The 52,624-nt window shown below is 46.6% G+C and overlaps 1 protein-coding gene across 1 annotated transcript; it reads left to right on the top strand.

Annotated features, from left to right (window-relative positions):
• The first annotated feature begins 627 nt into the window (after positions 1-627).
• On the top strand, positions 628-51,121 carry NPHS1 (NPHS1 adhesion molecule, nephrin). Its single transcript, XM_053398371.1, has 30 exons — positions 628-791; positions 3,204-3,318; positions 4,638-4,841; positions 6,260-6,382; positions 7,421-7,552; positions 10,236-10,317; positions 11,311-11,414; positions 12,502-12,623; positions 14,375-14,546; positions 16,466-16,623; positions 18,071-18,212; positions 18,336-18,460; positions 19,054-19,225; positions 23,738-23,870; positions 24,795-24,967; positions 25,811-25,951; positions 27,709-27,849; positions 29,204-29,325; positions 33,917-34,088; positions 34,981-35,152; positions 39,717-39,868; positions 39,994-40,105; positions 41,385-41,566; positions 42,950-43,006; positions 45,672-45,794; positions 46,604-46,628; positions 47,321-47,411; positions 48,711-48,813; positions 49,249-49,370; positions 50,755-51,121. The coding sequence occupies exons 2-30, from the start codon at positions 3,258-3,260 to the stop codon at positions 50,881-50,883; spliced, it is 3,747 nt and encodes a 1,248-aa protein (XP_053254346.1). The 5' UTR covers positions 628-791; positions 3,204-3,257; the 3' UTR covers positions 50,884-51,121.
• The last annotated feature ends 1,503 nt before the right edge of the window (positions 51,122-52,624 follow it).

The raw sequence follows: 52,624 nt of genomic DNA, 5'->3' as shown, positions 1-52,624 counted from the left end.
GATGACAGAGGACGAGATGGTTGGACAGTGTTCTCAAAACTACAAACGTGAGTCTGACCAAACTGCGGGAGACACTGGAAGACAGGAGTGCCTGGCGTGCTCTGGTCCATGGGGTCACGAAGAGTCGGACACGACTAAACAACTAAATAACAACAACAAGAAGAAAGTAGCTGAAGATGCTGTTTGGGTAATGCAAGATCTTCATGTGATCAGAAATTACTGCCCCTTTAGTACAGCTCCAACCTACTAGGAAAAATGGCTAATTTAGACTGCAGAGAGGTAAGGTATTATCTCCTCCCAAGAGTTAAAAGTTCAAAAGATGGGTCACTGTTTGTGGTGTGTATATTCAGCCACTGTTGACTCTGGAAAACAGGTTAGAAAGAGATTCCCACCCCCAATATCAGGGCCCACTGGTATGTAGTGCCATCGTTTCCATTTTGTGTTATCGTCTTCCATTTTGCACAAAGTATTCAAGAAGATCAGGAAGTTCATTTCACATGCCCTGTTTATTCCAGCTTAAGGCCACCCCAGTCAGGATTCTATGGAACCCACCCAAATCGTGGAGTCAGCACTTCCACCTCCCAGGCCTCCTCCATGGAGAATGGGGTGGATTCCTTGCCTCTGCTTGTTTTCCTTAGGTGCTTGTAAGCGATGAAGTGGGCAGGTTCCTTAGCAGGCAGCTGTGGAGGAGGGACCAGCGCTGGCATCTCAGCCATCTCACTGACTCGGCAGTCCTACTTCAGGAGAGGCTCAGAAGAGTCAATCTCTGGACACCGGGCACTTGGAGCAAGGTAAGATCATGGTGTGTGTGTGTGTGTGTGTGTGTGTGTGTGTGTGTGAGAGAGAGAGAGAGAGAGAGAGAGAGAGATATCAATGCTTTCATTAATGTCCAGTCTGCAAAAAGTAATAGTTCTGCTCTCTTCTTTGCTGGCCAGGCTGAACCTAGAGTACTGCACCCAGTTCTGGTCATCACATTTTTAAAGCATTGAAGCACTTTAGAGTTTCCAGGGAGGGGAATCAGGATAGTTGCTGGGTATGGAAACCAAATCCTATGACTTGAGGAAGGAGCTGGGCATGTTGACTTGCTTAACAGCCGGGGACCAGTTTACTTGCCTTACCCCATATAAACCCACCTGGCTGCTTCAATATAGCAAACTGGACAAGGTTACAGGCATCACTTGACACTCGCTCTGCAGTTGTAAGAAATTTTAGTGTGGCAGTATCTATACTTTGGAACTCCCTGCCTGTTGACACCAGGCAGGTGCATTCACTCTACTATTTCATGCTGAAAAACATTTTTGTTTAGGCAAGCCTGTCTAGACATGCAGATGTTGATACGTCTTAATCTTTTATGCTGTTGAGTTTAATTGTTTTTCAATGTTTTTATTGATAATTTTAATATTTATTGTAACCTCTTGGAGGGTTTCCTACAAGGAAGCAGTATATAAATCTTTTTCAGTAAGATAAATAATTGTTTAGCTTGGGGAAGAGAAGATTAAAGGGAGACATGATGGCTGTCTTCTGACTGTTGGATGGGCAGAAGTTGGAACAGATGTTCGCTGTTGCTCTGGAGAGGGCAGAAGAAGATGTGACGGCTGGGCATTGCAAAGAAGAAGGAAAAAGCTTTAATGGCTGTTCAACATTTATATACGACTTCTTTGTAAAAAGGAACCACAGCACCTCTAAAGCTATGAACTAAAATGTCAAAATTCTCAATAAAACCAGTTATTGATACTTTCCCAACAGTGAAAGCTAAATGTTTGAGACTTTTAAGTTTGGAAAAAAAAGACAACTGATGGGAGTAATTTAACAAAAAACCAGGTCACCAATGGCTGTGGTGGCCCCATTGAGTCCCGCTGCTGAGCAAGCTGGGGCTAGAAGTCTCTAAGGAAGACTTGCCTCAGAGCAGAATCCACATACAAAGTCAAAGAAGAGAAGAGTTTGAATTTGATAACCCGCTTTATCACTACCCCCAGGAGTCTCAAAGCGGCTAACAATCTCCTTTCCCTTCCTCCCCCACAACAAACACTCTGTGAGGTGAGTGAGGCTGAGAGACTTCAGAGAGAAGTGTGACTAGCCCAAGGTCACCCAGCAGCTGAATGTGGAGGAGCGGAGACACGAACCCGGTTCACCAGATTACAAGTCTACCGCTCTTAACCACTACACCACACTGGCTCAAACAGCCCTGAGGTCAGGGAATCTAGGTGATCACAGAGTCAAGGGTCCAGATGTAGAGCAAGAAGCAGCAAGGTAGGGTCTGGAACCACAGACATTGTTTCCAGCATCTGAGTGCTGCTGAGAGCTCTGTTTAAGAAGGCTGAAGCCAGCTGTTTCTCATCAGTACCCTTCTTTTCCATGTCCTTGAGGGCTGATCAGTTGCAGGTGGGGCCATTCCAGCTTCTCCCCTTCAGGCTGCTGTTCAGCAAGTGAAGCTGACTCCTGGCCCACGACAATGACACTGATTGTGTGATGTGGAGAAACGGGCGGAGAGAAGTTTCCTCCCCTCTGTCATAATACCAGGATCCAGGCCATGCACTGAAGCTGAATGCTGGAAGCACTTCTTTGCACAATGCACATTTGAGCCATGGAGTCCGCTAACCTGTGATGTAGCTCATTGACTTCAATTAGATAAATTCATGGAGGATGAGGCTGCTAGTTTCGAGGGCTGTATATTACCTCCATTGTCATAAGCATTATGCCTCTGGGTACCAGTTGATGGATGGGCTTCAGAGGCACCTGGGCAGCCACTATGGGAAACAGGGTGCCAAACTAGGTGATCTTTGTTTTCATCCAGCAGGGATGTTCTTATATTTTTAGGACTAGATGCAGTGGTGCAGTTAGGGAAGGACTTTGGGAGCAGAAGCCTTGCTCTGCGGAATGAGCAGGAGGGCACCCAAATGCAGCAAAACCACATTTTGAAGCAAGTAAAGCAATAGTATACATCATTCTCTAAAGAGCCCACCTCTGCTACTAGACCATTAAGTACAGAGCCTTAAATTACCTACGTGCATCACTGACTGGATGATCCAGCACCATGATGATCTCCCAAATGATCTCCTTATGTTCTTAAAAAAGTCTTTTTCTCCTTCATATTTAAGTCTAACGTCATCCACATCCTCTCGCATGAGGGTAAGGGTGCCAATGGCCCCATCACCATCCCTTACCTTCATCTCTCACAACCATCTCTGTGATGTCACTTGCAGGCTTACAAGACCCCAAGACCCTGATTCTTACTTCCAGAGTGACAGCAGGTAGGAATGGTATCCTGGGGCCTGGGCATCCTGCTCATCCGTCTCCTCCTCAACCTGATCAACCAAGGTGAGACATACAGAACTTAAGAGGAGCACTGCTGGCCCAGACCAATGATCTATCTGGTCTGCTGTTCTGTTTTGCCCAGAGGCCAGTCACATGACTCCAGGAAGGGTCTAAGTAGGCGAGGTGGCATGGGCTGTAACCTGCCTCGTGAGAGGAAATGGAAGAACACCAACCCCTCCTTCCTTTTCACTTCACCATTGCTACCAAGTGGATATATTGATTATTCTCTGGCTATCTCCACTAAATAACCTGCTGGACTTAACTGGTTCAGTCTCAATATTCAGCCTCCTGTACTTTTAACCTTCCTGTGAACTTTTGACCCTCCTGTGCAAGTAATCCTTTAAAGCAAAAAGCAAGCATTTTACAACTTGAGTTTTACAACCTAAAATGCAATATAAAATACCCCAAAGCCCTAATCCTTCACAGTAGGACATGACAGCTTAGAGCTCCTGACAAGCTGGGTCATATAAGGAAGGATGGGGTGCAGTTCCAAAGGGGCATCAATGCATCTGTTACCCAGATCTTGTGTCCAGATCTTGGGAAGTAATAATTGCACCTGATTCTGAGCTGGACAGGCTGCATCTAGAGTACTGCATCCAGTTCTGGTCACCACATTTTAATAAGGGCATTGAGGAACTTGAGAGAGTCCAGGGGAGGGTGGCTGGGATGGTGATGGGTTTGGAAACCAAGTTCTGTGAAGAATGGTTGAAGGAGCTGGACATGTTTCACCTGGAGAAAAGAAGATTAGGGGAGGAACAAAGGATGCTGCTTTATACTTAGTTAGACAACTGGTCCAGCAAGTCCAGCATTGTCTACACTGACTGGCAGGGGATTTTCACACAGGGGGTGTTTTCAGCCCTTCTTGGAGATGCCAGGGATTGAATGTGGGACCTTCTGTATGTATAGCAGATACTCTACCACGACCTGCCACCCTTCCCCATGACAAGTGTCTTTAAATATCTGAAGGACTGTCATGCAGAAGTTCAAGCAACCTTGGCTAGAACCAATGGATAGAAATTTCAAGGAAGTAGATTTCAGCTAAAGATGAGGGGAAATTTCCCAACAGCAAGAGCTGTTTGAGAGTGGAACAGAGACTGCTGTAGGAGGCGGTGGGCTCTCTTTTGCTTGGAGGTGTTGAGGCACCGACTGGACAGCCACCTGTTTGGAAAGGTGTTGTTGCATTTGAGCTGTTCTCTGATAGCCTCCCTTTTCTTTGCTGAGTTTCAGGGAAGTGGACACTTGCATGTAGTTGGCTTGGAGGAAATAGGCAGACTTTGAATGAGCAAAACTGTTGGCCATCATTCATATTGTGGATCTCCTAGGTTGCTATGCTGAGAACCTTCAACAGGCCTTCCGTGTGGAGCCGGATAACGTCACTGTCCATGAAGGGAAAACAGCTCTGCTAAGGTGTGAGGTGGACAACTTATCTGGCATTGTGCAGTGGGTGAAGGATGGGCTTTTGTTGGGACCCAACCAGGACATCCCTAGGTTCCCACGCTACAGCATGGTGAGAGATCCTAGCCAAGGTGAGAAGTCTCCAGGTTTTTTTGTGGGGGTCATTGGATCTAGCTTCCACCAAGCTGCCATTTCCAACTAGCTGCCACTATCAAGTAGGGCAGGGCTGGGAAATCTGTGGCCTTCCAGAAGTTGCTTGACTACAACACCCATCATTCCTGGCCATGCTGGCTGGGGCTGATGGGAGATGTAGTCCAACAACATCTAGAGCAGGGGTGCACAACCTGTGGCCTTCCAGATGTTGTTGGACTACACCTCCCATCATCCCTGATCGCTGGCTATGTTGGCTGGGGCTGATAGGAGCTGTAGTCCAGAAACTACTGGAGGGTTGCAGGTTGTGCACCCCTGATTTAGAGAGCCACAGATTCCCTGTCCTCCGACGTCTGGTTCTGCTTTGCAACACTGCTTCAGCTCTATTTTTGTGAATAAGGTTTTCAAATAATTTCAAGAAAATTGCCAAGGAAGGAAGGGAAGGCAAAAAGCATGGAGACCTCTCCAGTCTCATGATTTGCCAGCAATCATGAGAGCTAGGAACATATTTGTGATTTATATTAGGGAACACAGACCCACGATAGGAGTGATGGGGACATTTGTCAGGTTCTGGGGGAAAGACTGGAACTGACTAAGATGTATGTTGGGAGGAATTGTTGTGAAACTGAACAGAAAAAAAACTCCTCACATTAGGTTTGTATGAACGTGCTGATGCTGTATATTCCATTGGTGCTAAGATATATTGCTTCGTCCACTGCCATCCTACTGTTTTAATTTTTGGGTTGTTTTTTTTTGCAGAGGATTTAAATGGTTATGATATTGACTTAAGTGTTCTTCCTGTGGAATCATGTAGGATTTTTTTTAGAGGGGAAGCGGTGGCAATTTCTTTATTTAAATAAAACAAAACTGAAATGAAGTCAAAACTTGGTGCTTCTGAAATAACTGATAAATGGCATTTTTAGGACACCAAATCCTGCATTAGGAAGAACAGCACCAGCGTATTAATAGTTATGGAGAAGGTGACACAGTATAGTCATACCTTGGGTTACAGATGCTTCAGGTTGCGTTTTTTTCAGGTAACGGACCGCTGAAACTTGGAAGTACCAGAACGGGTTACTTCCGGGTTTCAGCAGTTGTGCATGCGCAGAAGTGCTGAATCGCAACCTGTGCGTGTGCAGATCCGCAGCTGTGGGTTGTGAACACTGCAGGTTGTGAACGTGCATCCTGCATGGATCACGTTCGCAACCCGAGTGTCCACTGTATAGGGAAAGAGCTGGGAGAGGATTGGAGAACCCGCTTGGATGGGTGACGGTACCAGGAGCCTGATAACTAGCAAGCCCAAAGCAGGATTGGAGAATGTGTCCTAGAATGAGAATAATTTGAACCAAACATGGGGGGAAATATCATTTCGACTTGCCCTTGCCTTTTGATACTTCAGGCAAGTTTAACCTGCAAATAACAAGGAGCCAACTGGAAGACGATGCCATGTACGAGTGCCAGGTGGGACCCTCGGAGAAAAGCAGAGGCATCATCTCTCGCAGTGTGCTGCTCTCTGTGCTGAGTAAGTGCCAGAAGGAATCTGGGAGCTCACGGTCGGCCCCTCTCCTAATCAATTCATTTGTGTTCCCTCTTCCAGAATTGGTTGAGAAACAGCCATGTGACTCTCTGCGGACCACACCCTTTCCCAGAGGCCACACCCTCTCTGGGTTCTTTTGCCTGCCTTGCACTGTGACAATGCCTCTTTCTTGCTTGGGAGAAGGAGGGAAAGATGTGTGGTGCGTGGGCCTGTGTGTGCGTGCGCGCCCATAGAAACCTTTGTGTTTCACATTGCTAGAATGAAGCCTATTGGACAAGAGAAGCGTCACATCCAATGCTCTGCCCACTTCTGCATCTGAACTGGTATGCAGACCCTGGAAGGTTGATCCCAAGAGAATTTGGCCCCTGAGCTGAAAAGGGCAACCTGATCTGACTGAATCGGCATTAACCCTTTGCACACAATGGTTTTAGCTATGAAAGTGCCGTGTGGTGTCAGGGATCGTGCTGAGGAGGGCTGCACTGAGGAGAAATGGTGGGAGCCCCCCTTTCCCCTGCTCCTGAATCTTCCTAGGAGCAGGAGGACAATCTAGACTTGGAACAGCGGTTTGCAGAAGGGCATAGTTCAGAAGGCAGAAGTTGGGAAATACTAGCTGGAGAACAGCTAGCAGAAGAAACACTGGAAGAGAGAGGGTTAACAGATTCACAGCCTCTGGACATCATTCCTCCACCCAGCCCAAGGTCGAGAAGAGCTCAGAAAGACTCAGAACAGAAAGCTCGGAGGGTACAAGCTTAGAGTACAAGACGTAGGAGAGACATTGATTAATAGGGACGGAGGGAGTGTAAGCCTTAATTGGGAGCACCACCATTCTGGGTTGATGCTTTCTTTTGCCCTTCGCTGTGTTTATTAAAGAAACTAACTGTTAAGAATTCCTTTCATTTGATCTGCTAATTTAGGGCCACAGGGGCCAATTCCCCGAAGCCTGACATGTGGGGAGGATGCTTCTGGTGGTGAGAAAAAGCACCCGCATCTCACCCTTCTTCACTTTACTTCTTTTCCCTATAGTTCCCCCCAAGAGGCCACTCATTAGGGAGTACCCAGCCAACAGCACAGTGACCTGGGTGGCTGGCATGGAATATACGGTGCACTGCCAGGTTGAAGATGCCCGGCCTGCAGCCGAGATCACCTTCCGCAGTGGTGAGGAGGTTGCACTTATCCTAGTTCCTTCCACAAGTTGCGGGATTGTTCTTTGGGAGGGGAGGGGCAGGGGCTGATTTTGTGGCATACTTCCTGCCAGCAGTTGCTGGTGCTCTTTGTGACTTGTAGGGCGGGGAGGCTAACCAGTAGGTGGCGCTGTAACCCATGGCAGGCAGAGGCAACTAATTCTAGTGTTTGCTCCATCCTTCTCCCCACTGAGTTCTACAAGGGCAACACAAAGACGGAGACAGCGGCAGTGCCACCCCCTGGACTGAGCAGAAAGAGGAAGGCAGGCAGGTGGGGCCTGGGTGAAGGCAGAGAGAGGTTGGTGGGGCAGTGCCCATTTGCCCTAATGGATCATCCTCCAGTTTCTCTCATTTTCATTGAGCAAAGAGATGTTTCTGGGACAATGGTTCCACTGGCTGGTTCACAGGCACTCTCCTCTCTGAGGTCCAGAGAGAGCTGTGCCACTTCCACATTTTGTGTGTCCCCCGGCCATAATAATAATAATAAAAATAACACATGAAAACAAAATACAGCACCCACCCAGAAAACATTGAGATATAATCTGAATGTTTTATTTATTTAGGAAATGCTTTTCCAGCCTCTCTCTGTGCAAATGCATTCATCATTGATTGAGGAGGAAATCTAGCTTTTGCACAGTTATAATGAGGAATTCTCATGCATGAATAATTCCTTAGTCAACTAGAGATAAAACTATAGAGAAACTTAAATGTAACATTTCTCCGCCTTTCAACATACATTTGATCCAGCACCAGACACCAGCAGCGGTTTGTTTATACAATCAGCTGATCTGAGAAGATACATTCACCATGGTCTAATCTTGTGCTATCGGAACCATAAATATTAATATTGGCGAACATTTTAAAGTCTCTAGAATAACACAATCAGATTTGTCGGGGTGCCATTAAAAGTAGCAGAGCAAATGGCAAGACAAGTTTTGGCCCAGGAAAGTTTGGGTGCAACTCAGTTCGTAAAAAGAGAGCTTTGCATTGGATTAAGACAACTAGACTGAGGGACAGTCACATTCCCATACTATCTGGGTACCTTTAGCCTATCAGCTTAGTTCTCTATCTCCTTGTTGTTTAGACTGACATGTCTTCATATTTACAGCTTCCTCCTCCTCTTCCCACTGCTTCTTGGACCTCAAGAGGAGAAGTCATCTTTTACTATACTCTGAGAGAGTATATGAGCAAGCATGGATGCCTTGTTATTTTCTAGACTAGTTAGGTTGTTGTTGTTGTTGCTTGTTTGTTTGTTTAAGGGGAACATACTAGACATCATAAAATACAAAGAAAATTCTCTGGATGCTTAGATCCAGGGTTTGGGGCAAGTACTCTTTGGCGAGAGAGTCCCAGCAGAGATTTGAAATCACAAACATGCAGCAAGGTAAAGCGTGGAAATATTGGCTGTTAGACCTTTAAAATACCCCCTTCTAAGTTTCTTCCAAAGCTCCACTTTTCCCTTAGCATAGAAAGCGACCACACGATTGGTAAGTTAAAAATAGTTTACTTACTCTTCAAAGGTCAGATTCATGTGTTTTTCCATACAGCAGCAAGAAAAGACAAGCAGTACAACTTAGTTTCAAAAAGTGGGAAATGCTTCTAAGTTATTTGTATAGAAGCACAAAGATGGCTTGGAACATTCAGCTTAGATATCCTTATTAGAAGGGTTCACATGGTGGGAAAAAAAGAACAAAGTGTTTGGTAACCCTGCCTCCCAAAGTGAGGGTGTGTAACCTAGCTAAGCCTGGCAGGTCTGTGGTCTTAACCCCTTCATGCATCCATTAGAGTTAAGTATGTTGGCTAAATGAGGCTGGATATATGCTACATTCTAGAACTAGAAATTTTACTATCTGAGTTATGTATTTCCTACAATAAACAACTCCCCCTTTCCCTACACACATCTCTCTCTGTGTAATTGCAGCAGGTAAAGTCTACTCTCTAATCAAGATTCACTAGTTAAACGCTACTCACACTGCATACGAAAGGATTTCATTAGGTAATTGGACCCTCTTATCCCAATAGAAATTCTGTCGCACAAGCTGTCGTTGAAATGTCCTGGAACTGTGCCAGAGCATGGAAGATGGTGATCTGTGTTTAGAACTTAGGAACCTGCCTTATTCTGATTCAGACCATTGGTATATGTGGCTCAGTACTGGCCACACTGCCTGGCTGTGGCATTCCAGGGTTCCTGGCAAGGAGACATTCCGTGTGCAAACTAGAAATAACATTGGTTGAGGCTGGGACCATCTGCCTGCACAGCAGACACTCTCCCACTGAGCTCTGGCCCCTGCCTCATAATCAGAGCCCTGCTAGATCAGATCTAAGTCCTGCATTGTGTTCTCACAGTTGCCTCTGGGAAGCCCTCAAGCAGTTCCTGAGCATAATAGCGGCCTTCTCCTGCCAACTGGTTTTCAGAGGCGTGTTTATTAGTGGGGAAGGGAGGTACCATTCTAGGGTCTCACCTTGGGCACCCAGCTAATTTAGGCCAGTTTTTTCCCTTCCTAGCATGGGGTCCCTTGGAATTCGCTTGCTTCATACTGTGCTAGTCTTGGTGGGGTGGGGTGGGAGTATTTTTGAGGGCTATCATGGGGGTATGTGGAAGGTTGACTAGGCCACAGAATTAGCATCCCCCTTACCAATCTTCCCTTTCTCCCCAGGTGACAAGGAAGTGACAGATGTGTCATCCAGCATCCAACCTGGCTCCAACGACAAGCTCTTCAGCACAGAGGCCATGCTGAGGTGCGAAGAGCACAGAAGGAGCTCTATAGCACTAGCCCCCAGTCGCCTGTATGCTGGGCTGCTCTGGGATGCGGGTGGCGCTCTGGTTTAAACCACTGAGCATCTTGGGCTTGCCAATCAGAAGGTCGGCAGTTCGAATCCCCGCAATGGGGTGAGCTCTCGTTGCTCTGTCCCAGCTCCTGCCAACCTAGCAGTTCAAAAGCACGCCACTGCAAGTAGATAAATAGGTACCACTGTGGCGGAAAGGTAAATAGCGCATCCGTGTGCTCTGGTTTCCGTCACGGTGTTCCGTTGTGCCAGAAGCAGTTTAGTCATGCTGGCCACATGACCAGGAAAGCTGTCTGTGGACAAATGCCGGCTCCCTCGGCCTGAAAGTGAGATGAGCGCTGCAACGCCATAGTCAACTTTGACTGGACTTAACCGTCCAGGGGTCCTTTATCTTTTTTTTAAAGGCTGCTCTACAGTGGAAGTCAAAGCTGAAGGAATGTGGAGAGGGGGTACATGCAGATTAGGGGCCAAAGGAGAGGATAGCTAGGGAAGAATAAATCCTTCCCCTGTGGTTTCTCTCAGATTCTCATTTTTCCAATATTAAATTCGGTTTGCCATCTTTCCTCATCAGTTTGTATTTAAAAAATAAATTCTCCTCAGATACACATTTTGGCATGCAAATGTTCCCTAATCAACATATTTTTTGCAAAGCAATTTCCCCTCCAAAGGGATGCATTTTTTCACGCTGTTTTCACTATCTTATGCATTTTGATGCACACATTTGCCCCTGGTATACCCATTTTTGCACCCATTCTTTAGCTGGACAACTGTATTTCCAAATTAGGAGAAGTGAGAATTTTGAAGGCAGCTGCATTTGGATTTGTGTATTCCTTTGGAAAGTGCAAATGATGTAGGTTTGTGTGAACCAAACCAGACCCCACCCCCCAAAAAAACAATTACTAGCTTTGAATCGCTTCTGTGGTCTCCTCCTCTGCTTTCTTCCAGGATCACTCCCCAGAGCTCAGACAACAGGCAACGGCTGACGTGCGCAGCTTCTAACCCAGTTGCCTTAATCCCAGTCGTTGTCAGCTTCACCATGAATATCCTGTGTAAGTCACTCGGAATGCTTCGTCAGACCTTTCCCTTTTCCAGGGCTAAAGGTAACCGTCAGCATAATCGCCACTAAGTGCCCAAGGAAACTGTTATTTCTTTCCTAATAAAAAAACAAACACAAAAGGATAAGGAATGAGGAGGTGGAGGAGGAAGCGAGAGATCACCCAGGGCAGTTGCAATAAAAGGCAGAAGAAACAAGAGACGATAACAGAGCAAATGGACAAGTATGAGATAATTAAAGGGTGGGTTTGGTGGTGTTTTTTTTTTAAGGTTCTTTTAAAAACAAGACAAGGTCAGCATGTGATGGAAATAGCCCATATCGGCTGGGGTCCAATCTACACCACACTTTTAAAGCACGCATCTTCCCCCCAAAAATCCTGGCAACTGTAGTTTACCATTCACAGAGCTACAATTCACAGCACCCTCGACAAACTACAATTCCCAGGATTTATTTGTAGGAATACATGTGCTTTAAATGCACTTTAAGATAATGGTGTGGATGTCACCTAAATCTTTAAGGTCTGGTCAACCCAGCCAGGCAAACACCATCCTCCTAAGTCCTTGTAAACAGCTTGTTTGATTTGGGTGTGTTTAGTTTCCTCTGTGGATCAGAGCCTGTCATTGAAAACAGACCTGCGTCACAGCTTTTGCCCTATCATTTTGACAATGATAACTCAGTATCCTTTGACTGATTTAGAGCAAAGGTGCAGAATCTGTGGCCTCTAGATGTTACTGGACTCCAGCTCCCATCTGCCCCGGCCAGTCTGGCCAGCGGTCAAGCATAATGGTCAATGGGGATGACTTCTTTGACCATTCCTGAACAGGGAGAGCTTGGCTACCGTAGTTGATGAACTGGTGACTTCAAGACTGGATTACAGTACTGCAATGCATTCTATGCGAGACTTCCCTTGCGCTTGCCCTGGAAACTGCAGTTAGGCCCTAGGCTGACACTCTAACCACTGCACCACACTGCCTCTCCACCCCTATGGAAAGGGAAGGTTGCTGTAGGCAAACAGGAACTGGTGGCCTTAGGGACCTCCTCTCCTTTGAGTTTCAGCCATATCATTCTGCTCTCTTTGACAGTCCCACCACAGCCACCTGTCATCAGGGGATACGATGGCCCCACAGTAAAAGCCAAGGACAAGTTAGAGCTGACCTGTATTTCTTTGAGTGGGAACCCACTGGCTACCCTGCAATGGCTAAAGGTGAGTGGGGGAACTTTGAGGCGCTAGTCTTTTTGTACTGACTTGTTTGATGAGTTGAGTTCCCCCTCCCCCCCTTGTGTTCTGGGGAGAGGAGAGCCGTTTTCGTGTGTGCACAATTCTTTTCTTTTTTTGTGGGCGGGATGACAAATCATTTGCTACTGGAGAAAGCCCAAATCCTCCCCCAGGTGTCTGGAGTTTGGGATACTGTACAGCAGACCATTGCTCCTGCTCTCCTTAACATTTGGGTGGACATTTCTGTGACTTCCAGGCTGTAAATGCAAAAGCGTCCCAGTGAGTGCCACCTGGTGGTAATTATTCTGTGGTGAGGGACCTGCAGCCAGATTTTCTGACAGGCTATATGTTATGACCCCACAATTCCCCTTCTGCTACATCAGCAACAGCACAGCCCTTCCTGTCCCATTATCTGGTGTGGAGTTTTAGCTCAGCTTTCTGTTCTCTTTGATCTCTTCCTACATTCCTCAATCCACTCTGTCTGTCTTTTAGCCCTTGGCCTCTTCCACCTTCTCCTTGACTTGTTGCAGCCTCCATCTTTTTTCCCCAGTCACCTGGCCTTCTTCCTGGTCTTCTTCTCTTTCAGCACCTCAGCCTCCCCTCCGTGTTTCTCTTCCCTTTCCCCCTTCTTTATAGCAGTAGCTCAATGTTCTGTGATTTGCCCTTCCCTCTCATCAGTTGGAATGTTCATGTACATTCATTGGTGACAAAGCAGCTAAGGATTGCTCGATGTATTGCGACTCTCACATGCTTTGAAACAGCCTGCCTATGGCAGTTGCTCCACATGGTGGCTGTTCTACAGAGGAAGAGTAACAGAGCACACACCGTCCACATAGAAGACCCAAGATTCAATGCTAGACTTCTACAGGAAGGCCCCCTGCCTGAAACTCTGGACTGGCTGCTCCAAGGGGTGTAGCTAGATAGACCAGGAGTCTTACAAGCAGTAGAAAGCAGCTTCCAACATCCCTGAGGTTTTCTAGTGATGGTGCATAGAGGTTTTATGAATGGCAGCAGCAATCCACATGCTGTCCAATTTGTATATGGTGTTACAAGGTTTGCTGGGCCCTAGGCTCTATCCTCCTTCTCCTGGCCTCTAAGAGAAGGAAGGAAAGAAGTCTGGGAGCCCAAAACAGGTTATTTCCCTGCTTGGTTTGAGAACGTTTGCTATTTGCTCAGCCCCTGTGCTCATTGAGCTCCAAAGTCATGGTTCCTTAGGGCAAGCCGGATGTTTCTGACTGCCTAACTGCTTCTGTCCTCTGCTCCTATCCTGGCATACTCCTACTCCTACTAATTTATTTATACCCCACTCATCTGTCTGGGTTTCCCCAGCCACTCTGGGCAGCTCCCAGCAGAATATTCAAAACACGATAAAACATCAAACATAAAAACTTCCCTAAACAGGGTTGCCTTCAAATGTCTTCTAAAAGTCAGATAGTTGTTTATTTCCTCAACATCTGATGGGAGAGCATTCCACAGGGTGGGTGCCACTACCAAGAAGGCCCTCTGCCTGGTTCCCTGTAACCTCACTTCTCGCAGTGAGGGAACCGCCAGAAGGCCCTCAGAGCTGGACCTCAATGTTTGGACTGAACGATGGGGGTGGAGATACTCCTTCAGGTATACTGGGCACTGGCAAGCTCCTCCCCTATCTTGTCAACACCGCCCCCTGGTTGGTCAGGTCCCCATCCTTCAGCTTCCAGGCTCTTCCCCCTGGATCTCAGATATGGGCTTGTGCCTTACAGAACGATGAAGTGATTTCCACGAACTGGGAGACGGACGCCGCCGGCCAATTGTCCCGGAGCTCCCTCAGCCTCAGCATCACAGCAGAAGACAACATGGCTACAATCAGCTGCCAGGCCTTGAACCAAGTCTTGCCCCTTCCCCTGCAAGCCAGCATCACTCTGCACGTGGTCTGTGAGTGTTGGAACTGTTAACTTCAGTACATAACAGGAACTGTCCCTTCCCAAAACATGCCTGAGTAGTTTGTCATGAAGTTGACTTGTTTCAACTAAGACTTGAGTGAATATCCTGACCTTCTTTTCCTGGGACCACTCATCCCCATAGAAGTGTGTGTGTGTGTGGGGAGATATTTGGTGACTTGGGGAGGGGGCAAGCAAATGCTAATTTGTGGGTGCTGTGGCCATGTTTTCAAGTATGAGGTTGCCATTGTGTGTTCTTTTTGCAATACAGTAAGTATTTCCATCACTTCAAGTGACAGTAGATCACTGGTATTCCTGGAATTAAATGCCCCAATGGGAAAAATGCTCCCTCGTGATAGTGTTATTCTCAGAGGAACTTTTTGGAGGGGACGACTGGTCAAGGAGCAATGTTTCTTTAACTTTTATTTAAAAAAGAAGTAGAAGGAAGACAAAATCCACACCCAACATATCTTTCAAGGTAATATCACCCCTTGAACGTTCTTAGGAATTCACCCCCTGAAAATTAATCTTGTCTTCAGAAGCATATTTCCCCCTCCCCACCTTTGCAAAACTTACAAAATTAACTGGGCTCAAATACTTTCACTCAGCACTGGTTCCAAGAAACCATAGTTAAGATTAAGCCCATTTTAGGGTTCAGATGGAAAGGTAAACTGCGGTTATTTTAAGACAGAAGTGAAGCCTCCAATCTCCTCCTTTCCACCAGAAGAGAGGGATGGGAACTATAAAGGTAAAGGTAAAGGTACCCCTGCCCGTACGGGCCAGTCTTGACAGACTCTAGGGTTGTGCGCTCATCTCACTCTAGAGGCCGGGAGCCAGCGCTGTCCGCAGACACTTCCGGGTCACGTGGCCAGCGTGACGAAGCTGCTCTGGCGAGCCAGAGCCGCACACGGAAACACCGTTTACCTTCCCGCTAGTAAGCGGTCCCTATTTATCTACTTGCACCCGAGGGTGCTTTCGAACTGCTAGGTTGGCAGGCGCTGGGACCAAGCAACGGGAGCACACTCCGCTGTGGGGATTCGAACCGCCGACCATGCGATCGGCAAGTCCTAGGCGCTGAGGTTTTACCCACAGCGCCACCCGCGTCCCACAGGATGGGAACTACATGCACCCAAATCGCTCCATGTCTCCTTCCTGTAACTAGAGCTTTTGGCTACGTTTGAATGCAGACACTATCCTGCACAGGGCTGTCTTAAGCATATGCGGTGCCGGGGTGCAAAGATCCACCCGGTGCGCCACCTCAGGTTGCCCAGTCCGAGGCGTGCAGGAGGGTGGAGCTGGCCAGCCGCCTCAGCGTCTCGCTGGCTCGGTTGCCCCCGAACTTGCGGCACAGCAAAAGAGCCCTCTGCGGTGCTCCGACCGATGGGCGGGCTCTTCCCCAGACTCAACTCTCGGGCCCCAGACACTAGGCCGGGAGCCCCTGAGAGTCTAGCGCCCGGGTGCCCTGCACCCCTAGCGCCTATGGGTAAGATGGCCCTGATCTTGCATACCCACTAAACCTTTAAGGCACATTTACCCCCTCAAATAATACCGGGTACCGTGGTTTACCCTTTACAGAGTTACAATTCCCAGCAAGCCTTGACAAACTACAAACACCCAGAATTCTTTGAGACGAAAAATGTGCTTGGGGTGTATATGCAGCCTCAGCCACTAGGTCCATTTTGTAAACAACGACAACAACCTTGCTTCCCTTCGCAAAAGTCAAGCATGTTGTACTTTCCCAGAGGCACTTGGAACGACAAACAAAACCGCAACCAAATTTCTTCTCCTGGTGAAAGGGAAAGAAGGACACACTGATTTGAAAACAAAAATGGGCACATCTAAGTCTTGCACTGGGTGACTAATATCCTTCTCTTCCCTCCCCCCCGCCCCCGGGCTCTACCTTTTGGATGACAGTTCTCCCTGAGCAGGTGAAAATCATAGGCTCAAGCAGCACTGAGGAAAACAAGGAGGTCTCGCTGTCTTGTTCCACCTCTGCCAGCAACCCACCTGTCTTGCTGCGCTGGTGGCTGGGCTGGAAGGAGCTCAGCGCCACAGAGGTCACTGTGTCAGAGGTAGGCAATAACAGGGGCCCATTCTGCTAGGAGGCTGAGTGAGATGGGTCAGTGGGCATTTCATCCTCTCTTGTTCCTGAGCCAAGGATGGGGCAGGAATTTGAAGGCAAACTTGTTTAATCTGCACTTTCTGAAATGATAGATGAACCAAAACACAGCTGCCCTTTGAAATTTGCACTTCTGTGAATGTTGCAGTGCACATAATGTGTACAAAAATGTGTACCCTGGAGTCAAACGTGCATCAGAAGGCATGCGTAAGTAAAAATAGGAGACAAAAATGCATTCTGTGAGGAGGAAGTGCTTTGTAAGAATGTGCGTATTGGGCAAAATTGTATAAAAATACAGTGGTACCTCTGGTTACATACTTAATTCGTTCCGGAGGTCCATTCTTAACCTGAAACTGTTCTTAACGTGAAGCACCACTTTAGCTAATGGGGCCTCCTGCTGCTGCCGTGCCGCCGGAGCACAATTTCTGTTCTCATCCTGAAGCAAAGTTCTTAACCCAAGGTAATATTTCTGGGTTAGCGGAGTCTGTAACCTGAAGCGCATGTAACCTGAAGCGTATGTAACCCGAGGTACCACTGTATACGCATATTTGCATTAAAACGCTGCTGAGTTTTCATGAGGACTTGTCTTTATTTGGGTTAGGGTTTTTTTGGGTGCAAAGTGTTATGTGGAAAGGTGAAGAACTGAACTTGAGATTGGGAAAATGAGAATGGAGAAAAACCAAAACTGACAGATTCTCCCTTCCCTACTTTTAGATGTCGCCTGCCCATTTTTTCGGACAAACAGGAGATTTTTGAATCCAGGGGGTTAGGTGGGGGCACAAAATGGAGGCGAGGTGGTACATTATGGCAGCAGTCCTTTGGGACACTCTCTCTAAGGGTGTCCCAATTTGGAGAGTACTCTCTTTCCAGGGCCTCCTAGCCGATGGGTTCCTGGTGGACAGCCTCCAGCCCATCAGAGCCTGGGTTGGGGTCCACCACTTCCACCGCTGGTCTTCCGAATCCAGTGGATTCCATTGCCTCCATGTCAAGACTTATCTGCTGGTTCGGATCATGACAGGGAGGGCCTGAAGCATGAGTTTAGGGGCCACGAGCGTGGGAAAGTAAGGGCCTCTGAGAAGACTGTACTGTCCCAGATTGTGGGGGAAGTAAGAACATTGTATGAGCACTGAGGAAGGTTGTAGCTCAGTGGTAGAGCATCTACCTTTCCTGCAGGAAGACCTAGGTTCAGTCTCTGGCATTTCCTGGTTGGGTTTGGAGTTTCCTCTTCTCTGAAGCCCTGCTGCCAGTCAGTGTAGACAATACCAAGTTAGAGGGACTTGTGGACTTTCAGAGTGCTGGGAAATCAGGGAAACAGCCATTTTGAAACCAGTTGTTTAGATCTGCCTCTTCTCCCTTCTCAAACTGACAATTGCTGACTGAGGCCTGATATCCTCCTACAGGCAGCTCATGGCGGGATGATCACGGTGTCTAACATCACATACACAGCACGCCGTGAGGACAATGGATTGTCTCTTATCTGTGAGGCCTTCAATGAAGCCATCCTCTACGCCAAGACTGCTACCGTGACCCTCCGAGTACAGTGTGAGCAGGAGGGATGATTGTGTGTGTGTCATGGCAACGGTTGTCATGTGTGACGTGTTTTGAATCCCCCCTTCTAATATCTGTTTCCTCCTTCTCTTCCCCATTCTTGTTTTTGTCCTTCAGATCCACCTCAGAAGATCTGGATTGATGTTCCACCCCCAGAAACATGCTTTCGAGCTGGCACCGTAGTTAAGCTCACCTGCTTTGCCAGTGGTGGACACCCTCTGCCTCGCCTCGAGTGGTACAAGGTGGTCCAGCATTACTGCCTCCAGGGCCAGCGCTACCATTAGGCCGGGGTGGGAAACTTTTTCAGCCTGGGAGCTGCTCCACAAGTCAATGGTGGTGGCTGAGGAGCAGAGGCAAAACTTGGCAGAACAATGAATGCAAATTTTATCTTCGTACAATAGGCTTGTTTCTAGACACCCACCCTCATACTCTGTCCTCCTTCCTGGCAACCAAGGGACATGATCAGAGTTCAAGGGTACATCACAGGCAGGCAAAAATACCCAAGGAAGTTGCGAAGCCAGGACAGTGAGGGGCATGGTGTGGGGTGAGAGGGTGTGGTTGGGGAGGGGCTGTCACCCAGAGAGAGTCTCAAGGACCCAGGTAGGAAGGTCTGAAGGCCAAATTTGGCCCCAGGTCTGAGTTTCCCCTCCATTGCATTAGACAAAGTGAGGTAGATGACAAATGGTAGGTGCTGGGGGCAGTAGTAGAAGAGACCCCATGGCTCTTCCCCTAAGGACCCCTGGCCAGTCCTGAGTGATGGGTGCCCAATTGGCCTGTCCCCCCAGAGTGGCTGCCTCTCCACTTACCCCCACTGCAATCTGGATTCTTCCTACAGGAGAGCAAAGTAGTGAGGGACGGGACAACTCCGGGGTCATCGGGGAACATTGTGTCCAAGGAGCTGCTCCTCACCACGACTGCCAGTGACAACATGGCTGCTTACTATTGCAAGGCATTTGGAAGTTCCAGAACCCCAGCGCTCACTGCAGAGACTCGTCTGCACGTCCAGTGTAAGCTTCAACACACATGTGCACTCTTCCGGCCTTGATCTGAATGGAGGGCATGTTTGTGGGGGGACATGTGACTGAGAAATAAGAGCAAGATGCTCAAGAGAAATGTAACTGTCTACAGAATCACAGAACTGTAAAATTTTAATGGACCTCAAGGGAGAATTAGTCGAATCCCCTGCAATGTCTATCAATGTCAACGTGGTTCCCCATCTATCTTCTCCATCCTGGGGCTGGGGCAAGGCAGGGTAGTGGCAAGTCTGGGGCTGCACCGGCGGAGCCAATCTGACCACTTCACTGGTGCGACTGCACAGCCCCAGCCTCGTGGCCACCTGCCCCAGCCACATCTGGGCAGGCTGCAGTGATGCCAATGTCAGAAAAGTGGCTCCATCCCAGTGGGTGGGACAATACCAGGCCCACCAGGCAGCAGGAGAGACCTGATGGATATGGCCGAGCCCCTTTAAACCCAACCAATTTCCTTGGAGGGGATGGAGCTTGAGTCCGCCACCCAATGATGGTGAGGCTGCTTAAGCTCATTGTTTGCTCCAGACTAAACCATTGATGGGACAATGTTCCAAGCTGGCTGCTGTTAGGTGCCTTGTGTCCATCCTGTCTCTGTATGCAGAACCACAGTGAGCTGTCCGTGGTCCTGCCCTCCTCTGAAGCAGCCTGGGTGCCTGCTGAGCTTCGCCAGTATATTGTGCAGGGTGCAAGGGCAAGTTATAGCATCTAGCTCACTATTGTTGACAGTGATGGGCAGCGGTTTCCCAAGGTTTCAGGCATAATAAGTCTGTTTCCAGCCCTATCTAGAGAAACCAAGGGTTAAACCTGGGACCTGTTGCATGCAAACCCCTCTCTCACTGAGTGGCAGCTTTCACGCACAGTCTAGTAGAGGGTGCCTAGGAAGCCACCCTGGGCTCCTTTGGGAGGAAGGGCGGGATATAAATAAAATAAAATTGATGACTCAAGCAAGCAAGCATCCTGGGAAGAAGACTGGGCTTTAGAACTCCTGACCAAATGCAAATGATTTACGATATGGGTGAAACCTATAAATATGGGATTTCCCTCTTCTATTATTTAAAAGTGATAGCATCCATAAACAAGAAATATTCTTTTTGGCTTGTTTGTTTCTGGTGTATTGATAAGCTCAGCCCCAAGAGCCAGGATCTGATCCCTAGGATATCAAAATTCACCATTACAGCAAGAGCTGAAAGTGACCACCTACCTTTATCCCTCGTGTGTGATTTACCCTTTGATCTGCCCAAACCACAACACAGATATCAACCAGATCTAACACCTGGAACAGGCTTCAAGAAAATCAGATGGAATGGACAAGTGAGCGAGCGGATATCTAACGGGTACAAATCTGAGGAGAGCTACCGTCTCTCAAAAGCAATTATGGAAGGGTGCTTAGAAATAGAGGAGAGCGCCCCGAACATGATGACAACATATGAAATGCTTATACAAAAAATTCAAGAGTTTGTTGTAAAACCGAATTCCAAGTCTCCCCACCATAGGAAAACTTCCAGGGAGTGGTTCGATCATGAGTGTATAACCTCCAAGAAATCATTGATCCACTCCTTCATCTGCCATAAGGATAATCCAACAGAGGATAACAGACAAAAGATGCTTGAAGCCAAAAGAAGTTACAAAAAACTCCTGACACAAAAGAAAAGATACGCAATGAAGTTATTATGGCAGCAACTGATAGAGGCCTCCAAATCAAGTAACCCATCATTATTCTGGAGAATCGTAGCTGTACAGCCGGATAGGGGCCTATCACAACTATCCTGCTGCATATCAATGAAAGCCTGGGAAACACACTTCCATAATCTTTACGAGGAATCTAGCGATGAGTCCTATGCATTAGACATACCGGAAGATCAGATACAGCCATGGCCAGCAGTCTCAATAACAGAGACTCATCTGCTGATTGACCAACTAAAGAACGGGAAAGCCCCCGGAATTGACTGTATACCAGCGGAACTTTTTAAAACCAATGCGAACTGGTGGGCCCCCTTGCTAACCTCTCTGTTCACATATATAGATAGAACTGCACAGATTCCATACGACTGGGGGACTTCCATCATTATTCCCATTTACAAAAAAGGCTCGAGGGACGATCCCTCCAACTATAGACCTATAAGCCTCCTGAATATAATAAGTAAATTATACGCTAAACACCTCAGCGAGAAACTGTGCGAATGGATAGAAAGAGCGAAGATTCTTGATGATGCACAGGCAGGATTTAGACAGGGGAGATCCACAATGGATCACTGCCTGATCTTACAGCACCTAGCTGAGAAATACACGTCGCACCGCAATCACCACCTATTCGCAGCATTTGTAGATTTTAAAGCAGCCTTTGACTCCATCCCAAGAACCCGACTCTGGGACAAACTCAACAAATCATCCATAGACCGACGTCTGCTGCTACTAATATACAAACTGTACAACAACACATGACTTCGTATAAGATGCAGCCAAGAAGGTCAACTCTCTAATTTTATTAGAACAACAAAGGGAGTTAAACAAGGATGCATTTTGGCCCCCTTTTTGTTCAACATCTATATAAACTCCCTAATAGACCACCTACAAGGAGCGGATACAACACGCCCCAAAATTAGCAGACAAAAAACTGCCTATCCTACTCTATGCAGACGATGCAGTTATATTGTCCCAGACTCAGATGGGCCTCAAAAGAGCTCTTAACAGCTTATCCCAATATTGTAGAGAAGAGAAACTAGCAGTGAACTACCAAAAAACAAAAATCATGGTTTTCTCTAACAAAAGGAAAATATACAGATGGAATTTAGACAATCAGGAGATTGAACAAGTGACATGCTTTAAATACCTAGGAGTTATATTCCAAGCATCAAGGAAGAAGACTGCCCACATAAATTACAGCTCCTCTACAGCACAAAAAAGTCCAACAGCAATCCTAAGATTCCATCGTACAACGGGAGGAAATTTCATTCCTGCTACAATTAAACTATTCGTTGCAAAACCAACAGCACAAATACTATACGGCGCACCACTCGTCTCCCTCTCTAATCTAGACCCATATGAAAAGATACAATCAGGTTTCCTTAGATCACTCCTGCAAACACCTAAATGCGTCCCAAACGCCACCCTACGACTGGAAGCGGGCTTATACAGCATTAAAGCCAAAGTATGGATAAGAACCTTATGCACTTGGCTAAGACTTAACAACTCGCCGGTTGGACTACTTTCCCTGATGCTTCTTGACAAATTCCAATCTAGTTGGTTGAAGGGCACTCTCAGAAAACTGGCCACATATGGTCTCTCCCCAGAGTATTTATTAAGTTTAGAAAGGGGAAGGGCCAAGAACATAATCAAAGAAAGACTCAGGGACATTGAAGCCCAAAATGACTTTAATCAACTTCCGATAACTTATAAACTTCTATACAATCCCCAAAGGCCCCATCTAGCAAACTATCTCAAAGTTCTAGACAACGCTAAACACCGATGGGCATTTTCCAGGGCCCGCTTTAACGCTCTCCCTTCAGCTCTTCTAGAGGGAAGATACAATAAAATACTGATCGAACAAAGATTATGTCCCTGTAACAGCAATGAAATCGAAACCATTGGGCATGTCATCTTATACTGCCCATTATATCGAGACTCAAGAAAAGAGCTGATCGAACCGATTCTGAGGAAAATACCTCGTAGTACAGACGACACCTATATCAGACACCTCTTAGCTGACAAAGAGCCCGAAATTAACAGGTCCGTGGCAAAGTACTGTTACATTGCAACAAGAATAAGACGAGCAATGATGACAACAACGGAGTTCAAATTGTAAACATCGAAGGAACGATAATAAACAGTAGCGACACCTGAATTGAACTTTTAAAACCTTAAAAGTCGAAACCTGGTCATAAATATAAGCACCAATTCTGTGAATTGGCCATATTTCTACTGTTATTTGTAGCACAATACTACTTTTAATGTCATATTTTTATAAATTGCTTCCTGGTCACTGACCGTATTAAAGATAAAGATATTTGAAAGAAGAGCTCAGCCCCAAGAGTTGTGGCACCACAAGTGGAAAGATGGGACCTGAACATAGGAAGCTGGCTTTTTACCAAAGCACACCACCGATCCATCCAGCTCAGTATTGTCAACACTGGATTGCAGTGGCTCTTCGGGATTTCCAGAAAAGAGGCTCTCCGAGCCCTATCAGGAGATGCCGGGGATTGGGGCCTTCTGCATGTGAGCCAGAGGCTCTGCCACTGAGCTATATCTCCTATCTGTACCTCAATGCAGAAGGCGTGAATATAGACCTTATACGGCCTTCCCCTGTCAATCCACATCCCCTGTCAATTTCTTCTGAACGACAACTCCCATCATGGTCACTGTGGCCAGGGCTGATGGGAGTTGTAGTTTAAGGCATCTGGAGGGTGGCAGGTTGGGGAAGGTTGGCATGGAAGGTAGAGCTTGGAGGTGGCGCCGAAGCCTGAGTCTTGACAGCCAGCCGCTTTCTTTCCACAGTCCCGCCCCTAAGTGCAAACATTACAGTGACAGCCAAGGAGGTCAGGCCTGGCCAGTCGGTGACACTTCACTGCAAATCGGGCAGTAGCAACCCTCCCGTCAGCTCCCTAACCTGGCTCAAAGATGGGAAAAGGTAAGAGGATGTCTGACTTCCCCTATGCCCATCCTACAACAGCTTCACCTGCAGGTCTTGCTACATCTTCAAAGGCCCTTGTCCATTTCTGCCAGGGCTAGTCCAATACATTTTGGAACCTTGGGCAGGATTGTGTCCTTTGACCTCTCACTCTTTGCTCCTCCAGTTTGCTGGAACATCTTAGGGCTCAGTCATGGAAAAAGGTGATGTGGACACCCAAGTCTCTCCAGCTTGTTTTCCTGTGTATATTATTATTATTATTTCCACTTATAGACCAGTTATTATCCAAAGTTCTCCAAATGGTTTACAGTAGGTCAGCGTTCTTCAGCCTTGGATCTCTAGATGCTGTCGGGTGACAGCTCCCTTCATCCTTAGCCATTGGCTAAGCTGGCTGTGGATGATGGGAGCTGCAGTCCAAGAGCACCAGGGGACCTGGAGTTGAAAAACACTGCAATAGGTTACATATGAATATAAGCATTGTAAGTAAGGCAGAGAGCCTTCTTGGTAGTGGAACGCCCTCCCATCAGATGTCAAGGAAATAAACAACTATCTGACTTTTAGAAGACATCTGAAAGCAGCCCTGTTTAGGGAAGTTTTTAATGTCTGATGTTTTATTGTATTTTAAATATTTGTTGGAAGCCGCCCAGAGTGGCTGGGAAAATCCAGCTAGTTGGGCGGGGTATAAATAATAAATTATTATACTATTATTATTATATAAGCACCATAAAAACCACGCTTGGGAGTCACAAGTGGGCAGAGTTGCTGTTGTCCTCAGGTCCTTCTTGGAGGCTTTCTGTAGGTGTATTTTTGGCTATTGGGAGAACAAAATTCTGGACTAGATGTGCCAATGTCCTGATCCAGCAGAGCTTTTTCTTGTTCTTATAAGTTCTTGATAAGTTATTGTTAGTAGTGTTTCTTCTTCAGGTTGAAGGCAACTAACCCAGAGCAGAAGAAAGCAGAATTTGGAGGGTTTTCCACTTCAGGAAAAGTGACTCTAGTGGTGTCATCTGCAGATCATGGGATGAGAGTAGAATGCCATGCATACAGCTCTGTCCTCTCTGAAGGTGTGAATACCTTCTACAAGCTCACTGTCCTATGTAAGTATGAAGTAGGGAGGGGAGGGAAGTTCAGTTCAGTTTTACATTTGAAGGTGAACCTACCTAAAATTAATGCAAAGCTACCTAAGCCACACTTTCTGAAACAATGTGTGAACCGAAAAGCAGCCGCCTTCAAAATGCATGCTTCTCTGAATTTTGCACTGCAGTTCTCCAACCGTTTTTGTAATGTGCATTGGCTAGAGTAAAATGTGCATAGAAATGCATGAAAATAATAAAGAAAGATCCATTGTATTAGGGAAAATAGCTTGCAAATAACCTAGCATAAAAACTGCATAAAATATGTATATGGAGAAATGTAAAATAAAATGCCGTTGGATTTTCACAAGGATTTCAAAAACCATTTTGCAAACTGACGGATAAATGAGGAAAGCAAACTGGAAGGAACAACCAGGAGGCGGGAGCTGTCACTCATGTGTGTCTTCCATGACCACATTGCAGTTCATTGGGCTGAAATCATGGTTGATTTGTTTACAGTTTTAGCATGTGTTGTCCCCAGGGCGGATGTAAGGCAACGTTTACCCGGAGGGTTTCTGTGGAAGCTCTTTGAAATGTAAGCCTGGCTCTTTGAAATGTACCAGCAACAACCTGCCATATGCTCATAATAGACACCTTTGTTTTTTTTTTTTTTTTTTTTTTTTTTACGATGTCATTAATGTAGAAATTAAATAGAAAAGGGGCCAAGAGGCAGCCCTGTTTGACCCCTTTATTCAGAGGGAAAGAATCAGAAAGAGCATAATAGACACCTTTGGGCTGCAAGAAGCAGGAGGGAAAGTCACTGAGAAAGTCATCTGAGAATCTCTTCTTCCTCTGCTTTTTGCACAGTTCCCCCAGAGTTCTCCTCTGAGCAACCTCTAGTAGTGCAGGCTGTGGAGCACGGAGCTGTCCAGCTGCCCTTGCTGGTGTCGGCCAACCCTCCAGACATCACCTATCGCTGGAGCTTCCTTGGTGAGGTACTCTTGACAGGTGGGTCCAGCATCATTCTTGGAGTGAAGTCCCAAGCTGTTGCTGTTGTTTCGTCACCAGTGTGCCCGTCTTTTTGCAGACCAATGAGACTGGTCCTAGCTGCAAGGAGCTTCCAATCAAATGGCCAAATTAGATGGGGCGCTGAACATCTTTGCATTTAATTTGCACTTAAAAAAGATGCAAATAGCATCCACACAGTGAGTTATGATAATCACCTGGCTTGCAGCAAGTCAGGAGGAATTTCACCATTTCTTCCCTGGCTGCGGTTCTAAGGAAAATTCTCCTTTTGAAGCTATTTGCACTGGAAGGAAAAGACATTTGTTGACTAATACAGGGGTAGGGAACCTGTAGCTCACACATTGTTGCTGCACTACACTTTGCATTATCCCTGGCTATGGGCCATGCTAGCTGGGAGGGAAGGAAGTTGGAGTTGAACAAATATCTGGATGGCCACAGGTTCTCCATTCTGAGTTAATATGCCTCCTGGAATCCTTAGCGGGCTTCATCCTTCTGGTGAAAAAAATGCCTTGCAGTGGAAGGGTAAATTGTGCAATGACAGCTGGGTGGGCCAGTGCCAAGAGCAATAAATCACACGGCATCAGTGAACTTAACTCTTTATTCAAGGAAATAAGGTCTGCCTAGTGAGCACAGCAAGTCATCCCAGTAGGTCTTGCCCCTATGAGGCAGTTGTGGAGATTGAAGGTCCCCATCTTCTCACAGTTGCCTAAGTCTCCTCCTCCCCTGGGTCCCTTCTAAGCAATCTGAGATTCCGTTGCTGTGCCTGTCTTTGCTCCTCCCTCTTCATAACTCTTCTGGTTCTGGGAGACCAGGAGGGGGTGGAGCTGGTCGCAGCAGGAGTAGGAGACATCCTGGCTTCCTCACCAGCCTGACTCATCTCTGTCTCTTGGCCTCCTCTCCTGTTTCTGATTCTGGACTGCTATCTGCCCCAGACTCTCCCTGCTCACTAAACCCTGTTAGCTCTTCAACTTCCAATCATTCCTCCTCCCAGGCTTTTCCCTCTGACCACTCATCATCGTCCCATCACCAACCCCTGGCTCTGAGTCTTCTTCCCTTGGGGGTTCCCCAGTTGCTGACTCCTGCCACTCCTCTGCATCCAGCCAGTCCATGACAGCCAGCCTGCTCTCTTTCTCTCTCTAGTCTGTTGCTCACCTGTTCCTAACCCAGTGAAGACTGGTCCATTAGGCCCGGTTGGGCATTGCCCCACCAAGCTCAGCTGTCCTCGGCTAGCCCCCAATTGCTTACCTCCTTAATTGCAAGGGCTATCAGCTTCCTCTTCCTGAGTCTCAGGGTTGCCTTTGTAGAGCTCAGCTGGGAGGAAGACAGGGACAAAAAAACAGAATTAGTTCACTTTCCCTGTCATTGGCTCTGGCTCCCTGACCTCTGCCCCACCAGGTCCAATAGCCAACAGCCACCACTGTCCTTGGCCCTTGCTGAGAGCCAGTGTGGTGTAGTGGTTAAGAGCGGTAGTCTCGTAATCTGGTGAACCGGGTTCGCGTCTCCGCTCCTCCACATGCAGCCGCTGGGTGACCTTGGGCCAGTCACACTTCTTTGAAGTCTCTCAGCCCCACTCACCTCACAGAGTGTTTGTTGTGGGGGAGGAAGGGAAAGGAGAATGTTAGCCACTTTGAGACTCCTTCAGGTAGTGATAAAGCAATATATCAAATCCAAACTCTTCTTCTTCTTCTTCTTGTTTGCAATGCTTTCCTTAAGATTGGTCGCCTCTCTGTCTTCCTTAGAGGGTTCCCCACGGTATCACCTGCGGGATGGTGGCTCTCTAGAGATCTGGAACCTGACCAGGGCGGATGCTGGCATGTACAAGATCTACTGCGAGAACCCAGAAGGCCACAATGAAACGGCCCTCTTGTTGGATGTGCAGTGTGAGTATCAGGTGGAGAGGGCATACCATGTATTCCGTCACTTGAAGGATGAGGGGCCTCATCTGTGCTTTTCTGTCCTTTGTGATTATAGCTCTGGCATGCTCTCCTCTGCCTTCCTTCTCTTGGTGTCTCAGCACACATCCTCTCGCAGCTGGCCTGGGTTTAGCTTCATGCCTGCTCTTGGGAACCAATGCTACACCACACTCTCTCTTTGTGCGGTGGTGTAACATAGGAATGGGCAAATCCTTCAGTTTCAGTTTCCATCATTTCCCCAATCTGAAGTGCTATTTGCCACATTTCCAGTCACACACACACACACACACACACACACACACACACACACGTGTACATCCCTAAGGCGGTCGGATGGTGCCTTGCTCGCCTCCTTCTGGCAACTCCTGAAGCCCAGCCAGTGCCAGACATATTGCTCTGCTTTCCTTTGGACCACATCAGCAAAGCTGAGAGGGGGTCTTAACGTTTGGGCAGCCCAAGACCTCCATACACCCTGGCCAGGCTTTTGCCCCAGGGAGGTGATTTGGGTTCACTCCCAGAGGTGTGCTCCAATCTCTCTCTGAACAGCTGGATGCCAACAATATATTCTCTCTCTCTCTCTCTCTCTCTCTCTCTCTCTCTCTCTCTCTCTCTCTCTCTCATCTCTCTATGAATTTTTTCAGCATTTTAGTGTTTGTTTCTTTTAATTCACACATTTTTGAATGCCATCTTACCTAATGCACACACCTTTCCCAACAATTTCCCTTAATATACACTAGTGGCCAAATTTGTGGAAACCTTTTGGAAGAAGTGTATTTCTGAGGTTTGGTGGCTCATAACACCACTTTTTTTAAAAAAGTAATACCATAAAATTACATAGCAATGGAAAGATAATTTAATGAATAATGTAATGCAACAAAGTTTGTTCAGTTATCTGTATTCTATAAAAAGTTATAGCCAAATAACCAGAAAAAGGAAGCACAACTTGCTTAGGTTGATATGCAGTAGGTTTCCTTCATTTGAGTGTAGCCAATGAGCATGAGTGTTTAGAGAGCCAATCAGGTGTTATGAGCAATCAAACTTGGGAAATACACTTTCCCCAAAAGGTTTCCATCGTTTTGGCCACTAATGTAATTCACTTTCATATGCAATGTTTCTGAATTCTCTTTATTTATTATTGTGCACACTTTCCCTTGTTAGACGCATCTTTGGTTGGGAAACTGCATTGCTAACTGTGCATTTTGCAGGATAGCTGCTTTGGGGGAGTAGCTATTGTTTTAGGTAGGTTTGCATTAAGATGTGGACCAAATTGAAATTCTTGCCTGTCACTAGCATGCCACATACCTTCCCCCCCCGTGAACAGATTCGCCATCCATCCGCAGCATTGGAGACCCAACCTATGTGGACCTGGGGGGCACAGCTGAGATTGAGTGCCAGGTGGATGCCAACCCCACACCTGCAAACATGTTCCAGTGGAGATGGCTGGTAAGTGGCTAGTCTAGACCAGAAGCTGAGGTTAAGGGTGGAAGAAGACTTTCTGTTTGCTTCAAGCTTTTACCCTGTGGCCCTGCTGATGATGCTGGACTACAAATCCCATTATTGCCAACCGTTGGGCATGCTGGCTGGGGCTCATGGGAGCTGGAGTCCAACTATATCTGGAAGGCCGCAGTTTCCTGACCTTTCCAGTCTGGGTAACCTTATAGGGGCCACACGACAGTCCTGGGTGCAGCCAAAGCCAAAATTGGGTGGAGAAATGGATGTGACTCTAATTGACATTCCAGCCATTCAAACAGCTGCATCTCTCCATCCTTGATGCAGGGGAGCAAGAGTCATGAGTTCAACTGTGTCAACAGTTCGATGACACAGTCCAGACAGGCAAGAGCACTGAAGGCGCTGTGGAGCAGGGCTGGTAAAGGGTGTGACCTAGAGAAAATTCTGAGGACCAGGTGAAGAGGTTCTGGACAGGACTGACCTACCCATGAGGTGGACTGAAGCAGCTGCCACGGGTGGCAGAGTCCCTCAGGGTGGTGCCTCTGTGGATAATCCCCCTGCCACTGCCAGAGTCACATAGTTAAAGCAGCTTTTGGTGAGATCTTGTGGAGTTTGTGTAGGATCTCACCAGAAGTCACTGCCATGCAACCTTGGTAAGTAGAGGGGGAAGTGGTGGGGTTTGGAGACAGCACCTTCCTGTTTCGCTACAGGCGGCAAAACAGGCTGGGCTGTCTCTAAGTCCTCCACCCCTGCTTGTCCTCACTCCCATCCAAAATGCCACAACAGAGGCTGTTCCTTGTGAGTAAGAGAGAGATCTTTATTCAGGCTAGGAATGGCACACTCAGGGTCCATAAGACATGAATCCAAAGTACACCAGCAACAAAACCTTAAGCTGCTTTATTCTGTCAGCCAACAGTCTCACCAGACTATTTATTTCTGCACTTGGCTGCAATACATACTGAACGCCGGTGCAATGTAGAGCATCTTTTACTCTCGATGCCAATAGGTTTGCGGGTTTGTTTGCTCTCCATTTCATTAATGCTTTTAGAAATTGTTTATCGCACTTGCATTTATATTGATTGTATTGCACAGTTTTTATTATTAGGTTATTTGCCGCTCTGGGTACTTTTAGCAGAAGAGAGGGATATAAATAAACAAATAAATATTGACAGCTCCGTTGCTGTGGTAAAAAATATGAAACCCACTGCACCATGGTTAGTTTGCTTTTGCAGAGAACCAGACAGTTCTTACCCTGTTAAGCTGATGTGGCTCTGCTCAGCGACGTGAGTTTTCCCTCCAAGCTGTTGCCTAACTTAATAGCAAGTAAACCTGGTTTTCTTTCTTCTTTTGCAGATTAGTGAGGCGTGTCTGGCACTGCCAAGGAGTGTTTAGGAACCCAAAATACTGTGATTTTAAAATGACTAGTGTAATTTGTAAGCTTAGACCCATCATAGCAAAAAATAATGGGTGAAGTCATGCCAAAGTCACATTTCAGTCCGCCATCTTGAATCAGAATGGTGCCAGGCACCCCAAAGTTGGCAAAGACTGCCACCCTCCACCCCAGGAAGCCTCATGCCAAGTTTTACTACAATAACTTGGAGGTGGGGCAAACCCATGCAAAAAAAAATGGGCAAAGTCACACCAGAGTCATGTTTTGTTCTGCCGTCTTGATTCAAACGGCTCCCAGAACCCAAGTTTCAACATAGACCACTCCCCGCCATCTTGGGAATGCTTGTGCTGAGTTTGATGATGGTATCTTGAAAGGCAGCTGAGCATATAGAGAACCAATGGACAACCCCTTTTCCAAAATATGTAGTAGATCTATTTATTTATAAACTGCTTCACAGCCAAAAGCTGTGTATAATAAGATAAAATGAGATAAAACAAAAGATTGCAGGCTCTATAGACTAAAATAAAATGTAATAGTTTCTACAGTATATTTCTATGATTGTACATGCATCTTTCCTGGGTGCTGACAGCTGGAAGATGCTTATTTTAATGGAATTATTATTTTTTGCCTGAAGCTCCTAGCCAATTGACACAACTCTGTTTCTTAAGTGAGGGGCAGGGATTATTGCCAGTGAAAGTGGCAAGTCAGTTTTTGTAGCTAACAGGCAGGAAAGGCTCTTTGTGTGACCTGATATTCTTTTACAGCAGGGGTAGGTAACCTTTGGCCCTCCAGAAGTTGCTGAACCACAACTCCCATCATACCTGGCCATCGGCCATGTTTGGTGGGCCTGACAGGAATCATACTCCAGCAACATCTGGAGGGCCAGAGGTTACCCACATTTGCTTTGTAGGACCTTCCTCAACCTGGTGCCCCCCAGATGCTTTGGAGTACAAGTAAAATAGTGATAGGGACTGTTGATTTGGTGACCCTGTCGAGGCCAGTGGGTGCCATGCCAAACCCTGTCCATACACTAGCCCTCATTGGGTCCCCTCCAGTCAAGGTTTGAATTTGCTCAGTGGCGACCGAGAGGAGCAAGGAGTAAAGCTTAACCAGCAAAACCCACAGGTTCAAGATTAGGACTGGAACTAATAGCTCGGTTTATTATTGTACAAAGCTGAACAGTTTTATGAAATGCTCTTCTGAAAGTTTATAGGACTTACAGAAAATAAAATAAAAGATATAAAATAGAACTCTCAGAAATAAAGCAATTTACATTTCATGAAATGTAAAGCAATTTGACATCACTTGCATAAATTAATTAATCGTTTAGTAACAGTGTGAGCTAATAAATAGCACCGAGAAAGCAATTGATCTGAGCAAGTCACACAGTCTCCTCCTAACCCCCTCCACCTAGTTATAAAACTATTCTGTAGTATAGTAGATCAATAAATTTCATATCTACCAGTCCAAGACAATAGGTCAGACTTCAGCTGGATGGTACACACAAAGGTGCATAGGTGGAAGACAGAAAGAAAAAGGAAGAAATATAAATCATACAAGCAACCTACCCACAATGCCCTCAAAGAACTAACTAATCCCTCCCCCCACATATAGACATTTTTGTATCAATCAGTAATTGGAAATGGGGCTGGACTTTTCCATCAATTTTGCATAATTTCACTGCTTGTGTAGGAAGATCGTCATAAGATGTGGAACATGAATGGCCATAATCTACTTGGGAAGGGGGAGAAAAAAGAGAGTAATTGAGATACCTGCTGTATCACTTGTGCTCCGTGCAGGGCACATGGGCATATGACAGCTGTCATGGGCTGACTGGATGCTGAGGCACCAGTTGGAGAACCCCCAAGGAAACCCCCAGGGGAAGAAGGCTCAGAGCCAGGGAATTGATGGTGGAATGATGATGAGTGGTCAGAGGGAAAAGAGGCAGCAGTCTGGGAGGAGAAGGAGGTGTCAGAGGTTGAAGAGGCAACAGGGTTCAGTGAGTGGGAAGAGGCTGTGGCAGAGAGCAGTCCAGAATGAGAGGCAGAAGCAGAGGCTAGTGAGGAAGGGGGCAAGAGGCAGAGATGAGTCAGGCTAGTGAAGAAGCCGGGTGTGTGTGTGTGTGTTTCTCCTCCTGCTGCTGTTATCAGCTCCCCTCCCCTTCCCCGTCTCAGGGCGGTTCACAGTATAAAATTGCAATATAAGATGAAGGTGTGCTGGAGAAGGAACTGGGGGAGGAGTCTTAGAGAGTGATGGGAAGATGGAGACCTTTGGTCCTCGCAACTGCTTCTTTGGGCCAAGACCTACAGGGAAGAGCTGCTGTGATCACTAGGCCTGAGCTGTTTTGATTTCTTTGAATAAAGAAATAAGTCAGAAATCAAGTAGATATAATAAAAGAAAAAAACTGCTATGGAAAACAGCTTAGAATTTTTTTTTGCTCTCTAGCACCATCTGGTGTTGCATGTTTATAACACATTCAAATAACTGGTGTTTTTTTACTAATGTAGCTGAGTCCCAAGTGTTTTATTGTTGACCTGCTCCTGACTCTGGCTCCTGATACCAGCCCTGGCTTGCCAAAATAGCTGCCTTTCATTTTTGCCCTGGCTTCGGGGCCATTTGCTGCTACTCTCCACTCAAAGTGCCTAAAGCAGCAAAGTTTTGTGCAAAGGTGCAGACAGCTTACACAAAAATGACGCAGACGGGCGATAGCGTTGTCCACCTTAATCCATTATGGCTGCACCATGGTGTGCATTAAACTTTCTATAACGGCTATGAATGCAAGCCTAGGTAGGCCCAGATTAACAGGGAGCCTCCCCATGAGGCTATTTCAATGAAGGTACGTTCACCTGTCCTATACCTAATGTGTATGACATCAGATGGGCAGGTAAAGATGCAGCTGGGCCACAAAGGGGTTTGCAGGTCAGCTGTGGGCTGGGCTTTGCAAGCTCTGACAAGAAGCTGATCTTTGGGGCTTGCAAAGTGCTGTGTATGGGGCTTTGAAAGCACAATGTTGGGGCTTGCAAAGCACCTTGCCTTAAAAATATTAATTTTTTTTTAATATGAGTGATATTGAAGGATAGCAACTGACTAATATCCAGAGTGCAGTCTGGATTTCTGTAGAGAGAGGCTTCAGTTCTCAAGTGTGCTCCAGTCAGTACCAAGAACAGATCCCTCTTATCTTGATATTGTACCCAGAACGATTTGGAGCAGAGCCTGGAAGAGCTGGGGATTGAACTGCAGTCGGACGGGCTGGTAGGGCGACTTCGAGTCCAGGAGGCAAAGCGAGCCCATGCTGGACTCTACGAGTGTCAGGCGGACAATGGGATCTCCCCAGCAGCAAGGAGTAGCGCCCGCTTGATTGTTCGATGTAAGTTTCCTCCTTAGTATTTCTGCAACCCCAACCTCTATATTTTGCCCTGCCCCACCTTCCCTGTGTCCGTTGTCCACCACTTATTTCATTCCAATTATATAAAAAGTAAGATATAAAGATACTGGGTTGTAGCCAATGCTGATCTTACTCAGAGTAAACCCACTGAAATTCCTGGACATGACTAACTTGGGCCCATTAATTTCAATGGGCCTACCCTGAGCAGCTGACTAGAACACATCAAGATCTATAATACTAGGAGGCTTGCAAACAGTAATAGAGCAACTTATTGAACAAAATGTATAGATTGTTTAATCAAAAAAAAGCAAAAGCCCCTAAGCAGTTGTTATAAAATGGCGTGAAATATTTATCAAAAATTACAGCTAAAATTAACATTCCTTTTTGTTTTAAAATGAACATGTGTTATGAAATGATCAAAGATACAGATAAAAGCAACAAAATTTAAATCTGAACCCATGTAATAAAACTCCACAATACATAGCACTGTGTTCAACTCAGTTCTGCTCAGAGAAAACTCACTGAAATGAATGGTTATTTGTGTCCATTACTTTTACAGGGTCTACTCAGACTAACTTGGGATCCAGCCCCTTGAGCTCTCAGAGCAGGTCCACTGGAAATGCCCATTAGTTTCAGTGGGTCTGTGTAGGACTCTCATCGGACACAATTCATAATACCCACTGATTTACATGAACTTACGCAGTAAAATTGAAACAAGAATTAAATACTGTGGTTTTATTGCTTTTGAAGTTGGAGCTAAAACTCTGGTGGCTGTTGCAAATATGCTCAGTCTCCTCACAGACCATTCTTTTATGAATGCTGCAAATACTCTCATGATTTCTTCCTTGTTCTACTCCCCTCACTGGCACCCTAGACCCACCAGAGATCATCAAGAGCCCTGGACTGAGGAAAGTGGCAGCTTCAGGAGATGGGAGAAGCCAGGCAGCACTCCAGTGCCGAGCTCAAGGTGTTCCCACTGTGCACTTTAGCTGGGCCAAGAATGGTGTGTCCCTTGACCTTCAGAGTGAGAGTTCTCAGGTGAACAGGTAGGTACATGAGCGGGAAACCTGATAACAGGCATGAGAAGGGATAGGAGAATCCGTCAATTCTGGTTCTTTCATTTTCTCTTTTTTCCAGTCTTAAACTTGGTTCTCCACTTTTCTGTAGCAATTTGCTCCTCCCCAAACCCCAGCTTAAAAAAGGAAAAATAGTGCATGAAAATTCTTTAGCCTTTTGGTGCAAATTTCTCCTAATAAGCACATTTTTTATGCAGTTTTGACTGTTGTAGACATTTTTGCAAGCAATTTACGGAGTGGCTGGGGTAACCCAGCCAGGTACAACAACAACAACAACAACAACAACAACAACATTTCCCCATATATAATGCCCATTTGCATATCCACACACTTCCCCCAAATATATGCATTTTTGTAAAAATTGTTTGGAGAACTGCGCTGCAAAATCTGAATAAGTGCAAATTTCAAAGCCTGCTTTCGGTTCTTGTAGTGTTTCGGAAGGAGCAAATCTGATCAAGTTTGACTTTAAATGTGAACTGAATAAAATTTCTCCTCCCATGCTTAGCCAGGAGCGGCTCATCCTCTGGGGCAGAGCCACAACAATAACCTCCTGGCAAAAGCGCTGCTTCTGTATGCCAAGAAGGGGCTGTGGTGAGGGCAGCGGCAAGGACACGGCTGTACAGATGCACTGGTGGGCGCATTAGATTGGCTCTGCTGGTGCATCTGCAAAGCCCCAACCTTTTGGCCACATCCCCCCTCTCCTTCCTGGTACACACCAGCAATGCTGCTGATGGGAGGTTCGTGTGGTGGGTCTGCCCTTACTAGGTGGGCCTCTGCTGATATGTGAGGATGCTGCTGCAGTTCATGTCCAGCTTGCAGGTTGTTCTGTCATCTGATTGGTCACTGCGAGAACAGGATGCTGGAGTAGATGGATCTTTGGCTTGCTGCATCATGTCCTTCCCAATGTCCTTAGTTTGTCTTATAGTGTAAAGGCTATAGCATCATCCCACACTCTCATCCCCTGGTGCCCTCCTAGTTAAGTGCCCCAATAACTCTGGCATCTGCAGGAGCCTAATGTGCAAGTCTTCTGTGATGCACCTGAAATGTGACAAGCATTCTTTCACCAATCCTGTGGAGCCCTGCCTCGCCTGCAGGGCTGGGCTCACCTTCATCCTGCATGCCTCTGTTGCATAGCTGTCAACATTTCTCTTTTTTAAAGGGAAATTCCCTTATTCGGAATAGGATGCCTCGCAAGAAAAGGGAAAAGTTGACAGCTATGCTCTGTTGTCTCCCCCTTCCACTTACTCACTTACTCCAAAGTAAGCGCCTCTGTCCTGACACAGCAGAAGGAGGAATAATAATAATAATAATAATAATAATAATAATAATAATAATAATAATTTTTTATTTATACCCCACCATCCCGAGCCAGGGCCGGGCTCAGGGTGGCTAACAAAAAATATAAATTACAATAAAACGCAATAGAAAAAAAAACAAAAGCAATTAAAATATGGCTTAAAATACAGCTTAAAATGCAGCCTCATTTTAGTGTAGCCCACAAATCAAGACCATAAAGGGAGGAAACATCAGATATTCACCTGAGCCAGCTATCCATGCTGGTCCTATGTGGGCCAGAAGAAAAGCCAAGGGAAAATTTATATGCTGTTGATGGCAGGTGTTCTCGAGGTTTCTTGAGCATGTGTATAGGACCCTCGCATTATTTCAGGGGAAGGTGTGGGATGCTCATGTGACCCGAGTTGTTTTCATCTCAGAAGGGGGGAGGGCAAGGGAAACCTGTGGCCTGCCAGATGTTGTTGGACTCCAACTCCCATCAGCCCCATGCAGTATGGTCAATAGTCAGGGATGATGGGAGCTGCAGTCCAGAGACATCCAAAGGGCTGCATCCCTGATGTAGGGAAACAGAAGGCGAATAATGGGAGCCATGCTACTAAAAATGTTCAGTTCAGTTCTGGCTCAGATTCAGTTCTGGCCTGAAGTTTGTTCTGACATGGATGCTGGCCAATCGAAGCAAATAAAGACCTGGCAAGAGGTCTGGTAGTCACCTGGAACCGGCCCAGTTCTCATTGAATTGGGAAAAGTTTAAAATACCACTAATGTTCCTGTGCTGATTTGCATAGCAGAATGGGGGTGGAGCAGCTTAACGCGTCTAATTTGTTCCAGCTAAATGTCAGCCATAACCCATAAATAGTATGAAGCATGTCTGAAATTAAAAATAACCAGAACACTTATCTGTAAGTTCATGCTTTATATATAAATTAAAAATGGGATTCTATTTTATTTATTTATCTTTTTTTAAAAAAAACATTCAGGCAAATTCCACTCCTAAACCTTAAAGCAATTTTTATCCTGTTTCCTGCTTCAGGCATTTTAAGGGCAAGAGCTATTGTTGGCTACTAACCCAGATGTCTTTGCTCTACCTACACTGCTGGAGGCTGTGTGCTTCCAAATGCCGTTTGCTGGATACCTCAGAATGAGAGAAGGAGGCTGCTATTCTCAGGTCCTGCTTTTGGCTTCTCCTGGGCATCTGGTTGGCGACTGTAAAAACAGGAGGCTGGATAAGATGGGCCATTGCCTGATCCAGAAGGCTATTATTATTATTATTATTATTATTATTATTATTATTATTATTTAAATTTATAATCTGCCCTTTGTCAAAAAAACTACAGGGCAGTTTACAACATAGAACATAACAAAAATATATATGTGCAAACATAACATTGTATCTAAAAAAGGTAAAGGTAAAGGACCCTGACAGTTAAGTCCAGTCGCAGACGACTCTGGGGTTGCGGTGCTCACCTCGCTTTACAGGCCGAGGGAGCCGGCGTTTGTCCACAGACAGTTTTTCCGGGCTTTGTGGCCAGCATGACTAAGCCGCTTCTGGCGCAATGGAACACTGAAATCAGAGCAGCGCACGGAAACGCCATTTACTATCCTGCCGCAGCGGTAGCTATTTATCTACTTGTACTTTTTTGGCGTGCTTTCGAACTGCTAGTTTGGCAGGAGCTGGGACTGAATAATGGGAGCTTACCCCATCGCGGGGATTCAAACCGCCAACCTTCTGATCAGCAAGCCCAAGGCTCAGTGGTTTAGACCACAGCGCCAGCCATATCCCATTAAGGTTATATGTATACGATACCCCAAAAAATCCTCAAACCAGTTATATAAATTGGCTCCACCTCTTTGTGGGGACACATTGCGGGCGAGCCGCCGAGCCTCCCCCCTCAGCGTGGTGGCAGGACAGCGTCCCGCCTTATGCTGGGGAGGCCCAGCCATGCCAGGTAGCCAAGTGGCCAATCAGGTTGCTTGGGGTGTGTGGCCGGGGCCAATTTAAACCATGGCACGATGCTGAATCGCCCCTTTTCAGCCTTGTGCCAATTAACATTAACCTAAAATTCTGTGTCCTTGTGTCGTTATTCTCATGGGGGTGGCTTGGGGGCTTTGACACGCAAATGCAATTATAAGTATAAGGAATGCATGCTAAAATACAGTTTCTCCTAAGCTAAGTTATTACCTACTCACCTCAGGTACAACTAAATCAGTGCTGTTTTTCTAGAAAAAGAGGTGCCAGAACTCACCACGAACCCTTCCCTTGTTATAATGACAATGGCGCCCACATGAGAGGTGTCGGAACTGAGTTCCGGCTTGGAAAAAAAGCCCTGACTTTAATACATCTAACAATGAAATCTTAAGAAATAAGGGGAGGGGGGAATCAGCAGTACAGAAGCAGTGCAGAAGGACACACTCTTCTCTCTTTGTAAAAGTAGCTCTTGATCTCCATCCTTGCAGAAGATGAAGTCCTTGTGTTCTTATTGACAGAGTGCTTCATTACATTGCAACTTGTCTTCAGCTTCTGTTTTCAATGGGCGAGATATCATTTGTGTTTTGATCTTGAAATACAAATCTGAGAAGAGCCCTTGTTGCATCAGCCAATGGCCAACCCCCACCCAGCATCCTGTTCTCACAGTGGCCAAACTAGTGCCTACAGGAAGCCTGCAAGCAGGAACACAGAGCAACAACAGCAGCCCACACTTGTGTCCCCCAGCAATTGGCACTGAGGCAGCAATGACTGTGGAGGGAGAACATAGTCATCGTGGCTGGTAGCCACTGATAGCCCTATCCTCCACGAAAGATCTGGAAAGATTGTCAGTCGGTAGGAGACTGCCTAGCTAGCTCAGTTGCTGGGCATGAGACTCTTAATCTCAGGGTTGTGGGTTTGAGCCCCACGCTAGTCTACCTAAACCACTCCAACTCTATGATTTCTTAAAGGGGTAGCTGAGGAATGGTAGAAGCAGCAGTGACAGAGAGCTGGGTGGGTGGGGAACTTCTCCTGGTCACCTGCAAGACTCACAGAAAACTTGTTGGTGGATGAACAGCAGGTTTGGCAACTCTTGGAAGTCCAGCTGGCAGATTGGATGTCTTGTAAGTAGATATCCCTGGAGAGCCTGGGCACTCACTCGTTGTCAAATTCATGCCTGGAGGACTAGCTGATCCTTGTGGTCCCTTCTAAGTCTACTATTCTAGGATTCTATTATTCTTTTCTACCTGATCTCTTGCCGTCATTACCTTCTTCCAGGTATACTGCGGCTGCAGAACATGAGGGCTCCCTGCACACCGGCACCTTAACCATTGCCAATGTGAGCGCCGTTCTTGACTATGCCACCTTTACCTGCACAGCCAGCAATGAACTGGGCACAGATACCCTTGACATCCAGCTACTTAGTACCAGTAAGGACATATGGGCTGCTAAGATCTAAGCTGTAGACTTGGCTTGTGTATCAACTGAATATGAGGGGCAAAGACTCACTATCCCCTTTTACAAGTTCTTAAACAGTTCATTTCTTTCTCACCAGGCCGCCCTGACCCACCATCAGGGCTAAAGGTTGTAGGTGTTGCCCACAACTGGCTGGCTTTGGAGTGGAGCCCTGGCTTCGACGGAGGGCTTCAGCAAAGCTTTCGTGTCAGGTAGGAGTCATTTGGCAAAAGCCACAAACATTACTCAAATGGGAATCTTTAAAAATGAAACAGGTCCGTTGTTTAAAACAGGGAGCTATGGGAATTGGTTTGGTGAGGAGATCTCCTGGCTCCCTAACAGTTCCAAAGACTCCCTTGTGGATAAGCTTTGGTAAAAAAATATATTAAGCCAAAATGACAGTGTACGCCCTTGCACTATTAGACTAAAAGTAAATATATCTTTGTCTCGCTTCAGAAAGATGACAAAGTCAATCCCAGAGAAGCTTCCTTGGGGAGAGCATTCCACAGTAGCGGGGATACCACAGAAAATGCTCAGTATTGATCCAGAGTAGATTCCAATGTATAGTTAGCAGAGTAACAACTTAAACACGTTGCAGGATTCCCAAAAAATAGACCAGAGGCAATTGTATTTCATCCAGCAGAGCTTTACTGCTACTGAAGGCAAATTAGCATAATGGTCACAAATCCAATACATTCAGGATTGGCACTGTCCATAAGAAATCCAGTTGCAGTAGACTTAAACTTACAATAACTTATATAAGACTAAACCCTAACACTATATACAGAACACCACACCAGAAGGAAGAGAGATAGAAAGAGAAAGTGAAGACCCAGGCTCCTTCTGGCCTATTATTATAGCCAGCATGACCTTGACTGAAAGAGATAACAGAAACAGTGTAAACCAGCTGTACTCAGCTTCCCTGAAGGAATAACCCAAACATCACGAACCTTCTGTTTGCTTCTTTCACACAGAGAAGCTTGAATGAAGTAGAGGAAAGATCTCTACACATCAGATCAATACTTTCTGCACTAAGAAATGCAAACTGACAATTCTCTCATCGCCACCCTCCAAACATCTTTTGGAGGGAGCACATAGAGAAGGGCCTTAAATGTCAACCTCAGGATTAGGTGGTTCATATGGTGAAAAAGTGGTCCTTGAGGTCCCAAGCCATGCAAGGCTTCAGAGGTCAAAAGCAACGCTTTGAGTTGGGTTTGAAACTGATTGGTAGCCAGAACAAGCAAGCCAGAACTGCAACTGTGTGTTCCTCTATCTGTCTGAAAAGCAGAATAACTTACCTGAATATATTTCTTGAACCAAGTACCACCATCAGTTTTACGGTGGGAAGGAGGGAGGAGGCAGTGATGGCCACCAACTCAGATGGCTTTAAAAGAGGCGTCATCCAGCAGGCTAAGCGTATGTTCTTATGGGGATGTTGGACATTAAATGCCATTTCCCACTTGCGCCTCTTTTTCGCCCACTTCCATCCAGGTACCACTGGCCAGCAGCTCCCAGCTTTAGGTATGTGGATGTCTTCCCGCCGCAGTCTCCTGCATTCACCTTGATGGGCCTGCGCCCAAACACCATCTACAATGTCTCTGTCAATGCCCGCAATGCCCTTGGTGAAAGTGACTTTGCTGATGGTGGGGCAGGACTGAGTGTCACCACTACAGGTAAGGAGCACCTAGCTGCTTAGCAAGGATGGAGCCAGCACAAGGGTGTGGCTATTAAAGGTCACATTCAATCACACTTTCAGTGCGTGAGTATACTTGTGTGTAGGCACCTCGTTAGAAGCTTTCATCCATTTAGCAGAGTTTCTGGAAGCAGTGGTCAGCAACTGAAGCTACACCTGGAGAAGAATCACTCAGAGACGCCGTAAAACTCAGTCAAGTGATTTATTGCTTGATTGGTCATAAACGCATCACGGGAGCACTGTTTACAATCATTATAGCAACAGCTGTAATGTTTCAGTCCCTCTTTCTCTTTAGCAACGATGTAGGCAGACACAGTCTATCGGCAGTCATGACGCAGCTGCTTGCAGACAGCACTTGTTGGTCAGTCGTCTGCAAAAAGTGAAAACGGAAGTCCTCCTTTTATCGGCACTTCCAGCTGAAGCTGCGCATGCTCTGAGTGCCACTCCCACTTTCTGGATGAATGACTCCCTAACAGTGGCCTGCACTTCAAGAAGCAATAGGCAGTGCTGTGTAGCAGACTGAGCATTGCATTTGAACCGGAGAGATCCAGGTTCAAATCTCTGTCCAGTGATCAATTTCTGACCTTGTGCCAGTTGTTCTTTCAATCTTGCCTGCCTCTTGTGGTTGCTGTGAGGATAACAGAATGGGAAGGGGTGGAGAGGGAGTCAGGTAAACTACTCTGAGTTCCTAAAGGAAAGTAAGGTAAAGGTAAAGGGACTCCTGGCCATTAGGTCCAGTTGCGGATGACTCGGGTTGCGGTGCTCATCTTGCTTTATGGGCCGAGGGAGCCGGCGTACAGCTTCCGGGCCATGTGGCCAGCATGACTAAGCCGCTTCTGGTGAACCAGAGCAGCGCACGGAAACACCATTTACCTTCCCGCTGGAGTGGTATCTATTTATCTATTTGCACTTTGACGTGCTTTCGAACTGCTAGGTTTGCAGGAGCTGTGACCGAGCAACGGGAGCTCACCCTGTTGCGGGGATTCGAACCACCGACCTTTTGATCATCAAGCCCTAGTCTCTGTGGTTTAACCCATAGCACCACCTGCATCCCTACAGGAAAGTATAAGCAAGTAATAAGTGAGAAACAGAGTGGCAAAATGATCCTGGATTAACTGTTATGCTAAGCATGCTGTAGAGCTGGGTTATAACAGAAGAGCGGGTTAGCAGTGACTCAAGTACTGGAAAGTGGCAGATTTCTGTGATTTCAATTCTTTTTTCCTGGAGGTATGGGATTTTGCTTACCCTTCCTGACCCAGCCTATAGCATCACATTGATATGACCATCCTTGTATTAGTCCCGTTCTAATGCTATCAGAATCTGGATGCTATGTTCCATCGTGGTTTAATGTGTTCTCTTCTAGGGAGTGAGGAAGAAACAATTGACAGAGAACCCAAAACGCCATCTCTACCTGAACCAGGTACAAAAATGTTAACAACTAGTAGAGTTGAAATCCATGTTGTTGAGGGAGCCATTTCCTGCTTTGGCCCTCTCTGCCTTGATGCTCTGTTGCAGTCAGGGCTGAATGTATGGCTAGATCAGCTGGTTAGAGTTTGGTGCTGGTAAATGCCAAGGTTGCAGGTTCAATCCCCGTAAGGGACAGCTGCATCTTCCTGCATTGCAGGGGGTTGGACTGGATGATCCTCAGGGAACCTTCCACCTCTGGTTATCTATTAATAATTGCTGAATTGCTCAAGTCAAAATGTCGGTGTGTGATACAGCAGTCAGTATCCCAACAACCACTGTGTTCCTTAAAACAGCAACAGATGCAAACCTATGTTTCTAGTCTACAGAGATAGGTTTGCTGTACAATGGTAATACAGTGGTACCTCTGGTTACGTACTTAATTCGTTATGGAGGTCCGTACTTAACCTGAAACTGTTCTTAACCTGAAGCACCACTTTAGCTAATGGGGCCTCCCACTGATGCCATGCCCCGGAGCACGATTTCTGTTCTCATCCTGAAGCAAAGTTCTTAACCCGAGGTAATATTTCTGGGTTAGCAGAGTCTGTAACCTGAAGCGTATGTAACATGAAGCGTATGTAACCCGAGGTACCACTGTACACAGGAATATTTTGGAATGCAGAGGGAGCCTGAGTGAGAGAAGATGTTAGCAGCTGAAGCCTGAGCCCTGTGATGTCCCCAGTGTTTAGTATAGAAGCAGAACAATAGAAAATTTGCAAAGACACAATGCTGATATTTTTCCAGGTCTTCTCTCTCCCTCTCTCTGCAATTTGGATTTTGCTTTCGGTTTCATTTTGGCACCGAGTACAAACAGCTTTGATTGTCGATTGCATACGGCTTCTGGCACATTTAGTTTATTGCACAATGAATGTGTAAAAGTTTCCATTTGATGTGCACGCTCCATCAATATGCTCGAGGCAGTGAGCCTGTTGCAGGGATATTGCATTTTTCAGGCACTCTTCAATCTTTTATACTGGTTGCTTTTGCCAGATAATGGATCAATGGTTGATCAGAGTCTACTGTGCGGGATGTGGAAATGCAAGTATGTTGGGTAGGTTTGCCAGCGTTTTCAGCAGCACCTGCTCCTCTCCCCCCAGGCAGTCATGGGAACTGTAGACATTAGCAAGTGACAATGCTCCATACTGTGTAAAATGTCACGTGACGATTTCTGTAAGTCACACACAGATTAAAAGCACAGAAGCAGGCCACACCAGACTGTATGGTCAGTTGGCAAACCTCCTCGCTGGCACCAGCAGGAAACTTTTTTAAAATGATAAACCAGTCATTAGTCAATTACCACTAGGAATGGATGAATCTGTCAATTTTGGTTTCTCTCAGTTTCTCATTTTTCTGACCCTAAATGTACTTCTCCACCTTTCTGTAGCCATTTGAGATTTTTCTAAAAAATACTGAATTCCACATAAAAATGTGTAAGGGTTTCAGTGCAGATTTCTCACAGGGTTGCCATATGTCCTCTTTTTCCAGGACATGTCCTCTTTTTTGTGGTTGTGTAAATTGAGAGTCATCATAGCAATCCATAGTTAAAAGTAGAAGATGGCAAATGTGTCCTCTTTTCAGCTCTTCGAAATACGGCAACCCTAGCAAGCATATTACTGTATGCAGTTTTAACCAGCCTACACATCTTTGCAAGTGATTTCCCCCAGCACAATGCATTTTGTATGTGTTTTCATGAATATATGCATTTATATGCACACTTTTCTATAATATATCGTTTTGGTATGTAGACAGTTTCTCACTGAAATGCAAATGAAATCAAAATTCTCTCTCTTCTTCTCTTGTATCACTTAGCGCATTATCATACCACTTTGCAAACCAGTGTAGTTTTAATTTCCCTTAAGGAAAAAAAAAGCTTTTCTTTCAAACCTGTGCCTCTCCCTCTCCTCAGCTGGAGTATATGAGACACTCGGGTTTTGAGGGAAGAGGGGCAGACATCAGGAAGGCTGCAGTAAAACTATTCCTAGGGCCAGCACATGACAATGGGACATCTCTGCCTTCTCCCATCCTGCTCTGTTTCTCATGCCCGAGTAATGTATACCCCGCCCATCTGGCTGGGTTTCCCCAGCCGCTCTGGGCGGCTTCCAACAAAACACCAAAATACAACAACCTATTAAATATTAAAAGCTTCCCTAAACAGGGCTGCCTTTAGATGTCTTCTAAAAGTTTGGTAGTTATTTTCCTCTTTGACATCTGGTGGGAGGGCGTTCCACAGGGTGGGTGCCACTACCGAGAAGGCCCTCTGCCTGGTTCCCTGTAACTTGGCTTCTTGCAGCGAGGGAACCGCCAGAAGGCCCTTGGCGCTGGACCTCAGTGTCCGGGTAGAACGATGGAGGTGGAGTAAAACGATGGAGGTGGTTGCAGTAAAAGGAGGACTGCATGTTTAGGGAAGCTTTTAATGTTTAATAGGTTATTGTATTTTGGTGTTCTGTTGGAAGCCACCCAGAGTGCCTGGAGAAACCCAGCCAGATGGGCAGGGTATAAATATATTATTATTATTATTATTATTATTATTATTATTATTATTATTATTATCATCATGGTGGTGGCGTGGGAGCTGCTTTCCTCTGTGCCCTCACCTTTTAAACTTTTTCATTCTTCCCCAGTGAGCCCTTTGCTGCCTCTTCCTCTTGTTGGGCTCCTCAGCGCTTTAGGGGTTCTTCTGATAGTTTCCAACTTGTCCTTCCTGGGCTGTTTACTCTGCCGGCGACAGGTCCGAACTCTCAAAGGTAAGCAGACCCATAGCTCACTACTTAGGAATGGAGCATGGGGAGGTTCACACTCTCTGCTCTGCATAAGAGCCCTGGAAACACTGGGCACTGAAGGTAAATTCAGAATCATTGGATGGCTCTCCAGTTCTAATAACATGAAAAAGGTTTTTGCTCCCTATCCACATTTTTCACGCCATTGCATAATTTTATACACCGCTATCATGTCCCACCTAAGTGCAAGGAGTGAATCTGTCCACTTCAGGTTCTCCCCATTTCTCATTTTCCTAGTCTTCTGTTCAGGTCTCCCTGTTTTCATATCAGCTTGTGATGTCATTTTAAACCCCAAATGATAATTCGCCAGCATTTTCGTGTGAATTTGTATTAATAGCCACCTGTGTTTATGCACCTTGTTCCTGAGATATACATTTTTTTTGCAAAGGAATTTCCCTTAAAATAATCTATTATTTTCAGGGATATATGCATTGTGCACACACTTTGCATCAGTACTTGCATTTTTCTGCCCATGTCCTGCGTGGTGTATTGCAAAATCCAGTGAATGGTGAATGTCAAAGAATGACTGCATTTTGCTTTGGGATAATTTCAGAAAGTGTGACTTAGTTGGGTTTACCTTTAGATGCAAATTGAATCCAGTTTCCCTCATCCATTTCCCTTATGTGCATTTTCTCTAAACTCACCCCTTTCCCCTTAATGTTGTAACTTTTTCGGACTGGGGAACTGCTCCTTCCACAGTGTTGGACTCCATTGACTCCCACCCACCCACTGCCTGCCTTTTATGACCCTTCTTTTGTTTCTCTCTCTCCTTGCAGTTGATGGAACCCAAGAAGAAGTCAAGTAAGTATTAAGTGGGCAGGAGGGAAGGAGGCCATAGGGGGTCAAAGTGCCCACCACTTTCTCCAGAATTATCTTTTGCACATGAAGCAACTGTGAGACTAGGAGACGCTGCTTAGAACCATCAAGTTGGAAGGGGATGTGGAAGTCATCTAGACTAACCCCATTAAATTCAGGCTCTGCAATGCAGGATGCAACCAGAGCATCTCTGACTGGTGGCTGTCAACCCTCTGCTTTAAATGCCTCCACCACCTCTTGAGTCAGTCTCCACCGTCGAACAGCTCTTCAGGTGAAACCTTTCACAGCAGCACGTCTGGAGGGACAATGCACTGACCAATTTTCTTTCCTGGTTATGTGGCTGTTAAAGGCCCATGAGATCTCCCTCCACCCCCCAAAAAAACCCTTTTAGGCAAAATCAACTGCTAAACCACTAGACACCAGTGCCATAGCCTGAAAAGGCTTATAGGGTACTGAGCGGTAGCTAGCGGCTCAATAAGACTTGGAGGATTGAAGGCGGTGAAACCAATGGTGTGGATCAAGAGCCAATGAGATTTGGAGGTGGAGCTAAGGAGAGGAAGAGCTACCCTCTGGTTTGTTGTAAGTAAGACGGACAGGCAGGGGCTGAATGAGATTAGTGGGGCATTCCCCATTCGCCCTAGTTGACCACGCTCCCCAGAATGTTGTTGCTATTTCAGGGGAAAGGTGAGATTTGGGAACAACTACGCAGTGAGCAAGTGGCTGAAACTTGGCACACGGCCAGCACAGCTGGAGGAGCATAGCTCTGAGGTAAGCACATCTCTCTGGGGCCTGGGAATTGTGGGTACAACATCCAGGTAGCATGTAGGATCAGAAAAAGAACCCAGCCAGGTGTAGTCTTGTGCCTTCAGCAATATCTTCCTTGGCTGATATTATTAGGTGATTTTTTTCATGATACAGAGAATATAGACTGCCTGTTGTGGTCTGCAGATGGTCTGGAGATCCATGGGTGCAGAAGCTGGTACAAAAGGCAGCAACCATGGCAACAAGAGTCCAGGAATACAACAACCACAAAGAAAAATAAATCCATCGGGGTGGGGGTGGGGAACAGCTCTATCCTTTGTTCCCAGTGCTTCTTTTTAAGTTTGCTGTTTTTTCCTCAAGGGAGGCAAACTTGACATTGAGACAAAGGCAACTGGATCTGCTTACTGGTGACACCCATTCAACATCAAGGCTTCAGCCCCCGAAAAAGTAAATGTTGCAGTGTTGTGCAACAAGGTTGTGTTCAATTTTAGTCCTACTTGGAGTAGACGCATTGAAATTAATGGACATGAGTAATGTAGGCCCATTCAATTCAATGGTTCTACCCTTAGCTGGGTACAATTAACAGTCAGTTTTACAGGGACTTCAGAATTCTGCATCAGTCAATCCAATTTCTGTAATAGGGATAATTTACACTAGCCAGTTTAGCACAAATTGTGGGAGGCAATTAAATGTATGAATCTTTGTTACCCACTTGTGTGGGTAAATTTAAAATATTTTACTTACAGATTCAAAGGTCTGTTACCATGTTCCATGCAGCGGCAAAGGAGGACACAGGCAAAATACTGTAGGGTAGAAAATGCAGCAAGATAGTTTCATACTAAACATAGTCATCTCTCAATAGGCCAGCCTTTGCCAACCAGGTGCCCTCCAGATGTTTTGAACTACAACTCCCATCAACCCAAGCCGGCATGGCAGGGCTGGCTGGGGCTGATGGGAGTTGCAGTCCCAAAACATCTACAGAGTATCAGGTTGGCCAAGGCTGTTGTAGACCATGGTTTCCAGACTCTCCATGATGAGGGTCAACCTTCATAGGAGTGCGAGAAATTTGATGTTGCTTTGAAAAAAATATCACAGTAGACCTTAGGATTTTGAGCTGCCAACAAGGGTTCTGATAGATTCCTAGTGAAAAACTGCCTAGTACCTGAGAAGTCCCCTATATGAAAGTTAGATGGCTGGAAGCCGCCAAAGAAGGGACAATGGACAGGGGTCAGTGGACCTGATACAGGCAGTAGATATAGTCCTTTTTCCTGAGAACAGAGCTGGTTGTTTGCTCTCTCTCTGCAGGGCAGCTCTCCCAAGACAACATCAACCAGCTCTGAGGCTACTGCAAGGGGCTGGTCCCAGCCAGGCCACCACACTGACAGCGAGATGGATGCTAGTGTCACAGGTGGGCGGATGCTGACATGTTATTTCACCTCTGCCCGCTTTTCCCTCTAAGCCACAGTACCATAATCTGGAATCGCAGCAAATCCAAATATCAGTGCTCTGTTTCAGCACTAGGGTCACATTCCCATCTGGGCAACTTTCCGTGGGTCCTGTGTCAGTGATGGGAGAAGCAACAGATTTAGTTTCTGCCTTTGTACATTAGGCTACACTCTCTCTCGTCTTCATCCAAACAAGCAAGAGGAACCGCCAGAGTTCAAGGATACATTCCAACCAGGCAAAATGCTCAGGGGGAGAAGCAGGACCACTGAGAGGTGGGGCCTGGGGAGAATTCCAAGGACCAGGCAGAGAGTGGTCCATCCTTGCTCTTGAGGAACAATCTCAGGTCCCTGAAGGCAGGCTTCCTTCATCACTGCAGACCCCGATATTGCACCCACAGGGCTTGGTTCTCCAGGTCAGCACGAGTACGAGGAAGTGAGGCTGCCCCGGCAGTATGAAGAAATGAAGCCTCTGTATGAGAGATGGTACCCTCAGGAGGAACCGTGGATTTATGAGTATGCTGTGAGTACCTGGGGAAGAGGCTTAACGGTGGTGGAAGAGTCACAATGGAGTTTCCTTCTGGACCAAGTCCATAGGACTTGTCCTCTCTTGTCTGTTTCATTGTGAGTCATGGATTCCCTTGTTTCCTCCACCTTCCTCATTTAAAAACAGGACCCAAAAGGAAGTCAGAGAGTGTCCCATCTTAGCCCCATAGTGTATATCATACAGGAAGATAGGAAGATGCTTTGTACTGAGTTAGAGTGTTGTCTACACTGACTGGCAGCAGCTCAGCAGGGTTTCAAGCAGGAGATTCTCCCAGCCCTATCTGGAAATGCCTGGGATTTAATTTGGGACCTTTCTACCAGCAACCAGATTTGCCCAAAGAGAAGAGAGAGTAGACCGGCAGCTGCTGGACTGGTAGAAAAAAGGACTCCACAAACTTTTTTTCAGATTGAAAAACAAGTTCTGGAACATAGAAAGCTGCCTTATACTGAGTCAGGCTAGTACTGCCTACTCTGACAGGCAGTCATTCATCTCAGGCAGAGGTATCTCCCACCACCCCAGGTCCTTTTAGCTGGGATGCCAGGGGTGGAGCCTAGGACCTTCTGCACATAGAACGTGCCCTCTGCCTCTGAGCTATGGCCCTGCCTCCTTAGGAAGCTGCTTCAGACAGAGTCAGACCAATGGTCCATCAACTCAGTATTGTCAGTGCAAGGAATGGGGAGCCTGTGGCCTTCTTGAGGTTGTTGAACTACAGCTCCCACCATCCCTGATAATTGACAATGCCAGCTGGGGCTGATGGGAGTTGCAGTCCAACAGCATCTGGAGGGCCACATGTTCTTGGTCTACACTGACAGTCAGCCACTCTCGAGGCAGGAGTCTTATCTGGGGATAGCTGGGATTAGAATCCTAGAACTGTAGAGCTGGAAGGGACCATGAGGGCCATCTAGTCCAACCCCCTGCAATGCAGGATTCATTCGCCCAATGCGGGGCTCAAACCCACAGCCCTGAGATTAAGAGCCTCACACTCTACCGACTGAGCTATCCATAGGGATATTTTACCTGTTTTCTATTTTAGGATTGAACACACAAAGCAGATGCTCTATGCTCTACCACCATTAAAGGAATGGGGGCTGGGGCTTTGGCCTTGATAGATGAGGCCAGAATCCATTTAGCCCAGCTCTTGTTTGTCAACCTGGGCCAACCAGATGCAGGACATGTAGGCAATGGCCTCCTGCTGTTTGGCCTGCGTGGCTGGTGTTCAGAGGTAGAGTGCTCCCACACATGGCGGCTCCATTTAGTTACAGTGGTGGTGAGTCACTGACACCTCTGGCCTCCACCCATTGTCTCCTGCAATTGGGAAATGGTAGGGAACCTCAGCAGGTCTTTCTTCCCTTATGTCTAGGGTGATTATCAGCGAAGCAGAAAACCAGTGGATGGCTATGCGGAAGTGACACAGGTCTACGACCCTGTGGCAGATTTTCTGCTCCTGGATGGGGAGCTGCCTTTTGAGCAACGAGGGGAGCTGGTCTGAGCAAAAGCTGCAGCAAGGCTGCTTCTGATCCGTCACCCAGGATTCAAATCCTTACTCAGCCATGAAGCTTTGCTGGGTGACGCCTTGGGTCAAGCATTGTCTCTCAGCCTAACCTACCTCGCAGGGTTGTTGTGAGGCTAAAATGAGGAGGGGGGGATAAAGAACCATGCACACCCACTGTGAACTCCGTGGAGGAAAGGTTACAATAAATAAATCTACCATATATTTTTGAAAGTGATTTGTTTGTTCGCTATGAATTTGGACACCTTGGAAGATTGTTGATGTTTAGTCATTTAGTCGTGTCCGACTCTTCGTGACCCCATGGACCAGAGCACACCAGGCACTTCTGTCTTCCACTGCCTCCTGCAGTTTTGTCAAACGCATGCTGGTAGCTTCGAGAACACTGTCCAACCATCTCGTCCTCTGTCGTCCCCTTCTCCTTGTGCCCTCCATCTTTCCCAACATCAGGGTCTTTTCCAGGGAGTCTTCTCTTCTCATGAGGTGGCCAAAGTATTGGCACCTCAGCTTCAGGATCTGTCCTTCCAGTGAGCACTCAGAGCACTCAGATGGAGAGGTTTGATCTTCTTGCAGTCCATGGGACTCTCAAGAGTCTCCTCCAGCACCATAATTCAAAAGCATCAATTCTTCTGTGATCAGCCTTCTTTATGGTCCAGCTCTCATTTCCATACATCACTACTGGGAAAACCATAGCTTTTACTATATGGACCTTTGTTGGCAAGGTGACCTGGAGCAGGAACCAGCAAGCCACTCCAGTATCTCTGCCAAGAAAACTCCATGGACAAAGACAACATTTGAAGATACCGTGACCCAATTTTGGATGACAGCTCTGAGATCGAAGAGCAGCTTTTATCTATGTTTGAATACTATCAGGTGCCATTTTGTATCAAGATGGTGGACTGAAACGGGCGCTGACTTGCGCCCAATATGGAGGGGGCCCAGCATGTGTTGTGTGTGTGTGTGACTGTTGCATTGTCTAGAGGAGGCCACTGCCACCATACCTGACCTGAGGAGAAAAGGTGCTGCCCCACATGTGCCTCCATCTCCCCTACTGCTCCTTGGCTACCACTACCACCTCCTCAGGGACATGCCACCTTCCCTTTCTTCCCCTGGACCTTCCCCCTCTGGCAGCCATGAGGGGGAATGCAGGTGGCAGCAGCGCCACCTCAGCTCTACTCAGCCTCCCCACATCCCAGAGGTACATTTCAGGAGCAGAAAGTCCCACACCCTGACTGCTGCTCTCCAGCGGCAGTGGCTTCCTGCCTGACACAGCCCTTGCCTTGCTAGCAGCCCAAGATGCTCCCTCCACAGACCCTTAGCCTGGCTCCTGGCATTCTTCATTCACGGAGAGCTGCCTCTTCCTCTTCCTCCCTGCGTTTGGCCTCCTCCACCCCCTGAACCTTGAGGGGACCCGGTCCCCTGCCAACAAATATTGAGGGGGCCAAAGACACCTCGGCCCCATAGAGTTGGTGTGCCTGGGACTGACCCATTCAAACCTGCCCTGATTTCAACTGCTGATTTCAAAGCTACACTGCGCTTTTTCTTTCTCCGGGTTCCTGAGAAGCACCAGGTACACGGCTGGTAGCAAAATGAACAAATTATCTGGGGCTTGGCTGCGTGGCATGAAGTCGCTTCTGATAGCAGACCTCAACCCTTCCCTCTCTTGTGTTTCTATTCCCTCTTTTCCTTGGTCGTGGGGCTGAGTGGTCCAAGAATGCTGGCA

Source organism: Podarcis raffonei, chromosome 8 (genome assembly GCF_027172205.1).
Source record: "Podarcis raffonei isolate rPodRaf1 chromosome 8, rPodRaf1.pri, whole genome shotgun sequence".
Lineage (NCBI taxonomy): Eukaryota > Metazoa > Chordata > Lepidosauria > Squamata > Lacertidae > Podarcis > Podarcis raffonei.
The sequence above is the reverse complement of the archived record's forward strand: the minus strand, read 5'-3'. Positions and strand labels throughout refer to the sequence as shown.

What these genes read in the sequence shown, in the direction of transcription:
- NPHS1 (XM_053398371.1), top strand. Translation starts at nt 3,258, where the DNA reads ATGGTATCCTGGGGCCTGGGCATCCTGCTCATCCGTCTCCTCCTCAAC. An exon ending in TGGTGAGGTACTCTTGACAG is followed by an intron (nt 25,952 to 27,708) that starts GTGGGTCCAGCA and finishes TGTCTTCCTTAG; the next exon opens with AGGGTTCCCCACGGTATCAC. An exon ending in CGCCCGCTTGATTGTTCGAT is followed by an intron (nt 34,089 to 34,980) that starts GTAAGTTTCCTC and finishes CTGGCACCCTAG; the next exon opens with ACCCACCAGAGATCATCAAG.